Here is a 65,654-nt window from a genome sequence, read left to right as displayed (position 1 = left end):
CATTTTAGGAAACTTTGTTGTTGAGTGTTTTGCCTAATTAGTGTCGTTCAAATAATGGCAACCAGCCACCTCCATGATATATGGTCACTAGGGTCCACTTCTAATTAAAGGAAAAGACTCACATAACTTTTCTTACATTTTGTTAGTATTATTTTATTATTGTATTATACAGCACAACGTAATGTAAATGTAAATAAGAGAGATTAGCAAAGGACACATGTGAACACGTGTATACCAAGTGACTGAGAAAATTAGAAATACAGATAAATATAAAGATAGTTTAAGATGATAAAGATAATCTACTTGGGGAGACGTGTAATGCATCTCTAACTAATGTTGACTAATTTAAGGACTCATGAAGTTATTTAAAAATAATTAAGAAACATAAAAATGATTATTTAATCAGAGAGTTTATCTAAGATGAGTATGTGAGATCTATTTAAATATAACTTGTTCGGATAAATCAAAAGGAACAAATATTTCTTCTTCGTTTGCATCAATATAAATGAAGAATGGAGTTGGAAGATTATAGTAAAATAAGATACTTATATTGAGTGAATACGTATAAACGAAAATGTTGATGGAAAATATTAAAAAGAAACATTTAATAATATTGAGTTTAAAATTTGTTTAGGTGAGAAAATTTATTAAAAAAAAATTAAGAAAATTAGTTTGGAAATATTATAATTGGTATTTGATTCATACTTGTTTTCGTACTAACTAGATCATAACATATTACATATACACATAAAATAAAGTGAGTTCATTTAAAAATAACCATCATTCCAATAGATAAACCATATATCATCACATCACACTCTCATAATATCAGCATTATATAAACACAACAAGTTATAAATGATTCACCAACCAATAACATAATAATATTGAATTGTATATGGTACATGAGTAATTGAAAAAAAATGAATAAAATCGCATCATTCATAGAAGAATTACAAGAAACATGATATAGAGGTTGTTCTTGCTCAACAAAAAAGTCATTCGTTCTTTTTATTTTGTATTTTTTGGACTTATAATTTATAGGGTTTAATTGCTATGATTATAGGAACCATGATTAATGTTTAGATTAGGATTAGTGGGCTTATCTCAAGCCCAATAAGACAATAAAGATGTGCCCAACCAAAGTCCAAGGAGTGTAAGAAGAAAGAAAGAAGGGAGCAACGTTACTTATTCTAAAATGAAGCCCATTAGAAGCTAGCCATCTCAACCAAAGAAGTGATTAAAGACAACATGATAAAATATTCAAAATCAAGCCTGAGAACCATGTGCAAGCACAATAAAATCAACTCACAACTGATCATTCATAGACATTATTTTGAATTTCTTTTTGAAATTTCAAAATTCAAATGTTACATTTTTTTTTCTTTTAATCAATTTTGACCCCATTTTGTAGGAATCCAAATTTCTTATTTAGATTTATCTAGATTCATATGAGTATAATTAGCATAAAAATTTTGAGGGATCTTATTATATATACTCATTTTTATCTCTTTAGTTTGACTTTTATCAACATGGATAACAAGTTCAAAATCAAACATAATAAGCATGTGCAAGCATGATAAAACCAACTCAAGTGAATCATTCATGGATATTTTTTTAAATTTCTTTTGAAATTTCAAAATTTCAATGTTCCATTTTTTTTCTTTTCATAAATTTTGACCCTTTTTTAGGGATAAAAATATTTTATTTAGATTTATTTAGATTCTTTTGAATAGAATTAGCGAATGAATTTTGAGGAGTCTTTATATATATATATATATATATATATATATATATATATATATATATATATATATATATATATATATATATATTCATCTCTATCTTTTGACTCTTATCAACATGAATAAGCATGAGAAGCATGTGTAAGCATGATAAAACCAACTCACAACTGATTATTCATGGATATTATTTTGAATTTCTTTTGAAATTTCAAATTTTAAATGTTCCATTTTTTTCTTTTCATAAATTTTGACCCATTTTGTAGGGATAAAAGTCTTTTATTTAGATTTATTTAGACTCATTTGAGTAGAATTAGCATAGGAAGTTTTAGGAGTCTTATATATATATATATATATATATATATATATATATATATATATATATATATATATATATATATATATATATATATATATTCATCTCTATCTCTTTAGTTCGACTCTTATCAACATGAATGCGCATGAGAAGCATGATAAAACTAACTAACAACTAATCATTCATGGACGTTATTTTGAATTTTGTTTGAAATTTCAAAATTCAAATGTTCTATTTTTTTTTCATAAATTTTGAACCCATTTTGTAAGGATCCAAATCTTTTATTTAGGCTCATTTGAGTAGAATTAGCATAGGAATTTTAAGAGGTCTTATTATATATATTTATCTTTATCTCTTTAGTTTGACTCTTATCTTAGGAGTTAAAGTGACGATTCTACAAACTTATCATGAGGATTAAAAACATTCCTCCGATTCAAGTGGCACTTTTCTTCTACACTCCTAACTCTTCTCCACATTTTCCTTTTACTTGTTCTTGTCTAAATTGACATGCTCTTCTAGTTCCAATTTGTTTATGCAAATTACTCATTTCAATTTAATAAATGTCAATTGTTATTTGTTTAAATTCATTTGATATACTATTGTTTCTTGTCTTAAACTCGTTTACTTATCAAGATCATTAGTTCATGCTTCTTATGTAATCTAAAGAAAACTTACTATAAGTTATCAATGAAACAATACAAATTGTCACACTCAATACTTTTCAGAAGATTTTTTAAACATGTCTAACATAGATTAAAAATCAGCCCATTGAAATACCATAATTAAAATTATCACTTTATTATATTAGGGTAGTTATATGCATATGTTATAGAAAAAAATTAATACAAAACACTGCATTTAGCTTCTCACATCCTGAAATCCAACTTATGTGATTAGATCATCAATGAAATATTTGATATCTCCTTTTCTTAATGAGTTACATGTTTAATACTATAATCTTTGGAGTTACAATACCATCGTAACCATTCTCACCACATAGTCGTCAAGAGAAACATACACACAAGAATAACATATGATTCACAAATTGCTTACATTATGCACTAGAAAGTATAATTGTGTGCTTCAATAAACCTATCAAACATGTAAATCAATATGAATACATATAAAACTACACAACCTCACATGTTAGTTGAAACATCACCATCACCCCAAATATATACCACTTGAGTAAACTTATATCACTTCAGCGACCTTTCCTTCTTAAGCTTAATAAAATTGTCTCTCTTGAGTGGCATTATGTCACTTGAGCATTATAGCCCCAAAGAAGAAAGAGTAGGTACAACTTCTCTCTCATTCAGGTGAACTATTGTCGTTTAAGCAACCATATCCAAAGGTGATGAAGTTTGTTTGTCTTTTACCTACTTAAATGCTCACTCAATTATTGAGCATTATCACAATGCTTAATCTATATAATTCTTTTGCATATCTAACAAGCTTTAAGATCATTTATTGCGTTGTTTTACTAATGCTTGGGCAACCACATGATTGCTTTAGTATTGATGAATTTTTGTTGTCAATAATTATCTACTAGAAAATACCACGATTTGGTCTTCTTCCTCCACTATTCTTCTTATTCTTCTTTTCCCTCTTCTTTTTCTTCCTACTTTCCTTCTTCATATTTGCTTCCAATTTCCCTTCTTCCTCCTCTATTGATGTCACTGCCTTTGTCGCTACAGTTGTTGCCGCTGCCACTACCGTCTCCTATATGGTTGCTATTGTCTCTTTCGTGGTTGCCGCCACCTCCTCGTGTTCCCCCTCTATTGTTGATGAAAGAAATTGAAGCTCATTTTACAATAGATTTATCAATGAAATTATTGATGGGATTTTAAAGAAGTGAGTCATCGATGAACTTATCGACGAATTTAAAAATAAAATCTACTACTAATAAATTTGAAAAAAAATTAGTTATTAAAAATTTTACCAACAAATTTTATCAGGACGTGATCAAAACCTATATCAAGAACTTTGGTGTCCATTTTAAAATAAAATTTACCAATAAAAATATCTATCAATAATGAAAGTTATAAATTACAATTGAATTTTATTGATAAATTTTATCAACACATCCTTCATTGACAAATATTTTCATCGGTAATTAAAATTCTAAAATTTATCGGTAAAGTTAATCGATAAATTACGTGACCAAAACCTATATCAAAAACTTTGGTGTCCATTTTAAAGTAAAATTTACCAATAAAAATATCTATCAATAATGAAAGTTATAAATTACAATTGAATTTTATTGACAAATTTTATCGACACATCATTCATTGACAAATATTTTCATCGGTAATTAAAATTCTAAAATTTATTGGTAAAGTTAATCGATAAATTATGTTTTACCAATTAATTTTTTTCGTCAATAATACAACATTTAATTGTAATGATCCATATATCTTAATTGTTTTATAATTTATAGAAAGTAAATAAATTGAATTGAAATTTAGAAAGATAATGTTTTTAAGAAAAAAAATTAATGCTTATAACTTATTCCTAATCTTCCTTTTTGTTCCATTTAAATTTAATTTTTTAAAAAACAACATTATATGGAAAGAGTTAAAAATAATTATTTATGTTACTAAACTATTTAATTTTTCTAATCATACTCTTAAAAAGTTGAATAAAGTTTATGATTTTTTTTAAATGATATATCTTGATACTTTTCCATCATCATATAATAATCATATAATAATATAAGACAATGATATTTTGACAATTTTCTTTTACAATAAGATGACATTTTTTAAATGATTCTGAAATATAAAAAAAATAAAAAAAAAACACTTATAAAATGCCACCTCAAATTATATATTAAAAAAAATTCAATTAAACAAATAAATACTTCGAAACTAAATTAAAAAATATAGTTAAAAAATGCAATTTAAAAGGTGATAAAACCTACAAACGAAGTTAACAATATAACAAAGCATGCTAATAAAAATTTGAATACAGAATGTAGTGGGATCCTACGGAAATGTCCATGAAAAAATTTCCTTGTCTCACTCATTTCATTTCTATTTCCTATATATATACACGTTATAGAGGAGAAGACCGAGGATAGCACTAGAAAGGCACAATGAGTGAGAATGAGAGTAAGAAAAAGCACTTTGTCCTGGTGCATGGTCTTGGCCATGGTGCCTGGTGCTGGTACAAGCTGAAGCCACTTTTGGCATATGATGGCCACAAAGTCACAGTTCTTGACCTTGCAGCTTCAGGCATAGATACACAAAAAATAGAAGACATAACTTTTTCTCAATATTCCAAACCTTTGTTGGATCTTTTGGCGTCTCTTCCTCCTACGGAAACAGTTGTCCTTGTGGGACATAGCTTCGGAGGGATCACCATAGCCCTTGCAATGGATAAATTCCCAGAAAAAGTATCTCTCGGAGTTTTTGTTGCAGCTTTTGCTCCTGATACCCACCACAAACCCTCCTATGTATTAGAAAAGGTATGTTTTTTTTTTAACTATATTAACATGCAATCATCTTTAATCTAGACAATTTTATTTAGTTTAATTATTTTTAGAGAATTAAAATAAAGTTGGGTAGGTTGTGAAATAGTTAATTAACGTTGTGGATGTGACAGTCGAAAGAGCCGGTTACTGGATGGATGGACTGCGAGATATCGAAGAATGGAAGCAAAACGACGTTGCTTTTTGGTCCTAAGTTTCTTTCCGCTGCGATGTATCAATTCTGCTCCGCTGAGGTAATCACAGACGCACAGACACATAAGACAAATGGTGGCATTGCACCAAAGCCAAACCCAATAGAATTTTAAAACGTTTTTCACTTTTGCAGGATCTGGAATTGGCCAAGACTCTGGTAAGAAAAGGATCACTCTTTGTTGAAGAACTTTCTGAGGCAAAAAATTTCTCCCAAGAGGGTTATGGGTCTGTCTCACATGCCTATATTGTCTTCAGTGAGGACTTTGGAATTCCAAAGGAGTATCAACAATGGATGATCCAGAATGCTGGAATTCATACTGTGAGGGAGATCAATGGAGCAGATCACATGGCTATGCTTGGTAAACCCGAGGATCTGTGTTCAACTCTTATCGAGATTGCTGATATTAAACACACTTGATTCTAATCTTTATTATCTTCGTGTTGGGGCATTCACCCTCATTGCAGATTTTGGTCCATAAAATTATATTTTTATGGTTATCCATTGTCTATTTCAAAAGATGATCACTATCTCGTGTTTTATTTCTTTATGAATAAAATTAATTATCTTCTGTATGTGCAAAGTGTTTGCACTTTGTGGAATAAAAAAGTGTTGTCTCTCAGAAAAACTAGTGTGCTATGATTAATGCAATCTATAAAGAGAGATGGATTAGACTTCTTTTGTTCTTTGGCTGAGATTTTAATCATTGTGCCTGTTGGCATGGCTGGTTAAAACACTGCAATATAGAATAATATAATCCAATACTTTTGATATAGTTTTAGCTGAAATAATTTGAGACCTTTTTTATTTTAGATATATAGCTCTGATTATTGAGTTAACGCCAGAATAAAAAATTGCTGAATCAAGCTCTGATTATTGAGTTAACGCCAGAATAAAAAATTGCTGAATCAAGTTGAAAAAAAAATATAAAATTAGAAAATGATAGACATGTTAAAATTGACCAAGACCCTATGCAAACCATGTATGATAAGGACGTTTTTTATGTTTTCTTTTTGGTTAAAATACTCGACCTATGAATTTCTTTGAAAATTTTAAGTAGGTATATATATATATATATATATATATATATATATATATATATATATATATATATATATATATATATATATATATATATATATATATATATATATATATATATATATATATATATATATATATATATATATATTTTGTAATGGAAAATTATGTTTTGATAAAGTTTTATTAACAAATTTTTGACAAAATATACGTGGTAATATTTTAATGGATGAAATAAATGTTTGATATGATTTGAAAAAAGAAAAAAAAATGTTTAGTGTGTGTTAAAAAGCAAATTTTGTCAAACTTTGTTAAAAAAAAAGTTTGTCAAAGAATCATAGTCCTATTGTAATTAATCTCAATTGAGTTTTTATTTACGAATATGTGATGTAATTTAATCATTTTTTATAGTACTATATTAATGACATTAATTTATGTATTATGTGTTAGTTTGTGATTTCTTTTATTTAAAAAGTAAATAAAAACTTGTAAGTTAGGATCGTGTCATGTGACAAGAGACAAGATAGTGTGAAAGAGACAACGTGTCATGTGGCAGAAAGAACTAAATTGTACCATATTTTCAAAATTAAAGTTCCAATAAGGACCAACTGATATTTTAAAAAAATAATGATTTTAAAAACAAAAAGATAATGCTTGTAATTTATTCACAATTTACTTTTTTTTATCCATTTAAATTTAATTTTGTAAAACAGCATTATTACATGGAAAGAGTTAAAAGTAATTATTGATGTTACTAAACTATTCATTTTTTTTAATCATGCTCTTAAAAAGATTGAATTAAGTTTATAATTTTTTAATTGATATATCTCATTACTTTTCCATCATCGTCATCATAATAATATATTCGATAGAATAAATCAATAAAAAAATAAATACTTAGAAATTAAATTAAAAAGTATAGTTTAAAAATATATTAAAAGGTGTCAAAACCTACAAAGGAAATTAATCATATTATTACATATAGCAAAGCTGGCTAAAAATGTATTGGAAATATAATTGTGACTTTAAATTATCATAAAACTAAAAAAGATTGAGTATCATATAAAGATGAAAGTCTGTAAACTCATTATTTTAACATTTTAGATTAGAGGAGTTTTTTAGGAATAATACGCAACATGATCTGCAATAGAAAAATCCACTAGTTACCCACTCCACTATCCATTGGTAACCATTTAAAAAATAAAAGTGGATAGCGAATATTAAAAAAAATATTTTATATATTTTTAAAATAAAATAACAAAAAATTATAAATTAAATTTTAATTTTAATTTTAATTTTAATTATAAATTTATTAAAACATATATTAAAATATAAATTAAATTTTAATATTTTGCAAGTAACGAATATTCACATGTATTAATAATATGATATCTACGACAAATTATTTATAAAAAAGTGTTAAAATACATGTTATTTATATCTTACGAATAATAAATACCTGATAATAATTATCTATCACGAATTTTATTCGTAAATATACATCAGTATTTTTTTCATTCTTAATAGTATCAATTCTATATGTGTGGTTAAACTTATATGTTATTGGTGGTGCATTTTTCAGATAATTCTCTCTCGCAAAGACCTATTAGAGTTAATGATCAGTCGTGCTGATCGACTAAGACGAGATTCGATATCAAAAATATTCATATACAGTAAAATATGGAAACGTGTCTCATTAATTTTACATCTCCACAATTATCTCTCTCAAAATATCCATTAAAATATAATAGAGAATATGATAATGATACTTTAACCCACTTTTTTGATTCATTTTTAATTCATCACTTTTATCATCTTTTGATCATCACATCACATCACATCACATCACTACAAAAAATTAAAATAGATAATCTAAAGATGATAAGACTGATAGGTTAAAAATGAGTCAAAAAAAATGGTTTAAAATTTTATTTTCTTGAAAAATATAGCGAAAATGTCCTTGAAATTTCCTCGTCTTATTTCATTTCTGTTTTTCTATATATCCGTCATAGAAGACCGAGGAAAGCACTAGAAAGACACGATGAGTGAGAATGAGAGAAAGAAAAAACACTTTGTCCTGGTGCATGGTCTTGGCCATGGTGCCTGGTGCTGGTACAAGCTCAAGCCACTCTTGGAATCAGCTGGCCACAAAGTCACAGTCCTTGACCTTGCAGCTTCAGGCATAGACACACAAAAAATAGAAGACAACTTTTTCTCAATATTCCAAACCTTTGTTGGATCTTTTGGCGTCTCTTCCTCCTACGGAAACAGTTGTTCTTGTGGGACATAGCTTGGGAGGGATGAACATAGCCCTTGCAATGGATAAATTCCCAGAAAAAGTATCTCTCGGAGTTTTTCTAGCAGCTTTTGCTCCTGATACCCACCACAAACCCTCCTATGTATTAGAAGAGGTATGTTCTTTTTCTTCTTCTTATTATTATTAAAAAGTAAATAAAAACCGGATTAGTTTAATTTTCCTTGCTCCCCATGAGAATATTCTCAAATCTTTTTCGATATTCATTCTGCATAGAAATTACAAACGGTACAAAATATATCTGTTACCAGCTAAGACATACTTTCTCATCGGTGTTCACCATTAAATTAAATAAATAGGTCCATCTTCCGTATTTATTTTTAGAAAAAAAGTTCATCATTATTTACATATTCAAATTTATATTAAATTTTTGTCTCATTTTATTCCCATCTCTTAATATATATATATATATATATATATATATATATATATATATATATATATATATATATATTCCCGCATCCATATTAGTATTACTCTATTATTTCAAAATCAATTAATTACTTTTTATAAAATAATATAAAATTAGGATAAAGAAAAAGATAATATTATAAAATATTCAATATTAAAAGAATTTTTTTTTAAATATCATATATTTAGAAATAAATAATAAGTGTACACATTTCAAATTAAAATATTAAATAAAATTTCATGAGAATCTTAACATTAATTTTTCATCCTTTGAATTTCAATATATGTTAAAGAAAAAATAAGTTTGACAATTACATTAAGTTATTATATTATAGTAAAAATTTATTTATACAATTTTAGTGATAAAATTATACAAAAAATCATTATTACACGTATGATAATGAGGTAGAAAATAAAAATTATTATATAAAAAATATCAAAGTAATATTTTACATGATAAAAATAAACAACAAATAAAAATACTATAAAAGATCAAATGTCTTAGAAATAATTTGAGAGACCATCGAACGAAATCGTATAAAGGAAAACAGATGTATAATTAAGGATATGATAAAATAAACTATGAAAAAAGACCTCAGAAATCTAAGAAAATCTTTAAAATATTAGCATGGTCGATGATTGACAGATAACGAAAATTATATTATTTTAGTGAAACAGAAAAAGTTAGTCAGATCTAAGGATGTCAACGGGGTGGATAGGATGCAGGTAGTAGTAGTTCTCTCGTATCCTACTCACTGGATAAATATCTGTCCCGTACACATACTCATATCTGTCGAGTATCCGTTATGCGGGTACCTGCGAATATTTATAAAAAATTTTAAAAAAAATATTTAACAACATATTTTAATCATAAATTCAAATAAAATACAATACATAACTTTCATAAATTTTAAACAAAGTCCAAATAACTCATTTATATAGTAAAAAATGAAAGTTTACGAAGAAATTATTTTTTAAAACTAATTGATAAAAAAACAACTCATTCAAAATCAATATGTTAATATTTTAATCATGTTTTTTTTTAATTTAAATTAAAGTATAGCGGGTATGGGTATCCACAGGTACGGATACTATGATACCCGTACCCACCTCGTTAACTTGCGGGGAATAAAAATAGTCGTACCTGTTACCCACAGGTATCCATTTACAATATTCATTTCCTACCCGTTACGAGTTTAATTCGCGGATACCCGCAGGTACGGATTTTTTTGACATCCTAGTCAGATCAAACAAAATTAATAATAATAAAATAAAGATAATAGATTTTTTATATAACCTAGTAAATGAAAGATTTATACTATCGTTGAACAATTAAATTGAGAGTGTTAAATTTTTCCATGTGAAAAGAAAATATACAATAAATGAACATATTAGAAAAGAGTATAAATATTAAAATGTGAGACATAACAAATATTTGATTGACATACAACATTTGAACATAATTGTATGAAGGTTGTCATAAGACAAAAAATATCTTTAGAGATGCGAATGAACTTCATGAAAACTTAAATAATTAGAAGAAAATAAAAAATAAAAAATGTGTAATATATATATATATATATATATATATATATATATATATATATATATATATATATATATATATATATATATAGGGATGAGGGACGAGGATTAAAATGGTTATTCACTCAATAATAGAACAATTACATTTTACAGTAACACATTTGTTTGGTTCCACACTTTAAACTCATCTTTAATCTACCTCCTTAAAGTTGGTAGGATAGAGAGTATGGATAACTAGTAGTATTGAATGTTCAAACATTGTTATCTTTACTCAATACCACAAAAATGACTCTTTCTATATCTTAATGAAAATCATCAAATTAAAGTTATGGTTAATTAATTAACGTTTTGGATGTGGACAGTTGACTAAGAGAGACCCAGCAAATGGATGGATGGACTGCGAGATATCGAATAGTGGAAGCAAAACGACGTTCCTTTTCGGTCCTCAGTTTTTGTCCACTACTCTCTATCAATTCTGCTCCACTGAGGTAGTCACAGACACAGAGACATAAGACAAATGGTGGCAATAGATTTTTAAAAGTTTTTGACTTTGATTTTGCAGGATCTGGAATTGGCCAAGACTTTGATAAGAAAAGGATCACTCTTTGCTGAAGAACTTTCTGAGGCAAAAAATTTCTCCCAAGAGGGTTATGGCTCCGTCTCACGTGCCTATATTGTCTTCAGTGAGGACTTGATAATTCCAAAGGAGTATCAACAATGGATGATCCAAAATGCTGGAATTCATGCTGTGTGGGAGATCAATGGAGCAGATCACATGGCTATGCTTGGAAAAACCAAGGATCTCTGTTCAACTCTTCTCGAGATTGCTCATAATTAAACACACTTAATTCTAATCTTATTATGGTCATTTTCGTGTTGGGGGCATTCACACTCATTGCAGATTTTGGTCCATTATCTATTTCAAAAGATTATCACTATCTCGTGTTTTATTTCTTTATGAATAAAATTAATTATCTTTTGTATGGGTAAGTGTTTGTACTTTGTGGAATAAAGTGTTGTCTCTCAGAAAAACTAGTGTGCTATGATTAATGCTATATATAAAAAGAGATCGAGTAGTTTGTTTTTTGGTTGAGATTTTGATCATTGTGTTTATCCGCATGACTGGTTTTAAAACACTGTAATATAGAATAATGTAATACAATAATTTTGATACATTTTTACCTGAAATAATTTGAGACCTTTTTGATTTTAGATATATATTTCTGATTATTGAATTAAGGCCAGAATAAAAAATCGCAGAATCAATTTGAAAAAGAAAATTACAAAATTAGAAAATGATAGACAAGTTATAATTGACCGAGACACTACGCAAATCAGGTCTGATAGATAATTGACCGAGATCATACGCAAATTAGAAAATGATGTTTTATTTTCCGCCCTTATTAAAATTTTGTCTTCGTTCATATAAATTTAAGAGTTAAATATATTTTCAAGTTTAAGTGAAATTTGAAATTAGTTTTTTATTGAAATTTTTAATCAATTTAGTCTTTTATTTTTAAAAATATTTAGATTTAGTCCTTTTAATCAAATTTTATTAAATTTATTTGAAGTTTCAAATGTGTTTTATAATAATATTTGTGTTAGCATTTAAGTGAAAATAGGTCAAACGAGGTAAACAATTCAAATATTATTATGAAATGCATTTAACAAAATCTGGTTAAAAGGACTAAATTCATCCATCTCTAAAGATGAAGGATTAAATTGGTCAAAAGTTTCAAAGAAGAACCAATTTCAAATTTCACTGAAACTTGAGGATCAAATATATATTTAACCCTAAATTTAAATATTAAACTCTTCTTCATCACATGTTTATAAAAGTATCATGTTAATTAGAGTTTTCTTTTAAACTATTAACGTAAAATATTATATTTTGACTAATAAAAAAGTTAAGATTAACGGAATAACATATTTAAGAATTAAATATGTTTATGGTTTTTAATTAAATTGATTTTATTTTTATATTAATTTGATCTTTTATTTTTTAAAATACAAAAAATTAATTACTTTTTATTTTAAAGTTAACGTTTAAAACAAAAAATAAATTTAACAAATTTTAGTTAAAATAATTGAATTTACATTTTTTAAGTTAAAGTTCTAGATTAAATTTATAATACTAATTTTAATTTTCACCGAAAATTAAATATAAAATCATTTTTAAGACTTACTTTTAAAGAATTTCTAACATTTTTAAGGTATTTTCTTATTATCATTTTTCTCACTAGAAAATTAAACTTTAATATTTTTTAAATAAAATGCCTTTAGTTAAAAATAATCTTGGGTCCCAACATAATTACTATTATTATAAATCTAAAACATAACTATTTGTTAAAATAGCGTCTATTTAACGTAAATATTGTCATTACAATACAATTTATATATTTAAAAACACTTATTTATTATAAAGTTTAGATATTAAAATAAACATCGTCCCTGTCCACAGTATAGAAACTAAAATACTTGTTGTGGCTGAGACATAGCATGCAACAATTACATGAGCAAAGTATGTTTTTGTGCAGCAGAGGGTCATGCTCTGTCTCTACTCCAAAAATGCACCACCGTCACCTCAATACGAGAGGCGCGTCAACTCCACGCCCTCATATTAACTACTACCACAGTCTTCAACTCCCAATCTCCGTTTATGTACAACAACATCCTCTCTATGTATGCGCGGTGTGGTTCACTCACAGACTCTCACCTTATGTTCGACAAAATGCCTCGCAGAACTGTTGTTTCCTACAACGCACTTCTTGCAGCCTATTCTCGAGCATCATCAAACCATGCCATTTCGGCTCTTGAACTGTATATCCAGATGGAAAATAAGGGTCTTAGACCCTCCAGTATGACTTTTACTAGCTTGCTGCAAGCATCTTCCTTGCTTCAACATTGGTGGTTTGGATCATCGCTTCATGCCAAGGGCTTCAAGTTGGGTTTGAATGATATTTGTGTCCAAACTTCTTTACTTAATATGTACTCAACTTGCGGGGATTTGAGCTCAGCTGAATTGGTTTTTGGGGATATGGTTGATAGAGATGATGTTGTTTGGAATTCTCTCATTGTGGGATATCTGAAGAATAATAAGATGGAGGAGGGGTTTTGGCTGTTTATTACTATGATGAGGGTTGGTTTTGTCCCAACCCAGTTCACGTATTGTATGGTTTTGAATGCCTGTAGTCATCTGAAGGATTATCGCTCTGGTAGATTGATTCATGCCCATGTGATTGTTAGGAATGTGCCGGTGGATTTACATTTACAAAATGCTCTTGTAGATATGTACTGCAACGTTGGCAATACGCGAACAGCTTATGAGATTTTAAGTAGAATGGAATGCCCGGATTTAGTTTCTTGGAACTCGATGATTGCTGGGTATTCTGAGAATGAGGATGGAGAGAATGCGATGAATTTGTTTGTTCAATTGCGAGAAATGTGTTTTCCTAAACCAGATGACTATACCTATGCTAGCATTATTTCAGCAACTGGCGCATTCCCATCTTCCAGTTATGGAAAATCTCTTCATGCTGAAGTTATTAAAATGGGATTTGAGAGAAGCATGTTTGTAGGAAGCACTCTAGTGTCTATGTATTTCAAAAATCATGAAAGTGAAGCTGCTCGGCGAGTATTTTATGCAATATCAGTGAAGGATGCTATTCTCTGGACGGAAATGATCACTGGTTATTCTAAAACGACCGATGGAATTAAGGCAATTAGATGCTTTTTCGAAATGGTTCATGAAGGCCACGGGGTTGATGACTATGTTCTCAGTGGAGTTTTAGGTGCATGTGCTGATCTTGCACTTTCAAGACAAGGTGAAATAATTCATTGCTATGCTGTTAAAGTGGGGTATGAGGTTGAAATGTCTGTTTCTGGGAGTCTAATTGATATGTATGCAAAAAATGGTAGCCTTGAAGCTGCATATTTGGTATTTTCCCAAGTTTCAGACCCAGATTTGAAGTGTTGGAACTCCATGCTTGGTGGATATAGTCACCATGGAATGGTCGAGGAGGCACTGAAACTTTTTGAGGAGATTCTCAAACAAGGTCTGGTTCCCGATCAAGTGACATTCTTGTCTTTATTGTCTGGTTGCAGCCACCGTAGGTTGGTTGAGCAAGGAAAATTTCTCTGGAATTATATGAACCGCATTGGCTTGATTCCAGGGCCTAAGCACTACTCTTGCATGGTAAATTTGTTGAGTCGAGCAGCATTACTGGAAGAGGCGGAAGAAATTATCAATAAGTCACCTTATATGGAAGATAATCTAGAACTATGGAGAACTTTGTTAAGTGCTTGTGTTATAAATAAAAATTTTAAAGTGGGAATTCATGCAGCAGAGGAAGTTTTGAGATTGAAAGCAGAAGATGGTCCAACGCTTGTTTTGCTTTCTAATCTTTATGCTGCTGCAAGGAGATGGGATAAAGTTGCAGAAATAAGAAGAAATATGAGGGGATCGATGCTGGAGAAAGATCCAGGGTTGAGTTGGATTGAGGCCAAGAATGACATTCATGTGTTCTCTTCCGGAGATCATTCACACCCTGAGGCTGATGAGGTGCAGGCTGAGTTGCATAGGCTAAAAAGAAATATGATTAGAACAGGAAATGATGGCAGAGAGACATAAAATGCACGTTATGTAAGTTACAGAGACTGAGCTTATGCTCTAGCGATAATTCGAAGAAAATTAAGTAGAAGTTTTAGAGGAAGTAGATAATGATTAAACCGCTGTGGACAGGGATGATGGATTGTAATTTCTCCATCTTCTCTTTGTATTCAGGAAGTTTTATAATATTCTTCTCTAAATCAAAATATTTGTTCAATGCACTAATACAATAATATATTTGTTAATTAAATTCTCATTTAATTGAAAATAAATCTCTTGGCCACAATGTGGAGGATTATATTTAACCATCGTCTCCAATGAAAGAGTTCAGCAAAATAGTTTTTGTATTTATATATTTTACTAATAATGTTTATAGACTAATTACAAATATTTGAAAGAGTATTTGGCATGATTTCTAATACTTAAAAAATATTTATATAATTTTTACTTTAGGGACTATTCAGAAAGAGGAAAGTATTTTCAAAATTAAATTGAGAGTTTATTGGAATATTTACGTATACAGAAGTTTGCAGTGTTACTAATACTATATTATAATCTTATTGTACAGAAAATCCTTGCTGTTTTCTATATTTCAAGCATCCGCCAAAAGTTGTTATATATGAAAAGTGTATTTATTTTGCTATGCAAAACGATGAAATAAAAGTGATATCTCGATGGTAACTCATTTCCATTTGATCGATTTAATTTGTATTTTAAGAGAAAATATTAGATTTTCCGTTTAGGAATATAACTCTTAAAATGTAGTGCTATTTTATTGTGAATCATTAAGTCCAAAAATCATTAACAAGACCTCTATAATGTAAGCATACTCTTAATGAGTAGAAACGGAGATGACAGTGTTAAATACTCTGCAAGACTCGATCCTCTGGAATTTACACATTCAAAAAGAGTATTTTGAAGGACAAATTTATTTTTGTGTTGCGCTTATGCGTATAAAACCTAGTTATCTTGAACCTTTACTTTTAAGTATCCAGCCAAAACCTTATTATTTTCCTTTTTTAAATGATGTATTTAATACGTTTTGAACTCGTCATAAAAAGCAAATTTCTTCACTTGTTTTTCTCCTTCTAATTCATTGTATGCGTTTGATTTCTTATAATAACGAATTTCGTTATTAAAGATTTAGTGCACTAACCACCAAATTACATCAATACAAATTAACAATTTAAAAGTACTAAAGGTATCAGTAGTGTGTGTGTTTGTCTCGAGCTTTAAATAGTGAAAAAGTCTGGGTGTTTTAAAGTTCAATTACTCCAAGTTTACATTAATATATCAGTAAAATGTATCCAAACATCTTCCAAGCAGTTGGTATCTTTTACAACAGCGAGGGATGTATCAAACTCAACCTGTAACCAGGAAGAAAGCAAAGCTACAACATATAGCATTCAAAACCATCTAACCTATATTAATCTACAATGTTAAAGAAAATGGGTCAACGGTAACTAAAAGAAAATACCTAATGGAAGAACTCAATGGACTTAAACAGGGCCGAATCCAAATGTCCACGATACGTACCAGTGCCCTCAATGCGACATCTACATTCCAATTCAGAGCAAAAACCATTTAAGACCGTCTAATAAGGAAAGATCATTGCTTCGAGCAAGTACATTGCATAGTTGTTCGGCAACAGGAAAGGTTCCAATCAACTTTATACTTTCAGATTTATCAGCGTCGAGCAGTTCTTGATTTCGCCCGTGGATTTTTCTGCAGGAACATCATAGAAATGAAGATTCAGAAGAAGCAATCATACAAAGCACAAAATTCACAATGCTTAGTCTATTAAGAGCGACAAGACACGACATACTAGGATTGTTTTAAATAGTTAACAGAAATAGTCTACAAACGTGCCAGTAAGGATAAAATTTATTTTACCGATCCAGGTCCAAAGCTAGCCCCAGATCCTGTTGCAGCGCCTGGAAAGAAAACCGAGCGAATGGTTAATTTCATTTGACAATAGAATTAAGGATAATCAAACCCCAAACACCTCCCCTATTCTATATTTCCTTCTACTTTTCTCCAAAAACATGAAATTGACTATGAATGTTCAAATTTCTAGGGGACAAAAGACTAGTTAATGGATCCTGGTTCCATCCTCTTTCTCTCTAGCGGTCAAGTAAAACAATAGGATGTTCAATAATTTCAAACAGATTTCCGAAGCCGGAACATGTCAGCTTAACCGACACTCGCTACTCCCACTAACCTCAGTTGAAACTTAAGATCTTAAACCTCACCCTTTACCATCATTTCTTTAATTTCCCAATAAACCCTAATTTTTACCTTTTAAGTCCTGTGTTCTGTGGTCCAACATCACCCTAAACTTTGAAATTATGATTACCAAAACGTTTTTCTATCTAAAAACAACTATGTAGTCTATCAACACTTGAAAATAGGATGACTATTATTAAGAAATATAACCCGAAAACAGTACCTGAACCAAATGGAGTTGAAAAGAGTGTATTTGTAGCTGGGGTTGAACTAAACAATGGAGTGGTATTACCGAACAGAGAGGGAGTTGATGCCACTCCAGGTACAGATGTTGCAGAACCAAAAAGTGAGGTTTGAGGTCCTGGGGCAGGAGTTGGTGTTGTAAATAGAGATGACAACGCAGAAGACGATGGAGCAGAGGATGGTGTACTAAAAAGAGAGAATCCACTTCCTGATGACAAAGATGTAGTTGCTGCAGATGTCTGTGGGGCAGGCAATGCTGCTTGAGTCCCTGAACTGGAAAACAACCCAGCAACTTGAGTTGAGGGTTGTGGATTTGCAGGTAAATGCAATGTTGGATGAACTCTTTTTGAGGCAGCTTCTTGTCTTGCAGTTTCTCGCCGATCTGCCTCCAAAAACGGGTCATTCACCTCCCCCCGGCGACGCTGATCAGCTAGGTATGATGATTTCATAGATTCAATGTACTGATGAATGCTCTCCACCTGAATAGACATTATTTAAAAATTGGTTATCATTGCTGTAAATGAGAATTGGTAACATTATAGGGAATGATTTTATATATGCATGAGAACCCTTTTAGCAAAAGTGTCGACTGTACATTTATCATCATCACTAATACAAAAGCTTTTGGCTTTTCATTCATTACAATAAGCAGAAAATGGAGCACGGTACCATAGTAGTTCCATATGAAATATAGAAAATGATAACAAATTTGAAGTACTAGAGAAGCATAAATATGGACGAGGTGAATGACCTAAATAGACTCTTTAAAATGAGATCGCAATTTAACATGAACCAACAACACATACACGTAATAGAATATGATAAAAATTAAGAAAGAGAAATGTGATAAAAAAATAAAAAATAAAGAGTTCTACCATCATTAAATTTTGGAAGTCACATTTTATGAATAAGTAAATTTTAATTCAGACGGTTCAATACAAAGTTTATGTGATATTAGTTAAAAGAGCAATCGATCTACCTTCGCAGCCACATGAACAAAAAAGTCATGCACATTTGTCATGACCTTGGGAAGAGATTGCAGTAATGAGGATCCGTTACTGGAAGCATTTCTCTCAGAGTCCAAAAGAAGCAGCTGCTCCAACTCTTCAATCCACTGATGGCACTCGCCAAGATACTTCTCAAATCTTAAAATTGTTTGCTGTAAAAATGGCGATGGTTTCTTTGGAAGACCACTGTAGAAATCAAAAACAGGCACTATAGATGCATTTATCGGTTGGCCACTTGAGCCAGGTGCTATAGTCGCTCCAGGAGTCTGTGATGGGGCAGTGGCACTTGATGAACCCCCACTGGGATGAAGGAACCTGGGGCGTAGTAACATAAAGGAACGAACAGCAACCTCTGTGTTGCGTAGCATTTCCTTAACAGTGGACATCAGTTCCTGCAGCAAAGCTTTTTGTCGCTCCATGCCAGTGCTAATTCCACCAAGTTCCTATCAAACATCACAAGGAAGAAAAAAAAAAACATTGGTTCATGAATAGATTACATTAAGCAATGAGCACAATGTTGCGAGAGAAGGAAGCAGTTAACCATCTCAGCATTAGTGATAGTTCTTGGTCATATAAAAAAGTTGACTAACCATTTGAAAAGTACATAGTAGGAATGGAAAAATGGATTTAAAATTGACTTAGCACACGTCATAAGAAGAATGCATACTTTAATATTTCTCAAAATAGGTTAGCATGTTCCTGCAAAAATTGCAACTGCAACATGAGTTGGATTACCTACAATTTAAAACAACCCATTTATAAAGGTTAAAATACCTAAAACTTTCACAACCAATATTTGACAAACAGAATAAATGAAAAACTCCCAGACTTTTTTGTGTTTTTGAGGTCACAATGTGACATGCTCTCATTGAAAAATAGAGCAACCACATAATCCAAGTGTCAACAATCAACTGATTTTGCCACAACTTCTTTAGACTTAGTGTTGCAACTGTTAACAAATAAACTTCTTTCCCACTTTACTTTGCAAACAACAAACAATGAAAATTTAAATTTCTTATAGAAGTCAGCTAAGGATGGTCATGTTAGTTCTGTCCACAGGATAGTAACAGAAATGCCAGTAGCATTAGGCCTTGCTTTTAGTAAAAACAGATACTCCATTAATTGTCAACTCAAAACACTACTACTAAAATACAAACTACAATAAAACCAGAAGCATTAGGCCCTGCTTTTAGTAAAAACAGATACTCCATTAATTCTCAACTTAACACTAATAAAACATAAACTACAATAAAACCAGTCAAATTATATCAGATATGCGTCAACTAGAAACATCAATCTACTTCTTTTTCTCTTGCAAGGAGGAGACTGTCATTTTACCACAAGTTCTACCACCGAAGAAACAACACTTTACTTCAAAAAATATATATATTACATAACAAGAATTTACAGCCAAATAATAATCAACAAGAGCATAAAGGGAGCACCTGAACAATATGGCCCGCGTCAAGCTCAAAGCCATCGTTGGAAACGGAAGAATCATAAAGACGACTACACTGATCTAGTCTCTGGCTTTCATCCCTATACTCCAATATCCGCTCCCTAAGTAACAGATAACAGGTAATTAAGCAACTAAAGGTCGAAGCAATAAACACATTTTAACCACTAAACACAAAACCCTCTTCTCTCTCTCTCTCTCTCTCATTTTTACAGAAACATTGAGGAAAAATGGTGAAATTAAAGCATACTCGATCTGAAGGAGAATCTTCTGGGAGTCAGGATGTAGATCCGCCCAATTGGTACTATAACTAGCGGGTGTTTTATCGTTAGTGAACAAAAACAACTGCTGTTGCGGCTGCTGCGGCTGCTGCTGTTGTGGTTGAAACTGCTGCTGCTGATGCTGCTGATGCTGCTGCTGCTGCGTAAGGAACAAACTAGTTTGCTGTGGTTGAAAAGGAGACTGCTGCGGTTGCTGTTGCTGCTGCGGCGTGGCGAACAACGAAAATGACATTTTTGTGTTGTGAGTGTTATTATCGAACTGAAGAAAACACTTCCTTAAACCCTAGGCGACGACACATGCACGGGAATTTGGGGGGGAGTTTTAATTGAATTTTTCTTGCGCAAGTTTCAATTTCATATTCACATGGCTTGAATTGAATTGAATTGAAATGAGTTGTGTTGAGAGAGGGTTAGTGAGGAGAATCAGAATCTTTCTCAACTCTCAAATTACGCTCCGCAACACACCTCATATCAATTACTTTGATTTGGTTTCCGGTGCAACTAAGGCCCAACGTGTCTTGGCCCTTTCAAAACTCCACGCTACATGGTCCATGTAATAAAAAAAATAAAAACCTTAAATCTCCATACAAAAATTTAACATGTAAATATTAAAACAAATCATTTTCTATCTTATACCCTAAATATATATATATATATATTAAGGAATTTAAAATAAAAAAAAAAAATTTCCTGTCTAGTAAAGCTTTTATTTTGAGTACTCTTAACTATATACTCAATGTATATAATATATATATATATATATATATATATATATATATATATATATATATATATATATATTATTACTTTTTCTTTTTCTGTACACGAGCAAATCTTCTTTGTATAATCTTGTTTCTCTCAAGTTGTTTTACTTATTATTCTTGTCTTTTTCATTTCCGTCGGTGTATTAAAAACTGAAAAAAAAAAAAAACTTATAGAAGCTGCAGAGTTACTGATTAAATATTTTATCTATTTTATCCATAAAAAAAAGGCTGAACCAATACCGTAAAAAGACGAAATATCTACGGCTGCCTATTTCATTTCATTTTAATATATAAATTGAATTTAAATTAATAATATTTTAAATTGTTTATTTTTAAATAATTTATTAAATTTTACTTTTCTTCTTTAGTATTAGATATTCCAACATTAACTTTCGTACCTTATTCACAATACATACATTTAAGAATTTGTATACTAAATACCGATTCAAAATTTCAAAAAATAAAAATGCAATAATTCATAGGTATTTAATTTAGATTTATCAAAATTTTACTTCAAACATATTCATTTCCTCGAAAACCTCAAACAAACAAATTTAGATTAATTTTGCATATCTCATAATACTGAGGTTTATTATAAGCCTAAATTAATTAAAATTCATCTTTATAAGTATAATCTCATATGGAAACGCAAAATCTAATTCATGCAGGCAAAAAAAAAAAAAAACCACTAAAAATAACTACTTTTTCAAATTTGTGGAGCTTACTTAGTACTCTTCTTGTTTTCGTATTTCCCATCACTTGAGCTGTGATTTTTTTTTAAACACTCAACGTTTTAACATTTTATTGATAATCAAATAAAGCTGACTGTATCTTTAATTCTCTTTTCTATTTCAAGGCATTACTAGCAAGTAGAGTATAAAAAATGTCTCAATTGAATTTCATGAACGCGAAAAATAAGTACCGTTTATTATTTTCTTTTTATATAGATTCATTTAATTCCAGAAGCATTAATGGAGAAAAATATCATTCACAGCTAATTAGCTTGAATATATTTTTAACCACGACAATTAACAAAGTTTTTATTGAATTAAATATTATTTCGATCTTTAATACTACTAAACACTAACTTCAAAATATTAATTTAAATTCCAAAAAGTAAAACAAAAGTTATAGAGATTAAAATTAAAATCTAATTATTTACTACGATTAAAAACCGAATTATCAAATTTTAGACAAATAAAAGAAAAATAAATAATAAATAAATGGACTCATGCTATGCAAACAAAAAAGTGTTTTTAAATTAATATTTATAAAATACAAATTTATTTTTTAACAAATTTTCGTCAACAAACTCTTGAAAATACATACCTGTCAGCACCTTAGATGAAAGAAAATTTTGATATGATATGAGAGGAAAAAGAAAAGTTTGGTGTGGGATTAAAAATAAACTTCATCAAACTTTATAAAAACAAGTTTATCAAAAATGTCACAGTAGTTATGAAATTTAAGGTGCAAGAAGTTGTTGAACAAAATTGCTTCCTGGTGTCTCTATATCTGTCACTAAACCGCCTCCATCTACCCACAACAAAAATGAAATCCTTCTTACGCACTTCAAACTTGGAGTTAGTTTCTTTGTTTGAGCCGGGGCGTAGGAAAGTCAAAGACCAAAATCAAACATAAACGGGACATAAGACAAAAATCATGTTTGATTATCGAACTTAAACCGTCAAAAACCAATGACTAACGTCTTTCTTTACAACCACACATCAATTACTTAATTCACTCACTAAGTTAAAATACTTTTTAATAGTTTATATTTTCCGACGTGACGTGATTCTGAAATTACAAGCACATTAAAATTAAAATTGAGATTACACTGCAATGAAAAAACATGGCTTGAAGCATATTTTTGACAGTTAAGGGAAGGAAATGAATTAGTGTATGATCAAAGATCTATAAGCTGTCTAAGATTGATTGGAGATATGTATCTCTTGTCTCCATTAATAAGCTGTTTGGCAAGTATTACGTTGGCTGCTTCACTTGGGTGATACTGATCCCAGAAAACGTGTTTTTCCCTATCTGAACACAAACTAGATGTTGGTACACAAGGGATTATCCCTGCAACTTGACCCCCACTTCCAATTCCACAACATCCTCTACTTGCTGTCGTAAATCCTGCAAACCAAATATTATTATAAACATGTTTCTCATGTAAGTTATCCATGTAATGCACAGTGATTGATTTCGAATACTAAATTATTACCATATTTACGATAATTTACGATCAGTTCCGACACCAAATCATACACATTAGCGAGCACGAAGGTAGCTCCGGGGAGGTTGTCGTTTAGCTCAGCAACCAAATCCTTCAATCGACCATTGTACTGGGTTGCAAGGTTATTAGCCAAATCCACACAATCTTCATCGTTCAGCTCGTTTAAAATCCTCTGGTAAGGTATGCATCCTATTGGCCCAACGTTGCTGATCACAAATTTCCGACCATCCAGTTGGTAAAGTCTCTATCATAATATCATAAAATCATAAAATCATGTTAGCTTTTACGTGTTTCAAAAGATATAACATTTCAATTACTTCATTTTAGGTTAAGGTTGTTACGTAAAGTTGGATCCTGAAATGATTGATCATGTCGTCGACGAAAGCATCGGGGTTTTGAGAAACTCTCACTCCGGAGGATACAAAGGGAAGAAGATAATTGTTTAAGAAATCGTTGGACCCAACGATGACGGAGAACAAGGATTTCTTCATTAGGTAATCTCTCGCCTCCGATTCGCCAAGCAACTTCTTAATCTGTTGTCTTGTTTTGTTGAAGTAATCAATTTGAATATCCATTCCGAGCCTATTCGTCTGAAAAACAAATTAATGCAACGTAACGTAGAATAACTATCATGCGTAATACACGAAAGCATCAGAGTTAAAAAAATAAAAAATACTCACGAATAAGCTTCCTGTTGCATTTAGAATGCCTCCTCCTCCTGAAGCATAGTTGACTCCATTGAGTATGGTTTTCCCAGTTGTGTTTGGTGCCAAATATGGAGCTGCATAATTTGCTTGTCCCAATTCCTCTCCTAAGAAGGTTGAAGAGTCAATGAAAAAACAGAAATCAAATGTTACAAAAGAAAAGGTTTGTGACAGAAAATAAAATGTTACCTACAATATCACCAATGGTTCTTCCATTGGTGAAACGACCAGTTGGATTTCCTCCAGAGGCCTTGAAATCGATTCCATTGGGGGGAACGTTTGCCTTGGAAAGAGTTGAAAGATAGTTGTTGTTTCCTGCATCTACCAAGGAGTCCCCAAAGATGAAAGAAGCTGCTAACTTACCATTCTGAGCAGCAACATTTCCATGAAACCTCAGATTCACAAGCAAAAGCAAAAGAGCAAAGGTTGTATGATATTTCAACGCCATAGCCTAATTTATGTTTCACCACTTGTTGTGACGTAAAGAACTGAGGCAAACGAATGCTTATATTGTATATGGTTTGATCACTTTTATGAAGAAGTTGACAGTTTGAACAAAAAATTTCATGTGGTAGGTCATCAACATATAAAGTATAGTTGTGCGATTGAAAGTCACAGGGTGGCATAAATGGTGATGACGTAGAGAAGGTGACAGTGTTGGCGAAGAAGATTGTAGGGATTAATTAGATTAGGTGTTGTTTGGTGACCATAACAAAAAACAAGGTTACACTGAAGATTTATAAGCGATGTGCCTATAGTATTTACGCTCCATCTGTATCCAACAACTTAATAGGACTTACTAGACACACTATATTAAGCAGTAAGACAGTGTATAAAATTGACCGTGTAGTTTTTTTTTATTACAGTCATAACTTAAGTCACGTACCATCATATTGATTTTCTTAATAAAATTTAATATATTTAAATAATACTTTATTTTAAATTATATTTTTAATATTGCGATGCGATGCCTTTTTACTATAAAATTATTTAAAATCAGACGGTATATACAATTCATAATATTTCTTTTTCAATTTAACCAACCACCGTACAAATATTTCGTAACACCAGTGTAATTTTGCTTGTGCATCTGCTTAGACTAGGCCTTGCACAATTTTTTTTAATTCTTCGTTGCATAAGTCACAAAAGAAAAGAGGTGAGACAAAAAAAAATCTATTTGATACGAAGGATCATGTTAAACTTTATTTGGATGAGAAACAATAAATTGCACTTTTCTCTGTGTTATTTTTTAGAAATTACGTTGGATAGTGTTTAATTATCTGTCTTCATAAAATATCTAATTAATTTTTACATATAATGCCGTACAAGGCCCTAGTCCAAATGTTGTATACAGGGTAAATAGAAAATTTAATATATAATTATTCTTAAAAAAAATCATTTACAAATATTTTAAAATAGAAAAATTAAGTGTGCTTAAAAAGGTGAGTGTGTGTGACGTTTATTATTTTATCTTCAAAATTAATTTACAATATTTTAAAATGGAAAAATGTAAGTGAGTCTTAAAAGTGTGTGTTGATTTATTCCATAAACTATTTGATTTAAAAATTTAATTTTTACATTTGAATTTCCGAAAAAAAAAAAGGTACATCACGAAATTTTGATTATAAATGGAATTTCAACTTGATTAATTTTACCAGTATATTATTAATATAAATATGCTATATAATTTAAAAGTTATTGAATAAATTTTTGGAGTAATTAAATTTTAAAATTAACATATTAAATTTAAGGAACACCTAAAACATTCGCATTAAAAGACAATAAAACTATAAAAAAAAAATACAAAACTGATGCTACAAAAATACATATAGTTTCTTTTTTTCATTTCATTTCTAATTATAAAAACATATTTTTAGATTCAGAATAATCTAATAAATTTGCAGCTTTAAATGTTAAATTTTTTAGTAAGAAAAATTTTGAAAAACACCAAGGTTGTGTTTGCTTTCAAGGATATTTGAGGGATAATAAGTAGATGGAGTTGAGAGGATGGAAAGAGGAAAGTGTGAAATTGTTTGTTTTAAGAGATGAAGAGGTGAAAGTAAAGAGATTTGAATGTAAAGTTTGTGAAAGTTTGTGAACGATTTGATGAATGTGATAAATATATAATAAGGATAATTATATCTTGACCTACTATATATTAACTCATCACTTTAATACTCTTAGATCATTATATCACACAACTAAAAAAATCAAAATAGATAATTGAAATGGTGGGTTAATAGTGAGTCAAAACAAGTAGGTCAAAATATCATTATTCATAAAATAATATTTTAATAGATAAAATTGTTAGATTACAGTTTTACCCCTATAGTTAAAATTAATATAAAATAAAATATAATTATTATTATTAGTTTTAGTATTATTATTATTAGTTTTATTAATTATTATTATTATTATTATATTAATATTATTAGTTTTAATAATATTATTATATTAATAATGTTATTATAATTATAATTAATATTACTACTATTATTATTATTAATTATCCACAAGATTTAATAACAATAATAATTATTAATTTTTTATAATATTTTTAATTATTAATTTGTGCATGTCATATTTAAATAATAATATTTTTATAACTAAATAAATTCTTGCATAAGTTCATAACATAAGATCGAAAAAAAGAAATAATTCAAACAACATTGAAAGTACATTGATTGAAAGTTCATAATTGAAATAACAATACTTGAATAACTTTAATTGAAATAATAATACTTGTCTCTTAAGACAGATTGTTGCATAAGAAGTCATGTCCAATTGGATTGATAGCAACTCAAACTGTGATTTTAAAGTACCATTGCAGTAAATTTAGATTCTACCATTCACATTTAATGATATGATAAAAAAAACACTGAGACAGCAATAAAAATAAATAAAGAAATAAATATAACAAGAAGTTTTTAGACTTAAAATAAATAATTTTTAAAATATCTTCATTGATTAATATGAAAAATAAAAAAAGTGAGACAGGAATACAAACAAATAAAGAAATAAATATAACAAAAAGTTTTTAGACTCAAAATAAATAATTTTTAAAATATCTTCATTGATTCTAAAATATGATTTCAGTAAAACTATATTCTAACATTCACATTTTAATGAATATGATAATAAAAAAGTGAGACATATTATGAATAAAAACAAAGAAACAAATATAACAATAAATAGGATTAAAAATATGTATAGATTTCTTCAAGTACAGAAAAAACAAGTTGATATATGACTACAAATAAATTAATAAATTAGGCAATAACTAATTTGTTAGTCCCGTAATATTAAATATGTTGTCTACTCTTTCAACTTTTTTTTCTTAACCAAATATATTAACTTAGTTGACAGCAAATGAAGAACGAAACGAGGTGTCGATAGATAAACTCATAAACAGCAAAAAAAAAAAAAATATATATATATATATATATATATATATATATAATATATTAGGTCTCTAATCAATTCTAGAAAGAAAGTAAATAATATTTAAAACAATCAACCCACCTACTTCAACAAAGACAAAAAAACAAGGTAACTGAGTAAAGTACCTTTACTTATTGAAGATGCAAAAACAAATGGAGACCGAGTAAAGATTGGCGGTAGACTTTCGATAAAAAAATTTGAGTGTCAAATTGGATTTTTATATATAAATTACTTTTTATAATTAAAATTTTTATTTAAATATTTATATTTTCATAAAGTGATTTTTTTTATGTATTTTTCACTTTATAATATTTATAATTCATTGAATTATTGTAACAAGGGCATTATAATTTTTACTCCAATTGAAGGTTAGTCAACTAATTCATCATGTGTAATTCATAATGTAGTTCAAGATACATCTATAAAATTTTACAAAGTCTACCATATGTAGAAAAACATAAAACTTCTAAATTTCATAATTTAAGTTATACTAATTTTGGGAAAAATATAATTAGAGTTGGTGTCAACTTTATAAAAGAATTCATACAATCATAATTAGGCATACTAATTCGGGAAAGATTTGATTAGAGAAAAACATCACTAATAGGATAATCATGAATACATAAATCATAAATATTAACATTGATTCAAAAGAGATATAGTGGATATTGTGCTTTTTTCAATATTTTGTTTCTTAATATATCTCTATACCTCTCTTTCTACCCTCATTCTTTCTTAATCATTTACTTAAAAAAAATGTTATAACTAGTGAAAAAATCCTACTACCTATCAATGTTCATCAAATTTATTTTTATTTTATTTTTTAAACAATAAATATATATAAATTTTAAAATATAAATAAAATTGGTGATACAATAAAAATTTGTACTAAATTTAATATAAACAAAATAAAAATATATAAATATAGTTTTAAAATATATATAACATGTATAAAAAGTAAAATTAAAATTTTTTGGGGGAGTCGTGACTCCCCTCAATCATAACAATAATCTGCCATTGACAACCAGCACGATCAAGCTAGCACCACACGAACCACCAACAACTTCACACCAAGAGCAGCACACAAACACTGAACATTGTAAGCAAGAGCAATGAGATCTCACCAAGAGAGAAACTTCCTTTAAATTAAGGGTGGCAAAACGGGCTAGCCCGACTTGTTTTGGCCCGGACTGCCCTTGGCTCGACAAAAACGGGTTTGGTCGGACTAGCCTGTCACTAGCAAATGGGTTGGATACAACAAACCCGTTCCGCCTCAGGGTTAAAACAAAATTAGTATTTATTTAATTTAAAGTTTAAGTATTTTTAATTTATTTTTTTCTTAAGTATTTTTAATATATATTTAAAAAATAAATTTAAACATTAATATATAATTTTGTTTTTACATAATGTATTAAAAATAAATTAAATGGAAAAAATAAATTTAAAAAGAGTTAAATTTTAAATTAAAAGATATGAGCGAAAAAAATGATATATATATATATATATATATATATATATATATATATATATATATATATATATATATATATATATATATATATATATATATATATATATATATATTTGGAAGTTGATTTTTAGTAATAAATATATTTCCGGAAGTCGATTTCCGGTAATATATATTCTGGAAATCGATTTCCAGTAATATATATATTTCGGAAGTTGACTTTTGATAATATATTTTGACATCCGAAATTATTTTTTACCGGAATTCGACATCCGAAAGTAATTTTGAAAGTACAATTTTTATAACTTTGCTTAAATGGTTAAAAGATATTTTTGAGATTTTAAAAAAATGGAAGTACATAAGAAATTTTGGAGGTACAGAAGAAAGTCGTGAGCGCTTGAAAACTCTAACCTGACCCATCCTTTTCAAAATGATCCGTCCTTTTCAAAATGATCGACCCTGACCCGTTTTGATATGCGTACTTCAATTCAGTTGTTTTTTTCAACAAACACTATCACCAATCACACCTATGCACAGTAAATAACGAGTTGGGTTGAGCCACTATTTTTAATGTTCTTGAATACAACTTCACTCACCCACCTTTTGCAATGAGAGACTCCACAATGAATATTTCAGACATGTAGAGAATCTTTCTGCATGTCCAATACAAATTCATGCAATACTGCATTCACATTCATAAAGTAAAAAACATATTGCAGGGATGCAGGAAATCTCTATGGTTGACTAATAATAATACATGCATTACTGCAAAGTTAATAAATCACAATAATTAAAATATAAATGAATAAATACAACTTCACCCACCCACCCTCTGCAGTGATAGACTCCACAATAAAAATTTCAGGCATATAGACAATCTTTATGTTTGGCCAGTACATGCAATACTGCATTCACATTTATAAAGTATGGTTGACTAATAATAATACATGCATTACTGCACAATTAAAAATTGAGATAAGTTCGAATTTAAAAATTCTAGACATTTAACTAAATTTATTTTAGTATTAATATTACTATTATTAATTTTACTACTATTATTATAATGATTAATAATAATAATAATATTATTATTATTATTTCTATGTTTTCATTTACAAATGAAAATAAAAGGGTTAAGGACGTGGGTAACGAAACACTTATTTAAAATTTTTATTTAAATTTTTTAAATTTGTGTTTTTAATAAATTGTGAAATTTTACTTTATGTTTGTTCATTTTCTATATTTTTTTAAGTATTACTTTTTTAAGTTGGTGTTTGACATATTATTACCTTTCTTTTATTAATATTTTAACTTGTTTGTTATCATAATAATTAATATATCTTTTATTATTAGAAAAAAATTATATTATTCTTCAATAATTTATATGATATAGCTGTTGTTTTAAATTAATAAAAAATAAAAAATATGTTATTGTATGTTATACATTTAGATAACAAAACGAGAAAAAAAATATTTAGTTTTTTAATAATTTAGAGTATATCAGATATTTTAAAAAAAATTATTAAAAAAACTACTGTTAACAAAAATGATTTTGCAGTCATATGTAAATATTATGAAAAAAATTGTTAAAGCTACGATGATATATATATTTTTTCTCATTTCTTGAAAATAAGAGGATAAAAGTCTTAAAGTCTCCTATAAATTTATCTTTTTAAATCAGTTCAAATACTTTAAAATAAACATCAAAGTTACCATCAAATCCATCTTTACAAATAATACATCCCTTAAAACAAACACTTTAATGATTTTCGAATTTTACTAAACGATGTTATATGTGTGTTAAATCACGAGAAGTATAGTAAAAAAATTAAGGTGACATGTAACCATAGATGCCATGATTTGATAAATGTTAAATAGAACTTCTTTTCGTTGAAGAATTCATAAATGAATAAAATGCATAGAATATTATTAAAATTTATGTATAAATTGTCTGAATATATTTTTTCCTTTTTAGGATTGGTGTTACATGTAAACTTTAGTGAGTATGCCTTTGGGGGACGTTAAATTAAATGATAACGGATATAATATAAGAATAAATGTAATGAAGAGTATAATGGTTTGCTGACATTTAGTTAACGTTATTAGTTTTAATTGAAATTACACATCTGGTTTATTTTATGTAATATATTAATTACATTTTTAAATATTTGTGTATAAAATGGTCTTATTCATTGTTATTCTCTTGACCCATAAAATTCCAAAACTGCCTTTAACGAATACAAATTTATATCATGGTAACATAATTTTCTTAACAAAAATAACAAGTACATATTAGCAAACTCCATAAATAGTTAACGTACATACACTTATTTTTTTATTATTACAGAGAGTTTGTACATATTTTATTATTTTATTTCAAATTTTTAATACGTTATCTCTATATAAATAACATTACTTAAGAGAATAATTGTAAGAAAATTACATCTCAGTGAAACATTTAGATTTTGGCTTTAGGGATTCCCTCCTTCCACCTCGACCGTTGTACTGTTTCGTATTCTATAGGAATTCAAACCCACTCAGCCATGGCCACTTTCAGAAAGCGAACCCTATCGGCGGAGTCCGACGCCATGGCCAACGACGCCACACCTCAGCAGCCCAAGATCTCCGACTACGAGCTCTCCAGGGAGCAGAGAATCCGCGAAAACCGTGAGAGAATGGGGAAGTTGGGAATATTCGACCTTTCCCTCAGCCTCAAGCTCCACAACAACAACAAAACCCACCGAACTACTTCTAGATCCTCAATCAAATCCAAAACCCCTCCTACTATCAAACTCTCCGCCCCCACTCGCCGCTCTTCCAGGTTCCAATCCCACCCATCTATCATTCAACGCATGATTTTGTTTATTTTTGCCTTAACTTTCAATTCTTCTTTCCAGATTGCAGAATTTGACCCCTGTTAGTTACGCTGAAGTTCCTGTCAAGAAAGCCGAGTTTGCGGAACGTGGAAGGGTGGTGATAGAAGAAGGTGCCAAGCCTGAGGTGTACACTGATGAACACCTGAAGTTATTGGGGAACACCGAGAAACCGTGGACGCTCTTCGTTGATGGTTATGGTAAAGATGGAAAGCGAATCTATGACTCCGTCCGTGGCAAAACCTGCCATCAGTGCAGGTTAATCACTCTCTCTCTCTCTCTCTCTCTCTCTCTCTCTCTCTCTCTCGCAGTAAATTAAATTGTTACTCTACTGTGTGAAGCCTAAGTTATCAAGAGGAGTGCTACCATCACACCCTCTAAAACACTTTTTATTGTTATTTTGCATTTTTTAGAAATCACAGTATCACTTGCCATAGAGTTCCAGAATAACTTAGTAGTCGTATTGTATTCCAAGGAAGATATCTGCGGCTTTTAACAGAGAGAGAGAGAGAGCATTGGTATCATTTTTAGTTGTTCTTAGTTGTACTGGCTGTCTGCCATGAACTTGTGTTTAGTATTTGTATAAATACTACTTTCGAGACATGCTTTTTAATTGCGGGTAACATGATGCTGATTTTTTCCTTAAAATAAAACACCACTAATTTTATTGTGTGTACTTGTGTATGATAGTGGACTTTGAACAGAAAGAGTGTGTTTGTTTACTTTTTGTATTTGCTCACAAACATAATTGAGTTTGAAAGACTTTTGATAAAAAACTGTCTTTTCCGCTTTTATAAGATCTTTCTTTGAAAATGACCATTTTTACCATGTTCTCATTTAGGAGATGTATTTAATTTTATGGTGTACCGGTCTTCATTTTTTTTTTTTTTTTTCTGCATGAGCTTTCTCATTGAATTAAGATATTGTTTTGTAGGCAAAAAACACTTGGTTATCGGACATGCTGTAGCCAATGTAACATGGTCCAGGGGCAGTTCTGTGGAGATTGCTTGTATATGAGGTAAGCCTTCTAACGTGAGTTTGTTTCCTCTGACATGGCGATAGATGCCACAGTCTCTCTGCATTGTGCTGATTTGGTAGGATTATGATGAGACAAATAAGGATAATGTTGAATGGTTTATGCTGTAATATTGTATTGTAAGCGATATCTTTGGTTAAGTAGACCAATATTCTGGGTGATGTCTTATTAGTTAATATTGGTGTAAAGTCTTTTATAATGACAGTGCACTGCTTGCTTAATCTCTCTTAATAAAGACTGATGTTTGGTCAGATTTGGTTACAAACACAGGGTTTCCTTCTCCTAAAGAGGGAGCAGATTCCCTAACATTCACAACATTAGGTTGCATTTAGAGAGTTTTCATCCATTGGATGGATTCAACTCAGGATGTTGACATGTGTTCACTTTTTCTCTTTCATCATTTCCCAGGGATGATAGTCTGGAATGTCCCGGAAGTCTCCTTTCATGTATCCAATTCTATCCCTGATATCTGTTAGATCATATCATTCTATTCATAAATTATAAACAACTTTATTTTAACTCAAGAAGTTTCTTGTGCAGACAATGTACATCAGTTTTGTAGTCAAATTTGTTGATAACAAATTGAGATTTACGTATATAACATTGGAGATTGAATCTATGTAAATCTATTTAACTCTGGACAAAATGGCTCAAGTAGAAAAGCACTCATTTACTTTTATAATCGAGTTGTTGATAACTAGTTGAGATTTCTGTATATAACTTGGAGATTGAATCTTGATAAATCTATCTAACTGGATAAAATGGCACAAAGTAGAGCTGTTCACAAGGATCTGTAAATGTATTTGCTCCCTAGTTCCCTTTTACAAGTATGTAACCTCGACTCATATATCATTATAACTGCCACTTCATAACCAGTAACCTCCTATTCCAAAATTAGTATAAAATGACTTCCCAGGAACTTTGTAATATAGAATTAAGTAACTGTCTAAATCAGGTGTTGGCCTATCGTTGCCCGATTTATATTATCTTCAGGATAATTTGAGGCATCAGGATATTTTGCGGTTGATCACTTCGTTAGTTAAGCTACTGTACAATGCTCATTTTGTTTCTATTGAAACATATAGCTGGAGCTATGGTATATCTGCTAATGATTCAAGGTATTATCAAAGGCTAATCTCAAATGTGCATACATCCATACACAGCTGAAACTTTCAGGATTGGTGCTACACGGCTATCCCAAGCCCAGGATCATATACAGGAAATTCGTGATTATGCTTTGAATATTCTGTCTGGAATCTTTTATTCTTCAATATTTCAGTAAATTAGTATACTTCATCTTTAAAAAACCATTGCTGGCAATCCGTTGTTATTGCTTGTTTAGTTTGAACAAAACCAACCCTTGCAATTTACGGCTTCTCGGATACATGACCTCTTTCCTTATTTTTCATTGTTATTTTGTAGATATGGGGAGCATGTACTTGAAGCCTTACAGAACCCAACATGGCTATGCCCTGTTTGTCGTGGAATTTGCAACTGTAGCTTGTGCCGTCAAGCAAAAGGATGGGCCCCAACTGGCCCTTTATATAAAAAGGTTACTCCTAATTCTTGACTGAAATTTATATTACCATAAAGTTGTTTCTCCGGAGATTGAAATTGAAGCTAAGCTCAAATTTCTCCCTGTTTTAGATATCGTCATTGGGTTACACATCAGTTGCACACTTCCTTGTTCAAACCCGGCGCGCAGAAGTAGATGTGGAGAAAAATGCAGAAGTAGATGTGGAGAAAAATGCAGAAGCTTCAAATCCAGTTTCAGTACAAAGGTCGCTACCCTTCTCTGATGTGGACACCAAGTCTCTTGAGGTCAATGATAATCATCTGGGATCATTGATGCCTCTAGCTGAAACTGAAGCTGATGGTGCTGAGGTTTCAACAAAGAGATTGCTTTTCTCTGATGAGCAAGAACAGGTTGAAAAGATTGAGTGTTTAGATACTCCGACACCTCCCCAGCTTGAAAAACAGGAGTGTTCAGATACCATGAAGCCACTCGCTTCTTCCTCCAAACCCAGCTCGGATAGCATTGCTGGAAGACTTAGGTCCAGATCCAAAAAACCATGAAGAACTTTTTTTTTTCTTTCTTTTTCACCAAGATAAAGCATGAAAAAGCATTACTATTTAGATGGCTGGAGTTGGTAATTTAGCATGAAAACCTTTTTTTGTATTAGTAATGGTAATATGTGCTTACAGCACATATACGCTATTATAATTTGAATTTCTAACATGGTGGTTTCCGAATACCTCTTATTATGCCAAATGGCCATAATTTCTGATTGGATAGTACAGCACAGGATACTCTTTTATCATGGTATTTGAATTCCAAATACCTCTTATGATCTGAATTTAAATTGTCTGTTTGTTGAGTTGCATGAAAACAGATGTGGAAGGTAATCCATGACAATGCCATTCGCTTCGTTTACTGATCCAAAAGATAATCCTGATTTAAATCTCACGTTATAAAGATAGTCACTAATAAGAACAAAATCTTTCGAAGTTAAAGTTACTGGATAAGGTTACTTAAATGAAAAGAGACGGAGAAATATTAAATATTGTAAACATGAATTCATTTTATTAATAAGTAATGATTCCTTTTAAAAGTCAATAATAATAAATGTAAATTTTATACAATGGTAATATTACTTTTAAAATTGAAAAATAGTAACTTAATTTATTGTGTTATAAATGACGTATATTAAGGAGAGAAGGAAGTATAATTATGATAAAATTACTAAATAACCTTACCTTCTAGAGTCCACTGGGCTTCTTTTTTAAAAAAAATGGTTGAAACACTGCTGCTGATATTGCCGGTCCATTTAGCTAAAGATATAATAGAATTACGATAAGGATAATCTCAATCTACAATGAATATTCTAATATTACTTTCTTAACCTACGCCTAGTGGCACTTTTAAACGGCAGAAAGTCAGACAAAGCCTATCTTCAAACGAAAGAAATAAAGACAAGATAAAATTTCAATGGAAAAAAGGAGTGGCAAAAAAGGAAATGGAATCCGGTGAATACTTAAGACAGAAAGTATGCAGTAAAATGTTTATTCATATTATTTAATTACTTTAGAAAATATGCGGAACAAACTATAATGTTTCACCGAATTCCTGTGAATCGGTTAGACGATTTGAACATTTCAAGATGCCGGGTCAATTTTCCCTAGAGGATCTTATCAGAATTTTAGTTGCTAGCATGTTTTTACCAATTGAATAACAAAAAAATAATCACTGGAGACAAAAATTATGTGTCATGGATTTAATACTTTATGGCAAATTTAAGAGCAACAAGTTATTGTGAAAAATTCCAGTACTGCAACTAAGCAGACTTCTGGACCGACCAATTTTTAATTTTTGTTTTGAAGTCTATTGAGTAAACAAGACTTTACGTTAATCATGCACAATTAATAAATCTGAAACATTTGACTTTCACGAACCTGATCCATCTGTATGTCAAAAAGACAACGAGGTGCACTGTTTACTAAGCTAAACACAAGGAAAAAGAACATAAACCAAATTTAAGGTAGCCTACTCAACATGGCCATTGCCATGATCATGGATGTTTTCCAGCTCCAAACGCTGATTTTAGGCGTTCTTGTGTTGCTTGTAGGTGCCTTGCTTTATCAGTTAAAGAAGAGAAACGGTCCTAATGCAAAGACCTTCACTGTGCCTCAAGCAGCAGGAGCATGGCCTATTGTTGGTCATTTGCACCTCTTCGGGGCTCATCAACTTACACACAAGACACTTGCGGTGATGGCTGAAAAACACGGAGATATTTTCACAATAAAACTTGGTTCAAACAAAGTTCTGGTGTTGAGTAGCTCGGAGATGGCCAAAGAGTGTTTCACTGTCCATGATAAAGCATTCTCCACCAGGCCATGTATTGCAGCAACAAAGCTAATGACCTACAACACAGCAATGTTTGGTTTCGCTGCTCATGGACCCTATTGGCGTGAGATGAGGAAATTTACCACTATTGAGCTTCTCTCTAACCAAAGGATTGAATTGCTCAAGGATACAAGAACATCTGAGTTAAAGACTGCAACTAGGGAGGTATACAAGTTATGGTCAAGAGAAGGTTGTCCAGAGGGAGGAGTTTTGGTAGAGATGAAGCGGTGGTTTGGGGATTTGACGAATAATATTGTTCTGAGAATGGTGGGAGGGAAGCCATATTATGGGGCTAGTTGTGATGCTTGTGCTGAAGGTGAAGCAGGAAGATATCAGAAAGCTATGAGGGAGTTTATGAGTTTGTTTGGGGTGTTTGTATTATCCGATTCAATTCCGCTTCTGGGGTGGATAGATAACAATGGATACAAAAAGGCTATGAAGAGAACAGCTAGTGAAATAGACACTTTGGTTGAAGGGTGGCTGGAGGAACACAAAAGAAAAAGAGAGGTGAGTACAAATGGAAAGGAAGAACAGGATGTCATGGATGTTATGCTGAATGTTCATCACGACCTTAAGGTTTCTGGTTATGATTCAGACACGATCATCAAAGCTACTTGCCTGGTAAGTGTGTTCATATTAGTATATACAATAATTTCAAAAGGAATTAATCCAATAGAAATACATGACATAAGATAATCAGATTGTAAACTGATTCATCAACATAAATCATAATACAAATCTGATTCAGTACAACATCCATCTTTGGTTTAGAACAGAACAAAACAAATTTTGAAGCTAAAAACACTGCCTTTTTTTTTTTTTGTATAGATTGATATCTGACATTGAATTCCAACCATGAGCTTGTGTACTTTTGCAGAATCTGATTTTGGCAGGAGGAGACAGCATCATGGTGGCTCTGACATGGGCACTATCTCTGCTTCTAAACAATGAAACGGAGCTTAAAAAAGCCCAAGAAGAATTGGACACTCATGTTGGGAAGAACAGGAAGGTGGAGGAATCTGACATAAAGAAGCTGGTGTACATCCAAGCCATTGTAAAGGAAACCATGCGGTTGTATCCACCAAGTCCTATTCTCACCCTTCGTGCAGCAATGGAAGAGTGCACATTTTCATGCGGCTATCATGTTCCTGCTGGCACACATTTGATTGTGAATACTTGGAAGATCCAAAGAGACGGTCGTGTCTGGCACGATCCTCTTGATTTCAAGCCTGAAAGATTCTTGACAAGCCACAAAGACGTTGATGTAAGGGGTCAGAACTATGAGCTCTTCCCTTTTGGTTCTGGAAGAAGAGCATGCCCTGGGGTCTCACTGGCTCTGCGTGTTGTGCACTTGACATTGGCTACACTCTTACATTCTTTCAATGTTGCTTCGCCTTCGAATCAAGCTGTAGACATGACAGAGAGCATTGGACTCACAAATTTAAAAGCAACCCCACTTGAAGTTCTGCTAACCCCACGTTTAGATTCAAAGCTTTACGAGGACTAGATTTTGTTATGCTACTTTTCTCGGGGCTAATAAAAAGTTCAATGAAGCTTCTATCTGTTGTTATGTAATAATTCTGCACTTCTGGTTCACATTCCCCAAGATTGTATCGTCTTTCTACTCTTGGCTACTAATGCTGTTCGCAGTGAAATTGTAAAAATTGCAGGTTTAGTATATATGCAAACATCTACGTACTAAAGATTTTCGATATCGATATAGATTATTCATTCTCTTACCTTTCATTGCCCGGTTTCTAGATCTGTCCAATAGTTCCACGTTTAAAGGAACTCATGGATAATAGATTCTATTCCTTTAAATCTGTATAATTATGGAAAAAATTGTTTAGATCTTTCAGCTAACGAAGTAAAGGGTGATGATTGATTACATTTGCCTATATGTGTATTATTGTAATCACATGTTTCTTAATCTGTAACAGATATTTTATGTTTGAATGAAATTTTAATTAATTATCCAATCAGTACCTTATTTTCTTTAATCAATACTAGATATAAAAGATGGGCAAGGAGTGTTTTACTGTTGATGACAGAGCATTCTCGAGCAGGCACTGTGTTGCAGCCTCAAAGCCAATGGACTACAACTATTTAAATTATTGTTACTCCTCATCAACATATGTATATGTACTAATACTGATATAATTCAAGTCACAATGACATTTGAAGGATTTTTGGGCCTGGAGGAGTGCGTGTTTGCATGAAGGCCTGGTCCAAAAATATGTTGATGGATTCTGGCCCATCCATTCTCTCTCTTCTTCTGCAGGATTTTCCACGTCCCACGTACTCAACTAATTTGAATTACTGTTCATATTGCTATTGATTACCGCCTCAGTGCAGTTGCTTGTGCTAAAATTTGGTTTCTCATCACCCACTTCAAAATTTTCTTTGCTAATTTGAGTGCTGCACTACCACTAAGATTACCGTGCTACAATCCCTACTAGACAAGAAATTATTAGGTGGTGCTGAACCACGCCATTTCAACAAATATTTAATTACTCATAAATTGCATAACCCAAGAATTTGATTTTAAAAAGCAGAGAAATGAAATCTGATCCACACGAAAACTGCAAAATATCTGAACCCAGAAAAGGATGTAATCAGAATTGAAGTTTCTGAGTCTATACTGCTCGATTTCCGCCAGTTGTAACGAGAGAACTACTACAATCTTTGTGAACCTAATTCACTGCATGCTATGGCCATTAGACCCATTACCAGTGCGTAGGGATGGCAACGGATCGAGGCGGGTACGGGTATCATGATCCCATCCTCATCCCCATAATAAAAATTTATCCCCATCCCCATCCCCAATACAACTTTTGACCCATCCCCATCTTCACCGGGTAACGGGTATTTTCTTATACCCATACCCATTTTTTTATTGTTCCATATATCAATTAAATATTTTTTATAAAAAAAATTTAAAAATCACACCAACGGAATCATGATACTATCAAAATATTCAATATTAAAATAACATACTCTTTTTGATTTTCATGATGTCAAATATTAAGAAAAATATTATAATAGTATAAATCTCAAATTAAAGTATCAAATAACAACTAAATAAAATTCAAATAATTATATAAAAGCTAAAAAATTACACATTACTAAAATTTTATAATAACCAAAATGTTATAAAATAAAGGTAATAAGAGAGACAAAGGAGAGGAAGAATAGAGAATGAGAGAGTAGGGAGCAACTTCTGGTTTTATGTGTGTCTAATTACTGATAGGACGAGTCCTATTTATAGGTACAATATGGTAACCCAGAAAGGATATAAAATCAAATAGTAAATACAAAATATTACATCATAAAGAGTAATGAATAATATGATTATCAATCATATGAGTAATTGTATAAATCAATGGACGACCATTAATTCATAACACTCCCCCTTGGGTGTCCATTGATAAAAGAATGTGCCTCGTTAAAACCTTACTAGGAAAAACCCTTTGGGATAAAAACCTAGTGAAGGAAAAAGAGTACATCATTCTATATAATATTGTTCTTTGCATCTTCTAATTTCTCCCCCTCATGTAAACTTACATCATTAAGATGGCGGAGTCCAATCCTATGAACCAATTGCTCAAAAGTTCTCCTTGGCAAAGACTTTGTAAATAAATCTGCTAGATTTTCACATGAGCGAATCTTTTGGATCTCTACATCACCATTTCTTTGAAGATCATGAGTGAAAAAGAATTTTGGAAGAATATGTTTTGTTCTGTCTCCTTTAATATATCCTTCTTTCAATTGAGCAATGCATGCACTATTGTCTTCATATATCGTTGTTGGTTTCATTTTTCCCAAGGATAAACCACAAGTTTGTCGCACATGTTGAATTATAGACCTTAACCAAACGCATTCACGACTTGCCTCATGTAATGCTAAAATTTCTGCATGATTTGACGATGTTGCTGTTATTGTTTGTTTCACAGATCGCCATGAAATCGCTGTGCCACCACATGTGAACAAATATCCTGTTTGTGATCGACCATTATGAGGATCTGATAAATAACCTGCATCTGCATAACCCATTAGATCTAATTTTGAATCATTTGGGTAAAACAAGCCCATATTCATAGTGCCTTTAAGGTAACGGAGTATTTGTTTTACTCCATTCCAATGTCTTCTTGTAGGTGAAGAACTATATCTTGCTAACAAATTTACAGCAAATGCTATATCGGGTCGAGTATAATTAGCAAGATACATTAGTGCTCCTATAGCACTAAGATATGGTACTTCAGGACCAAGTAGTTCTTCATCTTTTTCTTGAGGTCTAAAAGGGTCTTTATCAACATCTAATGACCTCACCACCATTGGAGTGCATAGTGAATGTGATTTGTCCATATAGAACTTTTTAAGCACTTTCGTTATATAAGCTTCTTGATGTACAAGAACACCTTTGTTTAAATACTCAATTTGTAATCCCAAACAAAACTTTGTCCTTCCAAGATCCTTCATCTCAAATTCTTTCTTTAAACAATCAATTGCCTTTGTGAGCTCATTAGGAGTTCCAACTATGTTTATGTCATCTACATAAACAGCAATTATGGCAAATTCATTCTCGGATCTTTTCATATAAATACAAGGACAAATAGGGTCATTTTTATACCCTTCCTTTAATAAGTACTCACTTAGACGGTTATACCACATACGTCCTGATTGTTTCAATCCATAAAGGGACTTATTCAATTTTATTGAATAATCCTTTTTAGAATTTGCTTTGTTGGGCACATTAAATCCTTCAGGGAGTTTCATATAAATATCATTTTCCAAAGAGCCATACAAATAGGCTGTAACAACATCCATGAGGTGCAGATTCAAACCTTCTTGTGCAACAAGGCTAATTAAATATCTAAATGTTGTTGCATCCAATACTGGAGAATATGTCTCCTCAAAATCAATACCAGGTCTTTGTGAAAAACCTTGAGCAACTAACCGTGCTTTGTATCTAACAATTTCACCATTCTCATTTCGTTTTTGTACAAAAACCCATCTGTACCCAATAGGTTTTACACCCTCAGGTGTGCGAACTACAGGTCCAAAAACCTTTCGTTTAGCAAGCGAATCTAATTCTGCTTGGATTGCATCTTTCCATTTTGGCCAATCATTTCTTTGCCGACAATCTTCAATTGTCATTGGTTCTTGATCATCATTGTCACTTATGACATCCTTTGCTACATTATATGCAAAAACCTCGTCAATATTGACTTTATTTCGATTCCATATTTTATGATTCATGACATAATTTATTGAGATCTCATCATTTTCAACAATTTCAGGTACCTGAGGTTCTTCTGGAACCGAATCATTGATTATGTCAAAAGAATCTTTTGGGACTTTTACCCCCTCGATTAGGCCATCTTGCCTTTTTTCCCTTTTTCTCACACGAGGATTTTTATCTTTGGAACCCAAAGGCCTACCACGCTTTAGGTGTGTTTGAGATTCATTTGCTATATTAGATTGTCCAACAGGAATATCAATTCTGATTGGAGTATTAGCAGCGGGTATATGCGACTTAGTTACCCTTTTTGTGTCAGTAAAAGCATCTGGTAATTGGTTGGCCAATTTTTGTAAATGAATTATCCGTTGAACTTCTAGTTCACACTCTTTTGTACGAGGATCAAGATGAGATAATGATAATTCATTCCAACCAATATCTTTTTCCAGTTTCTTTCTTTCTCCCCCTAACGTTGGAAAAATTGATTCATCAAAATGACTATCAGCAAATCGAGCTGTAAATAAGTCACCTGTTGATGGTTCAAGATATTTTATTATCGATGGAGAATCATATCCAACATATATTCCCAAACGTCTTTGAGGACCCATCATAGTCCTTTTTGGTGGGGAAATTGGGACATATACAGCACACCCAAAAATTCTTAAATGAGAAATATTTGGTTGTTGACCAAAAACCAACTGTAAAGGAGAGTATTTGTGATAACTTGTTGGTCTGATGCGAATCAATACTGCAGCATGCAGAATTGCATATCCCCAAGTAGTCATTGGAAGATTAGCTTTCATAAGTAAAGGTCGTGCAATCAATTTTAGACGTTTTATCAATGATTCTGCAAGTCCATTTTGAGTATGAACATGTGCTACTGGATGTTCAACTTCAATTCCAATTGACATACAATACTCATTAAAAGCATGAGATGTAAATTCACCAGCATTATCAAGACGAATTTTCTTAATTGGATAATCTGGGAAGTGGGCTCTTAACTTGATCAATTGTGCTAATAACTTAGCAAATGCTTGATTTCGAGTTGATAGTAAACAAATATGTGACCATCTAGTGGACGCATCAATTAATACCATGAAATATCTAAATGATCCACATGGTGGGTGTATTGGACCACAAATATCACCTTGTATTCGTTCTAAAAATGAGATTGACTCATTTCTAATTTTTTCTGGTGATGGTCTTATTATCAATTTTCCATGCGAACATGCAGTACATGAGAAATCATTGGACTGAAGAAGCTTTTGACTTTTAAGTGGATGTCCACATGAGTTTTCAGCTATTTTTCGCATCATGATATATCCAGGATGACCCAACCGATCATGCCAAACAAGAAATTCATTCTTATTTGTAAGCTTCTGGCTTACAATAACATGCGTCTCAATCGCATTAATATATGTGTAGTACAAGCCATAAGAGAAGGTTGATAATTTCTCCAATACACATTTTTTATTTGACTCAATTTGAGTGATATAAAGATATTCAACATCTCCTTCATTATTTGTCTCAATATGATATCCATTTAGACGAATATCCTTGAAACTTAATAAGTTTCTATTGGACTTAGGAGAATAAAATGCATTTTTAATATGCAATCTTGTACCTCTTGGCAGAAGTACTGTAGCTCTTCCAGAGCCTTCAATTATATTTGTAGTACCAGAAATAGTACTAACATTGACTTCTCGCATTACCAAAGTAGAGAAAAATTTATTACTCTTGAGAATTGTATGAGTTGTTGCACTATCAGCAAGGCACAGATCCTCATCATTGGTGTTAATGCCAATATTCATTCTTCATATAAACATAAATATCAATATTAGAGATTACTTTGTAAGAGGAGAGAAAGAAAAAAAAAATAAAATAAAATAGAGGATTTTATTCATAAAAACATAAAAACTTGTACATATAAAAGCAACATGAATTAAATATAAAACATTGTCTTAAAAATTAATCATAAAATAAAATTATTTTCTAACACTCCCATCACCAATAAGGTGATCAATGCTTCCATCGGGTTTAGAAAAGAAATCACCAATATCAAGATGAGTAGTATCCATATGACCATAATCAGAATCACCATCTTCATAAGCAAAGTGTGTTTCTACATTCTTCTTTTTAAGTGATTCTTGGTAGAGTTCAACAAGATGCTTTGGTGTATAACAGGCACGGGTCCAATGACCTTTACTACCACAACGGTAACATATATTTTCAGCCTTTTTGCCATTATTTTCACCCCTTTCTTTTTCCTTTTTCGCATTCTTGTTCCACTTCTGTTGATGAAGTTTCTCTTTGAAATTTCCTTTATAACCATGTCCACGACCATGATTAATAGCACGACCACGACCACGACCATGGCTACGACCACGGCCAAAATTACGACCACGATTATTATTATGGTCTTGACCTCGTCCATGATTATATGGATCAGATGTTGCTGCATTCACTTCTGGGAATGGAGCAGAACCAGTTGGTCGGGCCTCATGATTTTTCATCAAGAGCTCATTATTTTGTTCAGCCACAAGAAGGCATGAAATCAATTCAGAATATTTGTGAAAACCTTTTTCACGATACTGTTGTTGCAAAAGCAAATTAGTTGCATGAAAAGTTGAGAATGTTTTTTCCAACATATCTTCATCAGTAATTCTTTCTCCACATAGAGTCAATTGAGAAGTAATTCTAAACATTGCAGAATTATATTCACTTACAGTTTTAAAATCTTGCAACCGTAAATGCATCCAATCATAACGAGCTTTTGGCAAAATCACGGTCTTTTGATGGTCATATCTTTCTTTTAAATTTTTCCATAGTACAGAAGGGTCTTTTATAGTAAGGTATTCAATTTTCAACCCTTCATGAAGATGACGACGAAGGAAAATCATAGCTTTAGCTTTATCTTGTTCAGATGCTTTATTTCCTTCTTTAATAGCATCACCCAGACCCATTGCATCTAGATGAATCTCAGCATCTAAAATCCATGATAAATAATTGTCCCCCGAAATATCAAGGGCCGCAAATTCAAGCTTTGCAAGATTTGACATGTTTTAGAACTAGCACATAAAATATTAATATAATCAAATTTCATGTATGAAATTATTAAAATCAAATAATAATAATAATAATAATAATATGACAGAGAAAAATAAATCAAACAATTATCATTACACAAAAAAAAAAATGAGATAAAGTTTGTGAATGAGAAAAAGATTAGAAAGAACCTCGATTAAGGAATATAGAGCGTTGTTCTTAGGGAGAAAGAAGAAAAAAAAAATATGCCTTCACGCTCAGTTGGATAACCCTCGTGCTGATAACGTGTTATAAAATAAAGGTAATAAGAGAGACAAAGGAGAGGAAGAATAGAGAATGAGAGAGTAGGGAGCAACTTCTGGTTTTATGTGTGTCTAATTACTGATAGGACGAGTCCTATTTATAGGTACAATATGGTAACCCAGAAAGGATATAAAATCAAATAGTAAATACAAAATATTACATCATAAAGAGTAATGAATAATATGATTATCAATCATATGAGTAATTGTATAAATCAATGGACGACCATTAATTCATAACACTCCCCCTTGGGTGTCCATTGATAAAAGAATGTGCCTCGTTAAAACCTTACTAGGAAAAACCCTTTGGGATAAAAACCTAGTGAAGGAAAAAGAGTACATCATTCTATATAATATTGTTCTTTGCATCTTCTAATTTCTCCCCCTCATGTAAACTTACATCATTAAGATGGCGGAGTCCAATCCTATGAACCAATTGCTCAAAAGTTCTCCTTGGCAAAGACTTTGTAAATAAATCTGCTAGATTTTCACATGAGCGAATCTTTTGGATCTCTACATCACCATTTCTTTGAAGATCATGAGTGAAAAAGAATTTTGGAAGAATATGTTTTGTTCTGTCTCCTTTAATATATCCTTCTTTCAATTGAGCAATGCATGCACTATTGTCTTCATATATCGTTGTTGGTTTCATTTTTCCCAAGGATAAACCACAAGTTTGTCGCACATGTTGAATTATAGACCTTAACCAAACGCATTCACGACTTGCCTCATGTAATGCTAAAATTTCTGCATGATTTGACGATGTTGCTGTTATTGTTTGTTTCACAGATCGCCATGAAATCGCTGTGCCACCACATGTGAACAAATATCCTGTTTGTGATCGACCATTATGAGGATCTGATAAATAACCTGCATCTGCATAACCCATTAGATCTAATTTTGAATCATTTGGGTAAAACAAGCCCATATTCATAGTGCCTTTAAGGTAACGGAGTATTTGTTTTACTCCATTCCAATGTCTTCTTGTAGGTGAAGAACTATATCTTGCTAACAAATTTACAGCAAATGCTATATCGGGTCGAGTATAATTAGCAAGATACATTAGTGCTCCTATAGCACTAAGATATGGTACTTCAGGACCAAGTAGTTCTTCATCTTTTTCTTGAGGTCTAAAAGGGTCTTTATCAACATCTAATGACCTCACCACCATTGGAGTGCATAGTGAATGTGATTTGTCCATATAGAACTTTTTAAGCACTTTCGTTATATAAGCTTCTTGATGTACAAGAACACCTTTGTTTAAATACTCAATTTGTAATCCCAAACAAAACTTTGTCCTTCCAAGATCCTTCATCTCAAATTCTTTCTTTAAACAATCAATTGCCTTTGTGAGCTCATTAGGAGTTCCAACTATGTTTATGTCATCTACATAAACAGCAATTATGGCAAATTCATTCTCGGATCTTTTCATATAAATACAAGGACAAATAGGGTCATTTTTATACCCTTCCTTTAATAAGTACTCACTTAGACGGTTATACCACATACGTCCTGATTGTTTCAATCCATAAAGGGACTTATTCAATTTTATTGAATAATCCTTTTTAGAATTTGCTTTGTTGGGCACATTAAATCCTTCAGGGAGTTTCATATAAATATCATTTTCCAAAGAGCCATACAAATAGGCTGTAACAACATCCATGAGGTGCAGATTCAAACCTTCTTGTGCAACAAGGCTAATTAAATATCTAAATGTTGTTGCATCCAATACTGGAGAATATGTCTCCTCAAAATCAATACCAGGTCTTTGTGAAAAACCTTGAGCAACTAACCGTGCTTTGTATCTAACAATTTCACCATTCTCATTTCGTTTTTGTACAAAAACCCATCTGTACCCAATAGGTTTTACACCCTCAGGTGTGCGAACTACAGGTCCAAAAACCTTTCGTTTAGCAAGCGAATCTAATTCTGCTTGGATTGCATCTTTCCATTTTGGCCAATCATTTCTTTGCCGACAATCTTCAATTGTCATTGGTTCTTGATCATCATTGTCACTTATGACATCCTTTGCTACATTATATGCAAAAACCTCGTCAATATTGACTTTATTTCGATTCCATATTTTATGATTCATGACATAATTTATTGAGATCTCATCATTTTCAACAATTTCAGGTACCTGAGGTTCTTCTGGAACCGAATCATTGATTATGTCAAAAGAATCTTTTGGGACTTTTACCCCCTCGATTAGGCCATCTTGCCTTTTTTCCCTTTTTCTCACACGAGGATTTTTATCTTTGGAACCCAAAGGCCTACCACGCTTTAGGCGTGTTTGAGATTCATTTGCTATATTAGATTGTCCAACAGGAATATCAATTCTGATTGGAGTATTAGCAGCGGGTATATGCGACTTAGTTACCCTTTTTGTGTCAGTAAAAGCATCTGGTAATTGGTTGGCCAATTTTTGTAAATGAATTATCCGTTGAACTTCTAGTTCACACTCTTTTGTACGAGGATCAAGATGAGATAATGATAATTCATTCCAACCAATATCTTTTTCCAGTTTCTTTCTTTCTCCCCCTAACGTTGGAAAAATTGATTCATCAAAATGACTATCAGCAAATCGAGCTGTAAATAAGTCACCTGTTGATGGTTCAAGATATTTTATTATCGATGGAGAATCATATCCAACATATATTCCCAAACGTCTTTGAGGACCCATCATAGTCCTTTTTGGTGGGGAAATTGGGACATATACAGCACACCCAAAAATTCTTAAATGAGAAATATTTGGTTGTTGACCAAAAACCAACTGTAAAGGAGAGTATTTGTGATAACTTGTTGGTCTGATGCGAATCAATATTGCAGCATGCAGAATTGCATATCCCCAAGTAGTCATTGGAAGATTAGCTTTCATAAGTAAAGGTCGTGCAATCAATTTTAGACGTTTTATCAATGATTCTGCAAGTCCATTTTGAGTATGAACATGTGCTACTGGATGTTCAACTTCAATTCCAATTGACATACAATACTCATTAAAAGCATGAGATGTAAATTCACCAGCATTATCAAGACGAATTTTCTTAATTGGATAATCTGGGAAGTGGGCTCTTAACTTGATCAATTGTGCTAATAACTTAGCAAATGCTTGATTTCGAGTTGATAGTAAACAAATATGTGACCATCTAGTGGACGCATTGTCGCAACCGTAAACGCGACGGGACGACGAACCAAAAAAAGAAAACGGGTTTTAAAAAAAGAGATTTGGGAGTCGCCACCATAGTTATTCCGGAAAACTATGGAAAACCATAAAGATAAGACAAGTCTGCGAAAAACAAGATTTTGGATCCGGAAGTCGATTACGCGTAGGAAAGGTATCACCACCCTACAACGCCCGCCCGAGGGCGGTACCTTTAATCAAATATGCCAAGTTGATGTGATTTTCAAAATGTTAATTTTCCCCAAAAATAATGAGAGTAGAATGCTAAAAAGAAACAAAAATATTTTTTTAATTTTTTGGGCCCGACAAGGATTGACCTTGGTCCTACGTATTCTCATGAAAATGAGAAATCAGGGTTACGTAGTTCTTTAAAAGCTTGTTTGTTTGAAAATGTTGATGTTTTTTATATTTTGAAAATTTTGTATTTTTTTTGATATTTTTGGATTAGTTGAAGATTTGTGTCACATGACGCGAACGGTCGGACAGACACTAAAAAAGAGGAAAGAAAACTTTTTTTGGTATTTGAAAATGAGTGTCACGCGGTGCGAGCGACCGGACAGACACAATAAAGAGAAAGAAAACTATTTTTGGTTTTTTAGATTTTTCCTATTTTTTTGATATTTTTAATAATTTTCAAATATATTTGTTTTTTTTTTAATAAAAGAAATTAAAAAGGTGAAATTTATTTTAAAAAAAGGGATAAAAAAGGAAAAACAAAATATGAGGTACATGGGTAATTAGTGGAAAGTGCATAAAGTAATTTGCGGGAGGTGCATGAAGTAAAATAAAAAGAGCCCAAAATAAGAGATAAATACAAATGAGTGGTGGGGTCAATAAAATTGGAAGTGTGTGAAGTAGAATGTGAGTTGCACACAGTAACAGCGAACAAACGAGTCCAAAACAAAATAGGGGTGTGGTGTTGGTAAATATAGGGGTGCGCAGAAAAAATAGTCAAACAGTCTAGCTCAAATAAAAGGAGGTGCAGGCATAAGAAGAAGGGGGTGTACGAAGTAAAGGGGATGTGGCATATGAGACACCTAAACCCTAATTGCTCAAAGAAAGCCTCCTCTCCATCTCTCTCGACACCAACACGCTGCCACTGGCCACGCCAGCGAGTGCCGTTGCCTACTTCACCGCGCTGCCCTCACCTCTGCTCCGCCACGCCGCCCCGCGACTGGTTGCCGGCGACGCTAATCGACGCCGGAGGGTCGTCCTCCCTCTCGGCGGCTCAACCACCTTGCTTTCACTCATGCACCGGAACGCAACTCCAAGAGATCAACGCCGACGCAGCGCCTGCAACCCACCGTGAACGCCGCCACCGCCGCGATCGACGCGCGTCGCCTACGGCGCCCATTTCCCCTTCTGCGCGAGGATTTCTTCCCGGTCGAAGCTCCGCGCGTTCATCCGCTGCCAGCCCGTCGCGATCGCTTCGCGTCGCACCGCCTCGCCGCCACCGTCGAGGGAAACGTCGGCGCCGCTGATGCGAACAGGGGGTGCGTCCTCTCCTCTAATCTGCGAGGTCGAACAGAGGCCCACGGCGATAATGTTGGTGAGCGAAACTAGAGCCGCTGTCGTTAAAGCCCCGACTCGCCGGCGGCTCTGTTTCGATTGGAAGTCTGTGATCGGGGAAGATTAAGACGGGGGTCTTTGGTGCTATTACGGATTTCGGTCTGGTGTGATGTTGAGTCGCAGAGATGGGGTTGTAACAAAGGTAATGGGTGGTGTATATTGAAGGTAATGGGTGGTGTATATTGATGGTGAAGAATGAGTGTGGTTCTGGTTTTTGTGCAGGTGGGAGACAAAGATGATGGCAAGTGAGTAAGCGGGTGAAGACGCGCTCTACAAAACCGTTTGTGAAGTATGTTTGGGGTTCTGGTTTGGACCTCCTGCAGGTGGATGAATGAAGCACGAGCTTTTTGGTGTGTTGATGATGGGTGAGGGGGATAGAGTTTGGGTTGCCGTTTTGGTTTGATTGGTTGCGAGAAGAGAAGGATGAATTGGGGGTTAGATGATGGGTTGAGGAGCTTGTTCTGACTGGCTATGTGCTGATGAGTGGTGAGATAGTTCTATCTTTTCAGTTATTTCGTGCAGGTCGGATGAATAGCGATGAGCAAATAGTAACGAAACGAGGACGACAACATCTCAAACCAATAAAACATAACAAATCCAGCAGAATGCAAGATCATATTCATTCAAGCAACCAACATAACACAAGATCATATTCATTCCAAGGTTCACGTTAAATTGGTGCTTACCTCTTGTAGTCTCCCTGTGTTGGTAGGGTGTGATCAATGGAGGCTCCCCTGTTCTCGTTCTTCCTTTCAGATGATTCCTTTCCGATGATACAAGGGTGCTCTCTTCTTTTTTGTTATCTGTTCTGAAATGCGAAATTGTGTATCCTCCCCGTTGCTCTCTTGCTCTTTGTGATATTGTATCCTCCCTTCTTTTCAGAATGGTTTGACCGTTCTTCTTCCCATGCCAGTTTCCTCTTTCGCTCATATTTTGTGTTGGTTTTAGAAAAGGGCCAAAAGCGAAATGCGGGTTGGCTTCTGCCATTCCACCGGCGCTGGCATGCAGTGATACACCTCCCCACCATTTCCTTTCTCATGCCAAGTCTCAAGAGTGCAGAGAAAGCGCACCATTGACTTTCATTTTAGTTTTTCTCATTTTTATTATTTTCACCCCCTTTTTTATATTTTTTCAAAAGAATAAAATAAAAGTAAACGAAAATATTAAAATTTAAATTAAAAGTTTAAAGATAAAATTAAATAAAATAAAAAGGATAAAATAAGATAAAATAAAAAATTAAAAAAAAAGGGATGAAAGTAAAAGTAGGAAAATATCTATATACAAATCAATGCTCACTTTTTCCTATTTTTCCCTTCTCCTAATTATTTGAAAAAAAATTTTTATTTCTTACCCGGACGAAATTGGGTGTTGACAGCTGCCCCTCTTTACTTAGATTTTACCGATAATATGAAAATTAACTTTTCATAATATCATAGTAAAAGATAAGTAAAGATAGAAACACTAATTTCGTTCGAGTTTTGACAAGGAAGAAGGTGAATAAAATTGATTTAAAGAAAAGTGATGACCAATTCTAAGAAGAGGGTCAAGATCCGGAAGATGAAGATGGATTCAACCAGATCTTATCCAGAAAGGAAGGAAGAAAGAAATCACTGACCATTCTATCAGAGAGGGTCGTGATGTCAAACAGACGTTGAAATTTTATCTTTTTGTTTTCCATTTTTTGAAATTATGCGTTCTTTCTTTTATTTTGTTTTTGAAAATTTGAATTTTTTTTTTTTGAATTTTTTTTTTTTGTTTTTTTTTTTAAGATTTTTTTCTATGTGCTTTCATGTTTTGGATTTTTTTGTTTGAAATTTTTATGTGTGGATTTGACCATTCCTAAGGAGATGATCTTTATGTAAAGAAATCGATAACCGTTGCCTCGTAGAGGGCCTCGATGCAACCAAGAAATCAACGACCATTGCTTTGCAGAGGGGCTTGATGTAATAAAGAAATCAACGACCATTGCTTTGCAGAGGGCCTTGATGTGAAGGAATCGATGACCAATCCCATGGAGAGGGTCTCGATGTGACAAAGAGAATCAATGACCATTCCAAAGAAGAGGGTCTTGATGTAAAGAAATCGATGACCATTGCCTCGCAGAGGGCCCTCGATGCAACCAAGAAATCAACGACCATTGCTTTGCAGAGGGGCTTGATGTAATAAAGAAATCAACGACCATTGCTTTGCAGAGGGCCTTGATGTGAAGGAATCGATGACCAATCCCATGGAGAGGGTCTCGATGTGACAAAGAGAATCAATGACCATTCCAAAGAAGAGGGTCTTGATGTAAAGAAATCGATGACCATTGCCTCGCAGAGGGCCCTCGATGCAACCAAGAAATCAACGACCATTGCTTTGCAGAGGGGCTTGATGTAATAAAGAAATCAACGACCATTGCTTTGCAGAGGGCCTTGATGTGAAGGAATCGATGACCAATCCCATGGAGAGGGTCTCGATGTGACAAAGAGAATCAATGACCATTCCAAAGAAGAGGGTCTTGATGTAAAGAAATCGATGACCATTGCCTCGCAGAGGGCCCTCGATGCAACCAAGAAATCAACGACCATTGCTTTGCAGAGGGGCTTGATGTAATAAAGAAATCAACGACCATTGCTTTGCAGAGGGCCTTGATGTGAAGGAATCGATGACCAATCCCATGGAGAGGGTCTCGATGTGACAAAAAGAATCAATGACCATTCCAAAGAAGAGGGTCTTGATGTAAAGAAATCGATGACCATTGCCTCGCAGAGGGCCCTCGATGCAACCAAGAAATCAATGACCATTGCTTTGCAGAGGGCCTTGATGGCGAAGGAATCGATGACCAATCCCATGGAGAGGGTCTCGATGCAATGTTGATTTGACCATTCCAAAGGAGATGGTCTATACCTGGACTTGACCATTCCCAAGGAGAGGGTCGTTGTTCGAAAGGAGAAACCTGAGGTTTGATTTTGATGCATTGGCAAACATCACATGGGTGCTTAACATTGGTGAGACTTGTACAAAATAATTGTACTGGTTTGATTTTTTTTCAAATTTTCTCTTTTTGAGCAATTTTCTTTTTTTAATCAACTTTCATTGATTTTTATGATGTATGATGGATGATGTGATATGATGAGAGTATGATAGTGATGAAACATGATGAGAAGAATTCTTTGCACTTTTTTTTACATTTTTTTTATATTATTTATTATTTATGATTTATCATTTGTTTTTGCCATAAAAACTAGACTTAAGAGACTAGGCGAGCTGGGCTTTGTGGGCCAGATAACTTAGGCTTTGAGGGTGAGATGAGATAGGCTTAGCGGGCCAAGTGAGATGGGCTTTCTGGGCCGGTGCGGAACTAGGCTTGTCGAACCAATACATAATTGGGTTTGGTGGGCCAATACAAAACTGGGCTTGGTGGGCCAAAACAGAATTGGGCTTGGTGGGCCAGTACGAAACTGGGCTTGGTGGGCCAGTACAGGACTGGGCTTGCTGGGCCAATACGAAATTGGGCTTAGTGGGCCAGTACAGAGCTGGGTTTGGTGAGCCAGTACGAGACTGAGCTTGGTGGTCCAATACGAGACTGGGCTTGTTGGGCCAATACGAAATTGGGCTTGGTGGGCCAATACGGAATTTGGCTTGGTGGGCCAGGCAAAGTTGGGCTTGGTGAGCCAATACGGGATTGGGCTTGGTGGGCCAGGCAAAGCCGGGCTTAGAATATAAGTCATTCATATGAATGAAGAGGACCGCTAATCCAAGAAGTGTCAAGAGGATGATTCTGGTAAATTGGTTCCTTCAGAAGAGACAATGGTTTGAAAAAGTATGATGCATGACAATGCTCACTTGTGTTATGATCTCAAGATTTTTGCTTTTTGTATCTGGTGTCAAACATGGCATGATGATATGACATGCGAATGATTTTGCATGATGGAAAGCATGTTTTCTCATTTAAAGTACCAGGGTCAAAACATTGTTATAGAGATCAAGATCTTGAAATGCATGAATGCATGATGAAAAACTTGTTATGCTCTGCAATTTTTTTGAAGTTTTTTTTTTTTTTTCTAGAGTCAATTGTTCTCTTTGTAATCATCAAACTCATTGTTTTTTTTTATGCTTTTGAAATTGAGGAATGTCACAAACTTCAAGGTTTAATGTTCAAGATGATAATACACATGACTTTCTCTCTTGCGACATCCTGCATGCTTGCTTGAATTCACAGACAGGTGAAAAACGAGGATATTTGGAAGAGTTTTGAGGAAATTGGGACAACAATGTCGACACGTCTTTCATCACACACTCCTTTAAAGGGGATGTAATCTGTGAATTCAGGATGAAAAACACAAGAGACCCAAAAATTGCCCCAGTTGTGGTATAGAGGAAAAATGGGTATGAGGATATGGATCAATGAATGTTATGGCGAGATGCTTATGTAAAACCCGCAAAGCTGCCCCAGTTTTGGTATACACAAAAAAAATTTGATCAACCAATGAGTTTTGTTTCACCAGATGGTGATTTATGAGCATTGGGGTGAGAAATTCTTGTGGGACCTACATAACTGCCTAGTCTTAGTGTTTGGAGAAGAATTTGAATGAACAAGGGGTATTGTTTCAAAAAAGGTAGTGGAAATGGAAAGGATTGACTAAAACAGATTGGATGAAAAAGATTACCCCCAATTGGTTCGTTTTCTTGCTTGCTTTCGACTGGATAACAAGGAGTTCTCCTCTTCCTGAGACATTACTTTTGTTTCATTCTTTTTGCACTTTTTCATTTTTGTTTCATTCATCCATTTTTGACGACTGCATTGTTAGCCATGTCGCCTTATCAGAGAATTAATCTTTAAGAAAATCAGAGCAATCATTCTTCAATCTGTGTGGACTTCTAATAGGCTTGTAACGTGGTTGTGGGCTAAGAGGTTTTGAAAGAAAGGATACAAAGGCCCAAATGAATGTTTATCAGTTATCACTTTTTGAAACTAGAGTTATCATATAGGTATTGGATTACCTATTTGTCAACTTTTTGAACATTTTTTTTTAGATCGTGTTTTCATTTTTCATTTGTCATAACTTTATGATTTTCTTGCCTTTTGGCTTATTCTTCCTTGATGACTCCTTTATTTAATTACTGAGTGCTTTCTAGGTGCATTTGAGTTGACTTCTAATGATAACCCTTGTTGGGGAGAAATTTTGAAAAAGATTTATTTTTGGCTCAATGGGGTAGCAAGAGATAATTTTACTTTTTTGGATAGAGAAAGATGGCCACACATCATTTCAAATTCAAATTGCATTGTTTTCAATAGATTAATTATGCGACAAAACTCGATGATCTTAACGCGAATCATATTTTTTCTTTCCTTTTGCCCTTTTTTTTTTTTTTTTTTTTTTTTTTTTTTTGCCAAGACTGCCCTCTCGGGTTTTCAATCTAGTAGTATAAGCAAGAATAACCTTGGCAAATCTGCCCCAATATAAAGGTTTGGGTTTATTACTCTGGGCTGGGAAAATGATGTTAGGACAAATCCTTTTATTTTAGGAGACCGGATGGTGAAGCTTTCATACAATGCATGCGCGAACGTCTTAAAAGAAAAAAGTCAACTTATTAATCTTGATTGAAAAATTAAACCACATGACAAAATGACATTGTTTTTCATTCTTTACTCTCTTTTTTTGTTTCATTTGTTTTTTTTATTTAAAGCACGAGTTTGATGATTTGCAAGAAAACAAATGACTAAAATGTGACCATCTTGCTTTCTTTTATTTTATTTTTCGCGACACCTTTTTGGACTTGTTCTTGATGAAAGATAAGATATATATTATGCTTGAAATCCATGAAGGAGAGCAGTTCAGCTAGACATAATTGTCATAACAAAACAGAAGAGAAACCACACCACTATCACAATATGAAAAACATGAAATTGCCAATGTCTACAACGCATGAAGGTCTTCATGTAGGGGAATTTTCGTGCCCCAATGGAGGATTTTCTTCTACATCGGGTTGTCCTCCTCCAAATGTCAACCGTCCTGAATCCATCAAGGATTGCACCTTGCGCTTTAGAGCTCCACATGTTTCCGTTGAATGTCCTGACACTCCTCCGTGATAATCACATCTGGCATTTACATCATAGTTCTTCGGGTATGGAGGTCGTACAGGCCTGGTAGGACAAACCTTTATAAGGTTTTTACAAAGGAGATATGGTAAAATCTCTGTGTAAGTCATGGGGATATGAGTGAAATTCATCACCTTCTTCTCCTGCTTGTAATCTCCTTTCCTAATGGCCTGATTATATTCATTACATTGCAACCTTTGAGGATAGACAATGAGATGCGGATTAGCTATTTGTTCTTTATTCTTCCCACATCTGGGAATATGCTCATTCAAATTTGCTACCACATTCAGGTCGAGTGCAATTTTTCCACTTCTTATACCACCCTCAACCCTCTCTCCAATTATCACTATATCAGCCAAGTTCGAGCAGACACTACTTATCATGTGTTCATAAAATGGTGATCGTAGGGTATTTAGGAATATGTTAACCATCTCCTTGTCATTCAAAGGAGGCTCTACTTGAGCAGCAATCTCTCTCCACCTTTGGGCATATTCTCTGAATGATTCAGACTCCTTCTTCACCATGTTCTGCAATTGCAATCTGTCAGGAGCCACATTCATGTTATATTCGTACTGCTTCATGAAAGCATCTACCAGATCCTTCCAAGACTGGATGCGTGAAGGCTCAAGACGAACATACCAATTTAGCGCCATGCCTGCCAAACTATCTTGGAAGACATGGATCAACAGCTTTTCATTGTGTGCATGCGCAGCCATCTTTTTGCCATACATCATGATGTGGCTCTTAGGACAAGTGGTCCCTCTATATTTTTCAAACTCAGGTGATTTAAACTTTGGAGGTATCACTACATTCGGGGCTAAGGACAATCCTATAATATTTTCAAACTCAGAGCTTCCTCCACCTTCCATGACTCTTATCCTTTTCTCCAGCATTTCTAACTTGTTATTGGTTGCTTCGACATCCACTGATATGGCAGCATAGTGTGGAGGCTTCATCTCAGGTTCCTTCGTTGATGCCACCTGCACAACATTTGGTTGAACATTTCCCAGAAGCTCTGTAAGAGCGGTTGCCCCTAGTTCATTTTCATCTCTGATATGAGTTACAGATATGTGATCAACTGTCTTTTGGGTATATGCTTGTCTCATATCCTCTTTGATAGGTGGAATGTAACTTGAAGGGAGGCCATAAGGTGGGAATGTTTGGATCATCTGATCTCTTGGCTGATGTGGTGGAGCTGAAGTTTCCTCACTGTTTAGTAATGCTCTTAAGGCCTCCAGGATCTGACTGATTTGTTCTTTCAATTGCTCGACATCAGCTTTCACCGCTTCTTGAGTCTCTCTCATATTCTCCATGATCTTAGCAAGTCCTTCAAGGTGCCGCGACTTTCATTTTATTAGCATGAACTAATGAATGCAAAAAATAAATGCATGTAATGCAAGGCCTAACCATGCCTATGCAACTGGTATCAACATATGAATGCATTATGCTAGATGAAGTGACGATGCATGCTATGGATTAAAAGACTATGTACATGCTACTATGAACAAAGATAAGTGAATGCAATGCAAGTTTGTGCCCTAAGAGGCACTTATTCACTTTGTATGCCGATGTGATTAAAGAGCACCATGCATGATATGCAACTAATTAAAAACAAAAACCTACATGAGATGTAACGCATGTGCCTTAAGAGGCATTTATTCGCATGATATGAAGATGAAATGTGATACACTTATTTGAAAACACTATGCATGATATGCAGAGTGACATAATGAAATGCATGTTTACGCCTCAAGAGGCGCTTATTTTCATGAGATGTGATGTATGATATAAAAATTATATGCATGATTGCGCCTAAATAGACACTTATTCACATGTCAATTATGCACACAAAAGGTGAGGGTTAAAGCAAGCAATCTCCCTTCGTGCCTTAACAGAGGTTTAGCACCTAATAGATCTAAGATAAAGTACATGCGCTCACCGGGATGGTTCCCTAGTACCTGATGGTCAAGGTCATTAGAGCCATGGCCCACTCCATGGCATTTCTCACGGCAGTTGGTAATCAACAAGAAGTGAGAGTACCAAAGGAGCAAGCAAACTCTAGTTGGGGTTCTCACAATGACCACTTGGGAAGTTCATCCACTATGGCACTGTTACACAATCCCCTCTAATTCTAAGTTACACAGACCCGGGTATAGGGCCCCACTCATGATATGCACAATGTGTGTGTGAAGGGAGAATAATGCATACCTAAACCCCCACCTACAGAATAACCAGAAAATTTCCCAGGAAGATATTGCAATTTCAAAATATATATCAAAATAGGCACAATAATTCAGACACAATCTAAGAAGAAAATATATACAACCACATATGAAGACAAGAATACAAAAATAAAAGAAAGGAGAAAGAAAACTTTAGGAAAATCACATCAAGTTTGCATTTCTAATTAAATGGCTTGACTCTCTAGCGTCCCCAGTGGAGTCGCCATCTGTCGCAACCGTAAACGCGACGGGACGACGAACCAAAAAAAGAAAACGGGTTTTAAAAAAAGAGATTTGGGAGTCGCCACCATAGTTATTCCGGAAAACTATGGAAAACCATAAAGATAAGACAAGTCTGCGAAAAACAAGATTTTGGATCCGGGAGTCGATTACGCGTAGGAAAGGTATCACCACCCTACAACGCCCGCCCGAGGGCGGTACCTTTAATCAAATATGCCAAGTTGATGTGATTTTCAAAATGTTAATTTTCCCCAAAAATAATGAGAGTAGAATGCTAAAAAGAAACAAAAATATTTTTTTAATTTTTTGGGCCCGACAAGGATTGACCTTGGTCCTACGTATTCTCATGAAAATGAGAAATCAGGGTTACGTAGTTCTTTAAAAGCTTGTTTGTTTGAAAATGTTGATGTTTTTTATATTTTGAAAATTTTGTATTTTTTTTGATATTTTTGGATTAGTTGAAGATTTGTGTCACATGACGCGAACGGTCGGACAGACACTAAAAAAGAGGAAAGAAAACTTTTTTTGGTATTTGAAAATGAGTGTCACGCGGTGCGAGCGACCGGACAGACACAATAAAGAGAAAGAAAACTATTTTTGGTTTTTTAGATTTTTCCTATTTTTTTGATATTTTTAATAATTTTCAAATATATTTGTTTTTTTTTTAATAAAAGAAATTAAAAAGGTGAAATTTTATTTTAAAAAAAGGGATAAAAAAGGAAAAACAAAATATGAGGTACATGGGTAATTAGTGGAAAGTGCATAAAGTAATTTGCGGGAGGTGCATGAAGTAAAATAAAAAGAGCCCAAAATAAGAGATAAATACAAATGAGTGGTGGGGTCAATAAAATTGGAAGTGTGTGAAGTAGAATGTGAGTTGCACACAGTAACAGCGAACAAACGAGTCCAAAACAAAATAGGGGTGTGGTGTTGGTAAATATAGGGGTGCGCAGAAAAAATAGTCAAACAGTCTAGCTCAAATAAAAGGAGGTGCAGGCATAAGAAGAAGGGGGTGTACGAAGTAAAGGGGATGTGGCATATGAGACACCTAAACCCTAATTGCTCAAAGAAAGCCTCCTCTCCATCTCTCTCGACACCAACACGCTGCCACTGGCCACGCCAGCGAGTGCCGTTGCCTACTTCACCGCGCTGCCCTCACCTCTGCTCCGCCACGCCGCCCCGCGACTGGTTGCCGGCGACGCTAATCGACGCCGGAGGGTCGTCCTCCCTCTCGGCGGCTCAACCACCTTGCTTTCACTCATGCACCGGAACGCAACTCCAAGAGATCAACGCCGACGCAGCGCCTGCAACCCACCGTGAACGCCGCCACCGCCGCGATCGACGCGCGTCGCCTACGGCGCCCATTTCCCCTTCTGCGCGAGGATTTCTTCCCGGTCGAAGCTCCGCGCGTTCATCCGCTGCCAGCCCGTCGCGATCGCTTCGCGTCGCACCGCCTCGCCGCCACCGTCGAGGGAAACGTCGGCGCCGCTGATGCGAACAGGGGGTGCGTCCTCTCCTCTAATCTGCGAGGTCGAACAGAGGCCCACGGCGATAATGTTGGTGAGCGAAACTAGAGCCGCTGTCGTTAAAGCCCCGACTCGCCGGCGGCTCTGTTTCGATTGGAAGTCTGTGATCGGGGAAGATTAAGACGGGGTCTTTGGTGCTATTACGGATTTCGGTCTGGTGTGATGTTGAGTCGCAGAGATGGGGTTGTAACAAAGGTAATGGGTGGTGTATATTGAAGGTAATGGGTGGTGTATATTGATGGTGAAGAATGAGTGTGGTTCTGGTTTTTGTGCAGGTGGGAGACAAAGATGATGGCAAGTGAGTAAGCGGGTGAAGACGCGCTCTACAAAACCGTTTGTGAAGTATGTTTGGGGTTCTGGTTTGGACCTCCTGCAGGTGGATGAATGAAGCACGAGCTTTTTGGTGTGTTGATGATGGGTGAGGGGGATAGAGTTTGGGTTGCCGTTTTGGTTTGATTGGTTGCGAGAAGAGAAGGATGAATTGGGGGTTAGATGATGGGTTGAGGAGCTTGTTCTGACTGGCTATGTGCTGATGAGTGGTGAGATAGTTCTATCTTTTCAGTTATTTCGTGCAGGTCGGATGAATAGCGATGAGCAAATAGTAACGAAACGAGGACGACAACATCTCAAACCAATAAAACATAACAAATCCAGCAGAATGCAAGATCATATTCATTCAAGCAACCAACATAACACAAGATCATATTCATTCCAAGGTTCACGTTAAATTGGTGCTTACCTCTTGTAGTCTCCCTGTGTTGGTAGGGTGTGATCAATGGAGGCTCCCCTGTTCTCGTTCTTCCTTTCAGATGATTCCTTTCCGATGATACAAGGGTGCTCTCTTCTTTTTTGTTATCTGTTCTGAAATGCGAAATTGTGTATCCTCCCCGTTGCTCTCTTGCTCTTTGTGATATTGTATCCTCCCTTCTTTTCAGAATGGTTTGACCGTTCTTCTTCCCATGCCAGTTTCCTCTTTCGCTCATATTTTGTGTTGGTTTTAGAAAAGGGCCAAAAGCGAAATGCGGGTTGGCTTCTGCCATTCCACCGGCGCTGGCATGCAGTGATACACCTCCCCACCATTTCCTTTCTCATGCCAAGTCTCAAGAGTGCAGAGAAAGCGCACCATTGACTTTCATTTTAGTTTTTCTCATTTTTATTATTTTCACCCCCTTTTTTATATTTTTTCAAAAGAATAAAATAAAAGTAAACGAAAATATTAAAATTTAAATTAAAAGTTTAAAGATAAAATTAAATAAAATAAAAAGGATAAAATAAGATAAAATAAAAAATTAAAAAAAAAGGGATGAAAGTAAAAGTAGGAAAATATCTATATACAAATCAATGCTCACTTTTTCCTATTTTTCCCTTCTCCTAATTATTTGAAAAAAAATTTTTATTTCTTACCCGGACGAAATTGGGTGTTGACACGCATCAATTAATACCATGAAATATCTAAATGATCCACATGGTGGGTGTATTGGACCACAAATATCACCTTGTATTCGTTCTAAAAATGAGATTGACTCATTTCTAATTTTTTCTGGTGATGGTCTTATTATCAATTTTCCCTGCGAACATGCAGTACATGAGAAATCATTGGACTGAAGAAGCTTTTGACTTTTAAGTGGATGTCCACATGAGTTTTCAGCTATTTTTCGCATCATGATATATCCAGGATGACCCAACCGATCATGCCAAACAAGAAATTCATTCTTATTTGTAAGCTTCTGGCTTACAATAACATGCGTCTCAATCGCATTAATATATGTGTAGTACAAGCCATAAGAGAAGGCTGATAATTTCTCCAATACACATTTTTTATTTGACTCAATTTGAGTGATATAAAGATATTCAACATCTCCTTCATTATTTGTCTCAATATGATATCCATTTAGACGAATATCCTTGAAACTTAATAAGTTTCTATTGGACTTAGGAGAATAAAATGCATTTTTAATATGCAATCTTGTACCTCTTGGCAGAAGTACTGTAGCTCTTCCAGAGCCTTCAATTATATTTGTAGTACCAGAAATAGTACTAACATTGACTTCTCGCATTACCAAAGTAGAGAAAAATTTATTACTCTTGAGAATTGTATGAGTTGTTGCACTATCAGCAAGGCACAGATCCTCATCATTGGTGTTAATGCCAATATTCATTCTTCATATAAACATAAATATCAATATTAGAGTTTATGAGTTTGTTTGGGGTGTTTGTATTATCCGATTCAATTCCGCTTCTGGGGTGGATAGATAACAATGGATACAAAAAGGCTATGAAGAGAACAGCTAGTGAAATAGACACTTTGGTTGAAGGGTGGCTGGAGGAACACAAAAGAAAAAGAGAGGTGAGTACAAATGGAAAGGAAGAACAGGATGTCATGGATGTTATGCTGAATGTTCATCACGACCTTAAGGTTTCTGGTTATGATTCAGACACGATCATCAAAGCTACTTGCCTGGTAAGTGTGTTCATATTAGTATATACAATAATTTCAAAAGGAATTAATCCAATAGAAATACATGACATAAGATAATCAGATTGTAAACTGATTCATCAACATAAATCATAATACAAATCTGATTCAGTACAACATCCATCTTTGGTTTAGAACAGAACAAAACAAATTTTGAAGCTAAAAACACTGCCTTTTTTTTTTTTTGTATAGATTGATATCTGACATTGAATTCCAACCATGAGCTTGTGTACTTTTGCAGAATCTGATTTTGGCAGGAGGAGACAGCATCATGGTGGCTCTGACATGGGCACTATCTCTGCTTCTAAACAATGAAACGGAGCTTAAAAAAGCCCAAGAAGAATTGGACACTCATGTTGGGAAGAACAGGAAGGTGGAGGAATCTGACATAAAGAAGCTGGTGTACATCCAAGCCATTGTAAAGGAAACCATGCGGTTGTATCCACCAAGTCCTATTCTCACCCTTCGTGCAGCAATGGAAGAGTGCACATTTTCATGCGGCTATCATGTTCCTGCTGGCACACATTTGATTGTGAATACTTGGAAGATCCAAAGAGACGGTCGTGTCTGGCACGATCCTCTTGATTTCAAGCCTGAAAGATTCTTGACAAGCCACAAAGACGTTGATGTAAGGGGTCAGAACTATGAGCTCTTCCCTTTTGGTTCTGGAAGAAGAGCATGCCCTGGGGTCTCACTGGCTCTGCGTGTTGTGCACTTGACATTGGCTACACTCTTACATTCTTTCAATGTTGCTTCGCCTTCGAATCAAGCTGTAGACATGACAGAGAGCATTGGACTCACAAATTTAAAAGCAACCCCACTTGAAGTTCTGCTAACCCCACGTTTAGATTCAAAGCTTTACGAGGACTAGATTTTGTTATGCTACTTTTCTCGGGGCTAATAAAAAGTTCAATGAAGCTTCTATCTGTTGTTATGTAATAATTCTGCACTTCTGGTTCACATTCCCCAAGATTGTATCGTCTTTCTACTCTTGGCTACTAATGCTGTTCGCAGTGAAATTGTAAAAATTGCAGGTTTAGTATATATGCAAACATCTACGTACTAAAGATTTTCGATATCGATATAGATTATTCATTCTCTTACCTTTCATTGCCCGGTTTCTAGATCTGTCCAATAGTTCCACGTTTAAAGGAACTCATGGATAATAGATTCTATTCCTTTAAATCTGTATAATTATGGAAAAAATTGTTTAGATCTTTCAGCTAACGAAGTAAAGGGTGATGATTGATTACATTTGCCTATATGTGTATTATTGTAATCACATGTTTCTTAATCTGTAACAGATATTTTATGTTTGAATGAAATTTTAATTAATTATCCAATCAGTACCTTATTTTCTTTAATCAATACTAGATATAAAAGATGGGCAAGGAGTGTTTTACTGTTGATGACAGAGCATTCTCGAGCAGGCACTGTGTTGCAGCCTCAAAGCCAATGGACTACAACTATTTAAATTATTGTTACTCCTCATCAACATATGTATATGTACTAATACTGATATAATTCAAGTCACAATGACATTTGAAGGATTTTTGGGCCTGGAGGAGTGCGTGTTTGCATGAAGGCCTGGTCCAAAAATATGTTGATGGATTCTGGCCCATCCATTCTCTCTCTTCTTCTGCAGGATTTTCCACGTCCCACGTACTCAACTAATTTGAATTACTGTTCATATTGCTATTGATTACCGCCTCAGTGCAGTTGCTTGTGCTAAAATTTGGTTTCTCATCACCCACTTCAAAATTTTCTTTGCTAATTTGAGTGCTGCACTACCACTAAGATTACCGTGCTACAATCCCTACTAGACAAGAAATTATTAGGTGGTGCTGAACCACGCCATTTCAACAAATATTTAATTACTCATAAATTGCATAACCCAAGAATTTGATTTTAAAAAGCAGAGAAATGAAATCTGATCCACACGAAAACTGCAAAATATCTGAACCCAGAAAAGGATGTAATCAGAATTGAAGTTTCTGAGTCTATACTGCTCGATTTCCGCCAGTTGTAACGAGAGAACTACTACAATCTTTGTGAACCTAATTCACTGCATGCTATGGCCATTAGACCCATTACCAGTGCGTAGGGATGGCAACGGATCGAGGCGGGTACGGGTATCATGATCCCATCCTCATCCCCATAATAAAAATTTATCCCCATCCCCAATACAACTTTCGACCCATCCCCATCTTCACCGGGTAACGGGTATTTTCTTATACCCATACCCATTTTTTTATTGTTCCATATATCAATTAAATATTTTTTATAAAAAAAATTTAAAAATCACACCAACGGAATCATGATACTATCAAAATATTCAATATTAAAATAACATACTCTTTTTGATTTTCATGATGTCAAATATTAAGAAAAATATTATAATAGTATAAATCTCAAATTAAAGTATCAAATAACAACTAAATAAAATTCAAATAATTATATAAAAGCTAA

General features: G+C 33.4%; 9 protein-coding genes and 1 long non-coding RNA gene across 11 annotated transcripts; 7 read left to right on the top strand and 3 right to left on the bottom strand.

Annotated features, from left to right (window-relative positions):
* The first annotated feature begins 5,120 nt into the window (after positions 1-5,120).
* Positions 5,121-6,316, top strand: LOC146888519 (salicylic acid-binding protein 2-like). The gene is made up of 3 exons (XM_085670195.1): positions 5,121-5,527; positions 5,665-5,784; positions 5,877-6,316. Exons 1-3 carry the CDS (start codon positions 5,156-5,158, stop codon positions 6,159-6,161), a joined length of 777 nt encoding a protein of 258 aa, XP_085526321.1. The 5' UTR covers positions 5,121-5,155; the 3' UTR covers positions 6,162-6,316.
* Positions 6,317-8,797: 2,481 nt separating this feature from the next.
* On the top strand, positions 8,798-12,035 carry MES19 (methyl esterase 19). The gene is made up of 3 exons (XM_085670196.1): positions 8,798-9,193; positions 11,415-11,540; positions 11,615-12,035. The coding sequence occupies exons 1-3, from the start codon at positions 9,083-9,085 to the stop codon at positions 11,888-11,890; spliced, it is 513 nt and encodes a 170-aa protein (XP_085526322.1). The 5' UTR covers positions 8,798-9,082; the 3' UTR covers positions 11,891-12,035.
* A 1,489-nt stretch (positions 12,036-13,524) lies between these two features.
* LOC146888518 (Pentatricopeptide repeat (PPR) superfamily protein) lies at positions 13,525-15,867 on the top strand. The gene has a single exon (XM_085670194.1). It carries the CDS (start codon positions 13,565-13,567, stop codon positions 15,680-15,682), a length of 2,118 nt encoding a protein of 705 aa, XP_085526320.1. The 5' UTR covers positions 13,525-13,564; the 3' UTR covers positions 15,683-15,867.
* Positions 15,868-16,917: 1,050 nt separating this feature from the next.
* Positions 16,918-21,352, bottom strand: LOC114173954 (hydroxyproline-rich glycoprotein family protein). Of its 2 annotated transcripts, none has more exons than XM_028058656.2 (6): positions 20,844-21,352; positions 20,583-20,697; positions 19,110-19,580; positions 18,111-18,609; positions 17,531-17,595; positions 16,918-17,386 (listed from the first exon to the last, which is right to left on the bottom strand). In XM_028058656.2, the coding sequence occupies exons 1-5, from the start codon at positions 21,104-21,106 to the stop codon at positions 17,546-17,548; spliced, it is 1,398 nt and encodes a 465-aa protein (XP_027914457.1). In that variant the 5' UTR covers positions 21,107-21,352; the 3' UTR covers positions 16,918-17,386; positions 17,531-17,545. The 2 variants fall into 2 exon arrangements, with proteins under 2 accessions (XP_027914457.1, XP_027914456.1); XM_028058655.2 differs by having other exon boundaries at positions 17,555-17,595; positions 20,844-21,348.
* Positions 21,353-23,430: 2,078 nt separating this feature from the next.
* On the bottom strand, positions 23,431-25,065 carry LOC114174077 (GDSL esterase/lipase At2g23540-like). The gene is made up of 5 exons (XM_028058825.2): positions 24,768-25,065; positions 24,555-24,685; positions 24,216-24,464; positions 23,863-24,118; positions 23,431-23,774 (listed from the first exon to the last, which is right to left on the bottom strand). The coding sequence occupies exons 1-5, from the start codon at positions 25,024-25,026 to the stop codon at positions 23,545-23,547; spliced, it is 1,125 nt and encodes a 374-aa protein (XP_027914626.1). The 5' UTR covers positions 25,027-25,065; the 3' UTR covers positions 23,431-23,544.
* Positions 25,066-31,925: 6,860 nt separating this feature from the next.
* Positions 31,926-35,764, top strand: LOC114171998 (Zinc-finger domain of monoamine-oxidase A repressor R1). The gene is made up of 5 exons (XM_028056748.2): positions 31,926-32,308; positions 32,385-32,618; positions 33,295-33,378; positions 34,819-34,948; positions 35,044-35,764. The coding sequence occupies exons 1-5, from the start codon at positions 32,031-32,033 to the stop codon at positions 35,470-35,472; spliced, it is 1,155 nt and encodes a 384-aa protein (XP_027912549.1). The 5' UTR covers positions 31,926-32,030; the 3' UTR covers positions 35,473-35,764.
* Positions 35,765-36,873: 1,109 nt separating this feature from the next.
* LOC114173910 (cytochrome P450 CYP82D47-like) lies at positions 36,874-39,039 on the top strand. Its single transcript, XM_028058583.2, has 2 exons — positions 36,874-37,921; positions 38,178-39,039. The coding sequence occupies exons 1-2, from the start codon at positions 36,950-36,952 to the stop codon at positions 38,805-38,807; spliced, it is 1,602 nt and encodes a 533-aa protein (XP_027914384.1). The 5' UTR covers positions 36,874-36,949; the 3' UTR covers positions 38,808-39,039.
* Positions 39,040-50,085: 11,046 nt separating this feature from the next.
* Positions 50,086-51,541, top strand: LOC114173912 (uncharacterized). Its single transcript, XR_003602632.2, has 2 exons — positions 50,086-50,778; positions 50,859-51,541. It is a non-coding gene; the product is annotated as an uncharacterized LOC114173912 (long non-coding RNA).
* Positions 51,542-56,558: 5,017 nt separating this feature from the next.
* On the bottom strand, positions 56,559-58,034 carry LOC146888517 (uncharacterized). Its single transcript, XM_085670134.1, has one exon. It carries the CDS (start codon positions 58,032-58,034, stop codon positions 56,559-56,561), a length of 1,476 nt encoding a protein of 491 aa, XP_085526260.1.
* Positions 58,035-62,876: 4,842 nt separating this feature from the next.
* Positions 62,877-64,288, top strand: LOC146888516 (cytochrome P450 82A3-like). The gene is made up of 2 exons (XM_028058584.2): positions 62,877-63,170; positions 63,427-64,288. Exons 1-2 carry the CDS (start codon positions 62,904-62,906, stop codon positions 64,054-64,056), a joined length of 897 nt encoding a protein of 298 aa, XP_027914385.2. The 5' UTR covers positions 62,877-62,903; the 3' UTR covers positions 64,057-64,288.
* Positions 64,289-65,654: the final 1,366 nt, after the last annotated feature.

Source organism: Vigna unguiculata, chromosome 2 (assembly GCF_037176805.1).
Source record: "Vigna unguiculata cultivar grain cowpea cultivar isolate G323 ecotype 2 chromosome 2, ASM3717680v1, whole genome shotgun sequence".
Lineage (NCBI taxonomy): Eukaryota > Viridiplantae > Streptophyta > Magnoliopsida > Fabales > Fabaceae > Vigna > Vigna unguiculata.
This window is presented reverse-complemented; position numbering and strand designations above follow the sequence as displayed.

Bases quoted from the DNA above. Each gene is read 5' to 3' on its own strand.
- LOC114174077 (XM_028058825.2), bottom strand. From the start codon at position 25,026: ATGGCGTTGAAATATCATACAACCTTTGCTCTTTTGCTTTTGCTTGTG. The intron at 24,119-24,215 runs GTAACAACCTTA...ATATTATGATAG, and splicing joins ATTTCAGGATCCAACTTTAC to AGACTTTACCAACTGGATGG. The intron at 23,775-23,862 runs GTAATAATTTAG...TTTGGTTTGCAG, and splicing joins CGTAAATTATCGTAAATATG to GATTTACGACAGCAAGTAGA.
- LOC146888516 (XM_028058584.2), top strand. From the start codon at position 62,904: ATGAGTTTGTTTGGGGTGTTTGTATTATCCGATTCAATTCCGCTTCTG. The intron at 63,171-63,426 runs GTAAGTGTGTTC...GTACTTTTGCAG, and splicing joins TCATCAAAGCTACTTGCCTG to AATCTGATTTTGGCAGGAGG.
- LOC114173910 (XM_028058583.2), top strand. From the start codon at position 36,950: ATGGCCATTGCCATGATCATGGATGTTTTCCAGCTCCAAACGCTGATT. The intron at 37,922-38,177 runs GTAAGTGTGTTC...GTACTTTTGCAG, and splicing joins TCATCAAAGCTACTTGCCTG to AATCTGATTTTGGCAGGAGG.
- LOC146888519 (XM_085670195.1), top strand. From the start codon at position 5,156: ATGAGTGAGAATGAGAGTAAGAAAAAGCACTTTGTCCTGGTGCATGGT. The intron at 5,528-5,664 runs GTATGTTTTTTT...TGGATGTGACAG, and splicing joins CCTCCTATGTATTAGAAAAG to TCGAAAGAGCCGGTTACTGG. The intron at 5,785-5,876 runs GTAATCACAGAC...TCACTTTTGCAG, and splicing joins ATCAATTCTGCTCCGCTGAG to GATCTGGAATTGGCCAAGAC.
- LOC146888517 (XM_085670134.1), bottom strand. From the start codon at position 58,034: ATGGAGAATATGAGAGAGACTCAAGAAGCGGTGAAAGCTGATGTCGAG.
- MES19 (XM_085670196.1), top strand. From the start codon at position 9,083: ATGAACATAGCCCTTGCAATGGATAAATTCCCAGAAAAAGTATCTCTC. The intron at 9,194-11,414 runs GTATGTTCTTTT...GGATGTGGACAG, and splicing joins CCTCCTATGTATTAGAAGAG to TTGACTAAGAGAGACCCAGC. The intron at 11,541-11,614 runs GTAGTCACAGAC...TTGATTTTGCAG, and splicing joins ATCAATTCTGCTCCACTGAG to GATCTGGAATTGGCCAAGAC.
- LOC114173954 (XM_028058655.2), bottom strand. From the start codon at position 21,106: ATGTCATTTTCGTTGTTCGCCACGCCGCAGCAGCAACAGCAACCGCAG. The intron at 20,698-20,843 runs GTATGCTTTAAT...TCTGTTACTTAG, and splicing joins AAGATTCTCCTTCAGATCGA to GGAGCGGATATTGGAGTATA. The intron at 18,610-19,109 runs GTAGATCGATTG...ATGTCTATTCAG, and splicing joins TTGTTCATGTGGCTGCGAAG to GTGGAGAGCATTCATCAGTA.
- LOC114171998 (XM_028056748.2), top strand. From the start codon at position 32,031: ATGGCCACTTTCAGAAAGCGAACCCTATCGGCGGAGTCCGACGCCATG. The intron at 32,309-32,384 runs GTTCCAATCCCA...TCTTCTTTCCAG, and splicing joins CCCACTCGCCGCTCTTCCAG to ATTGCAGAATTTGACCCCTG. The intron at 32,619-33,294 runs GTTAATCACTCT...ATTGTTTTGTAG, and splicing joins AAAACCTGCCATCAGTGCAG to GCAAAAAACACTTGGTTATC.
- LOC146888518 (XM_085670194.1), top strand. From the start codon at position 13,565: ATGAGCAAAGTATGTTTTTGTGCAGCAGAGGGTCATGCTCTGTCTCTA.